The sequence below is a fragment of the Cucumis melo genome, chromosome 3 (genome assembly GCF_025177605.1).
Source record: "Cucumis melo cultivar AY chromosome 3, USDA_Cmelo_AY_1.0, whole genome shotgun sequence".
Lineage (NCBI taxonomy): Eukaryota > Viridiplantae > Streptophyta > Magnoliopsida > Cucurbitales > Cucurbitaceae > Cucumis > Cucumis melo.
In genome coordinates this window covers 13,753,551-13,825,639 of record NC_066859.1, presented here as the reverse complement: position 1 = coordinate 13,825,639, position 72,089 = coordinate 13,753,551, and the positions used below count along the sequence as shown (strand labels likewise).

The 72,089-nt window shown below is 34.0% G+C and overlaps 1 protein-coding gene, 3 long non-coding RNA genes and 1 other non-coding gene across 9 annotated transcripts; 4 read left to right on the top strand and 1 right to left on the bottom strand.

Annotated features, from left to right (window-relative positions):
• Positions 1-29,665: 29,665 nt before the first annotated feature.
• On the top strand, positions 29,666-34,881 carry LOC103488627 (uncharacterized). 3 transcript variants are annotated; one of them, XR_537470.3, is made up of 4 exons: positions 29,666-29,989; positions 32,095-32,389; positions 32,756-32,867; positions 34,248-34,881. It is a non-coding gene; the product is annotated as an uncharacterized LOC103488627 (long non-coding RNA). The 3 variants fall into 3 exon arrangements; XR_537471.3 differs by having other exon boundaries at positions 34,251-34,880; XR_537469.3 differs by lacking the exon at positions 34,248-34,881 and having other exon boundaries at positions 29,667-29,989; positions 32,756-33,066.
• A 2,531-nt stretch (positions 34,882-37,412) lies between these two features.
• LOC103488628 (uncharacterized) lies at positions 37,413-43,094 on the bottom strand. 3 transcript variants are annotated; one of them, XR_537473.3, is made up of 7 exons: positions 42,323-43,093; positions 41,242-41,307; positions 39,618-40,128; positions 39,297-39,530; positions 38,754-39,203; positions 38,204-38,520; positions 37,413-38,119 (listed from the first exon to the last, which is right to left on the bottom strand). It is a non-coding gene; the product is annotated as an uncharacterized LOC103488628 (long non-coding RNA). The 3 variants fall into 3 exon arrangements; XR_007819669.1 differs by having other exon boundaries at positions 39,297-40,131; positions 42,323-43,094; XR_537472.3 differs by having other exon boundaries at positions 39,297-40,128.
• Positions 43,095-45,855: 2,761 nt separating this feature from the next.
• LOC103488629 (uncharacterized) lies at positions 45,856-48,577 on the top strand. The gene is made up of 4 exons (XM_008447448.2): positions 45,856-46,008; positions 47,809-47,912; positions 48,042-48,189; positions 48,279-48,577. The coding sequence occupies exons 1-4, from the start codon at positions 45,990-45,992 to the stop codon at positions 48,311-48,313; spliced, it is 306 nt and encodes a 101-aa protein (XP_008445670.1). The 5' UTR covers positions 45,856-45,989; the 3' UTR covers positions 48,314-48,577.
• LOC127148754 (small nucleolar RNA snoR137) lies at positions 47,294-47,438 on the top strand. Its single transcript, XR_007819832.1, has one exon. It is a non-coding gene; the product is annotated as a small nucleolar RNA snoR137 (small nucleolar RNA).
• Positions 48,578-55,143: 6,566 nt separating the features above from the next.
• LOC127148620 (uncharacterized) lies at positions 55,144-56,161 on the top strand. Its single transcript, XR_007819710.1, has 3 exons — positions 55,144-55,308; positions 55,528-55,678; positions 55,911-56,161. It is a non-coding gene; the product is annotated as an uncharacterized LOC127148620 (long non-coding RNA).
• Positions 56,162-72,089: the final 15,928 nt, after the last annotated feature.

Sequence of the window (72,089 nt, the reverse complement as noted above, 5' to 3'; positions counted from 1 at the left end):
TAAAAAAAATATATATATATAACATCTTGTTATTTGAGTTAAAAGAAATTAAAGAAATTTAAACTAAAACCACCATTTTGTCCACTCTTGCAAACCAAAAGTGCTTAAATGATATATAGAGACTTTGGTGAGGTAGAGACACGTGTCTTTACAGAATTGTGGGTCCCTATCTGCCAAGATTTGTAAATGAAGGTTTACGTCTTCCCATGGATCGCTGTATTTCCCTTCCCGATTCCTTCTTTCTAACTCTTTATCCTTTTTTCTAATTTTGGTCTTGTGGTTGTGAGTTAGTTCAACTATTTTACGTTTTTGTTTCTTTTTTGTATTTTGGCTCAAAATCTTCTTACCCAATAAAATTGCATATAATAATTATTATTTTGAAAACTTACATATATCTAACAAAGTACCAAACTATTCACAGTCCGGGTAACAAAATCAATAAAGTTAGACATATTTTAAATATTTCAGGTTTGTCCTTCCATCTTTCTTCTGTTTCTCGCGATGAAATCGTTGTGATTTCTTTCATCGTCTTGCTCTGCGATTTCTTTCATCGTTCTTTTTCTTTTTCTATTCTTTTTTTCTCAAAATTCTTTTTATCATCTTTCTTATTTTCCAATTGTTTTTTACGTTGTTAAATCTTTCATCGTCTTTTTTTTTTCTTTTTTTGCTGCAATTTCTTTTCATCGTCTTTTTTCTTTTCTGATTTTGCAATTTTTTCGATCGTCTTTCTTCTTCTTTTCTTCTTTTTTACGTTGTTTAATATTTTCATCGTCTTTCTTTTTTTCTGATTCTTTTTTACGTCGTTTAATCTTTCCATCGTCTTTTTTTTTTCGCTGTGATTTCTTTCCATGTATTTCTTCTTTTCCTCTTCTTTTTTACGTAGTTTAAATTTGGATAACCAAATCTAAACGATCGTGTAACCAAAATGTAATCAAATTAAAAATCGTGTGACAAAATTAAACGATAAAATTGAAAAAAATAAATTGTAGTCATATCTAAACGATCGTGTACCACACAATAGCCAAATCTAAACGATCGCAAATATATTTCGCGCATGTTGTTGACGGCATATTTGACGGGGTATTTTTGGTATTTTACACGGTGGGCCTCTGGGTTTTTTCTATTTTCGGAATTGTTCTATACAGTGTAAATACTTTGTCCTTTTTTATATTTTTGAAAAGACCACTTATTATTTTGTATAAAAATTATTCTTAAAAAAATATTTCTATTAAGATAACATAAATAACTAAAGAAAAAAATAAAGTGGATGACAACATGCTCATGTTTAAATAAAACCTACTATAATGACTTTCATTTTGATTTTCTAAGTCTTGGTAAAGGCTGCATTCTGCCTTAACCTTTTTAAGACAAAATTTCAATAGAAAGTTTAAATTTATTTTAACTATTAGGTTGGAGTAAAAAAGGAGAATTATAAAAAATGACAAATTTTATTAGATATAGCAAAATTTTAAATTATATCAAGTATAAATATTGATAGATACTGATATACTTCTATCAGTTACATTGATAGATACTGATACACTTCTATCAGTTACATTGATAGACATTGTTCACACGAGGTTTTCGAAGAAATTTGATTCGTGGAATTGAACTTGTGTTAATGTTGTATTTACGTTGATTTGATGCGATGTGGTTCGATCTCTAGAATTTGATCCTCTGATTCTCTCTCGGCTGGATGCTTATGCTTGATTTGAGGAAGCGAAGCACGTGATGTTCTTGAAGTTGGAGTCTTGGAAGAAATTTTGTATCTTCAAAGGATCTTCAATCTTCGAGGGTGTTCTTGAAGTTGGAGATTTGGAAGAAGACTTGTATCTTCAAAGGAGCTTCATCTTCGAAGGTGTTCTTGAAGTTGGTGACTTGGAAGAAAACTTGTATCTTCAAAGGAGGTTCAATCTTCGAGGGTGTTCTTGAAGTTAGAGATTTAAAAGAAAGGTTGGATCTTCAAAGGAGCTTCAATCTTCGAAGATGTTCTTGAAATTGGAGTCTTGGAAGAAAGCTTGTATCTTCAAGAGCTTCAATCTTCGGGTGATCGACTTCATGATTTGAGGAGGCTTCTATCTCTTGGGAGAATTCTCTCTAGACCTTCTGGAGTCAAAAATTTCCACCCCACAAATGAAGAGATCTTCTCTATTTATAGAGTTCCCTGGTGGGCTTTTATGGTCTTGAGCCTGTTTTGGTCCATGGACCATATCCATGGGCTCAATCACATGGATTTGGGTCATATTTTATTTTAGGCTAAATTAAGCTTATTTTTTGGCTCAATTGAATTTTAGCCTAACTAAATAATATTTAATTGAACCAAAATAATTAATTTGATCCAATTGACATAATAAAGACACCTGACATCATTAGAATTTTCAAATTTGTCTTTAAATTTAATTTGGGACACATATCAATTTTTAGTTAATCCCAAATACAATTGTTTTAGTAAATGATGTGGCAATTTGTGATTGGTTCCAAAATTTCTTATTCAATAAATGCCCCATTTCGAGATTTATGCACATGTGTGGGTGGGTGAATCTCGAAAAGATAAATTTAAAGTCCAAATACGAGTAATTTTTTTTGCGCAATTTGACATATCCAATTAATCAAACTATGAATTTAGTACATGGGTTTGATTTAAATTTGAAATAAGGGTTGAGATATGACCAATCCTTAATTTGAGAAAGTTTAAGGCTTTATCCCTAACTTCGTTTTGTTTTGAGGATAAAAATTTGATGAATTTTTTTTTTATAAAATTTGGAACCATATTTTAATTTGAGACAAATACGAGATTTCTAGCATACTCTAATTTGACCTTAGATGCTGACCAATTTTAATATTGAGATAAAATGACCAAATTTAATTTTGAGATAAATATGAAATCTCAATCTTGGGGTAAAGTTGGATTTATGGTTTCAATTTAAATTTAAGATAAGATAAAATCTAAATTTTAATTTTAATTTGGGGGTAAAATCTAAACTTTTAGATATTCAAATATGCTTAATTGTCTCAAAAAGTGAAACTCGAGATTTTATTCCAAGAATAACATAAGATAATTGAATTTTAATTTAATTCTTTAATTTTTTAATTTTTTATTTTTTTTTAAAATAAAGTCATTAAAATATGTTTAAATATCTCAAAAATGAAATCCGAGATTTTATTTCAAGATAAAATGACATAAGATAATTCACTTTTAATTTAAAAAAAATTAAATTATTAAAATATGTTTAAATATCTCAAAAGTGAAATCCGAGATTTTATTTCAAGATAAAATAACATAAGATAATTCACTTTTAATTTTATTTTATTATTTAATAATTCCAAATCCTTTTAGGAATTGGACTTATTAGCCTTATAAATAGACCCATGCCTTGATCATTCTTTACTCATAAAGCAGAACAAAGGTACGAGAAAAACTTCTCTTTCCTTTTTTTTCTTCTTCTTCTTGTTTTTTTTTCAAACCTTTGAAGGTCCAATACAAGTATATATGACTCATCAACGTCCTACTTCTTTGACCGTCAACTTCTTAGGGTGCGTTTGGGGGAGGGAAAGAGTTATGGGGGAAAAGGATTATAATAATCCTAAGATTATGATAATCCTATTGTTATGATAATATGTGTTTGAGGGAAAGAATATAAAAGGTAGTATTATGATAGTATGTGTTTGGGGGAGAGATTATGATAGTAGTGTTATAGTAATATGTGTTTGGGGGAAAGATTATGATTGTAGTAATTTAAAAAATAATAATAGAAATTAGATTGGGTTATTTAGGTAGGATAATGTAGGGTTGTAAGAAAGTAAAAATAGGATAAGATAGGGTTATTTAGGGATTAGGATTATTTATCATATTCTTTGGGCCAAACACGGTTTGGCCCAATTTCCTAATCCTTTTCCCCCTAAAACCCCACCCCAAACACACCCTTAGGGTTTGTCCATGATAGACACGCAACTCTATCATGAGCAAAAGGGTGTCTATCATGACACCCTTTTGCTTCTTAGGGTTTGTTCATGATAGACACACAACTCTATCATGACACCCTCGTGCTTCTTAGGGTTTGTCCATGATAGACACGCAACTCTATCATGACGCCCTCGTGCTTCTTAGAGTTTGTCCATGATAGACACGCAACTCTATCATGACACTCTCTTGCTTCTTAGGGTTTGTCCATGATAGACACGCAACTCTATCATGACACCCTCTTGCTTCTTAGGGTTTGTTCATGATAGATATGTCACTCTATCATGATGCCCTCTTACTTCTTAGGGTTTGTCCATGATAGACACACAACTCTATCATGACACTCTCTTGCTTCTTAGGGTTTGTCCATGATAGACACGCAACTCTATCATGACACTCTCTTGCTTCTTAGGGTTTGTTCATGATAGAGATGCCACTCTGCATCTCTATAATGACGCCCTCTTACTTCTTAGGGTTTGTCTATGATAGACACGCAACTCTATCATAACGCCCTCCTGCTTCTTAGGGTTTGTTCATGATAGACATGTCACTCTATCATGACGCCCTTTTACTTCTTAGGGTTTGTCCATGATAGACACGCAACTCTATCATGACACCCTCTTGCTTTTTTAGGGTTTGTTTATGATAGACACGCAACTCTATCATGACACCCTCCTACTTCTTAGGGTTTGTTCATGATAGACATGTCACTCTATCATGACGCCCTCTTTCGTCTACTTTGCTTCATATATTCTTTGCTTCAAGATCATGTCATCAGCACTAACTTGCTTCCGGTGAACTTCATTGGCAGAACGATGCTTGTCCGGAGTCCGACACCTCGTAGTACTTTCAGATAGAAATCAACTAAGAGAGAGATGGACTTGACTGTGCCGCATTGAAGATGAAGATCGACTGCGCCTCATTGAAGATGATCATCGTGTGTGCTGCATTGAAGAGGATGATCGTCTACGTCGCGTTGCATTGAAGATGATGATTGTCTACGTCGCATTGAAGTGATGATCGTCTGCGCTGCGTTATTGAAGAGGATGATCGCCTGCGTCGCGTTGTATTGAAGATGATGATTGCCTGCGTCATTCTACATTGAAGATGATGATCGCGCGCGCCGCACTAAAGATGATGATCGCTTGTGTCGCATTGAAGATGATGATTGCTTGCGTCGCATAAGATGAAGATGTTAATCGCCTCGGCTACAACACATGTGAGAAAATGAAGATGATGCTCTTCTCGGTTGCAACGTTTTAAGATGAAGATCTTCTCTGTTGTAACATATTTAAGACGACGACCTTCTCGGCTGCAACATTTTTTAGACGACGACATTCTCGGCTACAACATATTTGAGACGACAACATTCTCGGCTGCAATATACTTGAGACGATGATCTTCTTGACTGCAACATATTTGAGACGACGATCTTCTAGGTTGTAACCTATTTGAGATGATCATCCTCTTGATGCAATCTATTGGAGATAAAGATCTTCTTACTGCAACATATTTGCGATGACGAGCTTCTCGGCTGCAACACATGTGTGAAGATGAAGATGAAGATCCTCTCGGCTGCAACACATGGAAAGATCCTCGTCTGCAACATATCGAAGAGGAGTAGAGCTCGCTAGTCAACATTTTAGAGAGAGGCAAAGCTGCACCTGCAACGATGAAGTTTAAAGCCTTTGAACTTGAACTTGAAGAAGCAACGACGAAGTTTCTTGAGGAAGATGAAGCTAGCTATCTTAAGAAGGTAGACAATTAAACATCTCTGTCGTCACCAAAGAAGCCACCGAGGCCTAGCTACGGTTTATAAGAGTCTGGAGGTTACACTCAAAGATTTTAAGAACTTTAAGGGGAAGCTTTAACTTTTTTCCCCATTCTTTTTTTTTTCTTTCGTTGTATTCTTGTAAATGCAAAATTTTTGTTGAATGGTAATGAAAATGTTCTTATTCTGGTGTGTCTGCTCCTGAATTTCATTTTGTACTGTTTATGCATCCTTTACTATACCCTTACATCATCACAACGAAGAATATATATATATATATATATATATATATATATATATATATATATATATATATATATATATATATATATATATATATATATATATATATATATATATATATATATTGCGTGTGACTGAACTTAAAGTGAACTTTAAGCTGCCTACGTACCTTTTTTATAACATAGGGATCAAGTCATAACGTAGTTCAACTTTTTTTTTTTTTTTGCCATTCACCTTTTAATCTCTTGTGGGCTAGGAGCACCATGCAGTTTAGGCTCTTGCGATAAGGAGCTTTGCATATTTAGAAACTTTTATTTTCATCAAGAATTTTCTCATCTCTTTCGTTTATGGGATTGGTGAAGATAATAAATCTTGGTTTCACGGTCAAGGAACCTTTTGTATTTATGTCAACAGACAATTTCCTCTTCATGCGTGATGGAACACGACTATGAATATTATCATCACCATTTTCTTCATGAAATGGTTTTGCCTTCAAATATTTCATCTCTCTTTGTTGTTGATCGTTTGTCATCTTTAGACGATCAAAAGAAGATGTTGAAGGTCGATCTTTCTTTGATGTGGAGATACTTAGCCTTTTGAAAGCTGAAGTTCGAGTGTAAGTAGACGTTGGGCATTGGTTTTCTTATTCTTTCGTGGCCATACTCAATCTTTGAAAGACTGAAGATCGAGTAGTTAAAGGCTTGATACGATCAAAGAGAGAAGTCCTTTGCTTAATTTCATTTGAATTGTCTACTTCTTCATAAGAATCATAATTGTTGTCGACTTCTACTATGCTGGTAGTATGACATACAGTGACTTCTAGTATTTCTTTTGGATGATCCTCAAGGAAACTTCTTGGGAGGAATTCTGCCAAAGTTATCGACTGTCGACGTTGGAGGAAGTCTTCGTCTTTTCCTTTGATGGGCTTAGACTTCCACATCTTCTTGTTCCTTCTTCCTTTCTTTTTATGGGAGATGTTTCCTTTTGAATGCTTTTGATGGAAGTACAACTTTGTTTGAACGGAACTTGTTTGTCTCTCTTTTTTATGAGCCACGACTATCCGTTCTTTGCCCTCATCCTTAATAGGCTCTTCTTTGTTTTGAGAGTTCAACTTCATGATCTTTTATTGGAATCGAACAAGTATAGGTTCGAAAGTCCCAAATTAAATCAAACTTTTCCTTTGATCATAAGCAGTATTGATGGCGGAACACTTGAAGTCATATTGACTGCAACATGATTTGTTTGAGCTACTTCATTAATATCCAGCTCAATCTTATTTTCACGAGCCAACTTTAGAATTAGCTCCTTCAACACGAAGCACTTTTCAACAGGGTGACTAATGACCCGATGATACTTGCAGTAGTTAGGATCATCTACTTTTCCTGCTTGCTCCGGTCGTTTACATTCTGGCAACTGAATAAGTTGCTTCTCTATTAATTGCTCCAACATGTCTGCAACATCAGAGTCAGGAAAGGGATAAACTTTTTTCTGTCTTTCTCTAAGAGTTGGGCGTCACTTTTCATCGCCATCATGATTTCTTTCATGTTTTGTTTCTTTTCTTTTAGAGAAAAATTTCAATGGAGTCTCTTGGACAACCATAGACTCGTTTAGGACACTATTTGCAATCTTTTTAGTGTCATTGATTTCATTCTTTTCACACCTCGTTCTTTGAACCAAGAAATCTTTTGCTCCTCTGTTGGCTATACTCAACTCCATATCATGAGCGCGAGTTGCCAATTCTTCAAACGTGTGAGGTTTTATTCCCTGTAAAATATAGAGAAGTTCCCAGTGCATACCTTGGGTGCAAATCTCTACTGCAGACAGTTCTGTGAGTTTGTCTTTGCAATCCAGGCTTAGAGCTCTCCATCGGTTTATGTAATCGATGACTGGCTTTCCCTTTCGCTGTTTGGTATTTGTTAACTCCATCATGCTGACGACACGTCTAGTGCTATAAAAGCGGTTGAGAAACTCTATTTCCAGTTGCTCCCAGCTACAATTACTTCTGGCTCTAGATCAATATACCACTCGAAAGCATTTCCTTTTAAGCTTCGAACGAACTGCTTGACTAGTTGGTCTCCTCTTGATCCTGCATTCTCACATGTTTCGACAAAGTGGGCGATATGCTGCTTTGGGTTGCCCGTTCCATCGAATTGCTGAAATTTTGGAGGTTGGTATCCAAGTGGCATTCTCAAGTTGTCAATTCTCTTGGTGTACGGCTTAGAGTACAAGAAAGAAGTTTGAGGCGGTCCTCCATACTTAGCTCTAATGGAATTTGTGATCATATCCTGTAGCTGCTGAACTTAGAGAGAAGCAACAAAGACTGATTGTTGTTGTGGTTGGTTTTCCTGTACCACATTCTTCCCTTTATCAGTAGCTTTGACAACAGGTTTGACTTGACTCAGCAGTTTCACAAGCCTTCATTTGATCTTTCAAGGCGGCGATTTCATGATCTTGCTCCTCAACAACTTTCATTAGGAAATTTATTTTTCTCTCCATCTCTGCCATGGTTGCCTCAGCTGTCACATCTACCATCATGACAGACACTACTTCAAGGTGTGATTCTTTGTCTGATAGATTAGAAGCAGGCATAGAGTTGTTGAACAAAGGATTATCTCTGATGATGATCCCGCCTTTAGGAGATTCTATCAGTTGTTCCAAACTTTTCTTCTTGAGGACAAAACCTTGTTCTTGTTCTTGCATGCTTCTCTTTAAGTGACTTTCGGTGACAAGTCCAATGTAAGAGTCACTTGTAGCAGAAGATTTGGATGCAGCCTTATTTGTTGCCATTGATTTTCTTGTAGTTGGATGACGAGAGAGAGATGAGAGGTAGAGAGGTTCCAATGGGCGTGCCAATTTGTTCACACGAGATTTTCGAAGAAATTTGATTCATGGAGTTGAACTTGTGTTGATGTTGTATTTATGTTGATTTGATGCGATGTGGTTCGATCTCTAGAATTTGATCCTCTGATTCTCTCTCGGTTGGATGCTTATGCTTGATTTGGTGAAGTGAAGCACGTAATGTTCTTGAAGTTGGAGTCTTGGAAGAAATCTTGTATCTTCAAAGGAGCTTCAATCTTTGAGGGTGTTCTTGAAGTTGGAGATTTGGAAGAAGGCTTGTATCTTTAAAGGAGCTTCATCTTCGAAGGTGTTCTTGAAGTTGGAGACTTGGAAGAAAGCTTGTATCTTCAAAGAAGGTTCAATTTTCGAGGGTTTTCTTGAAGTTGGAGATTTAGAAGAAAGGTTGGATCTTCAAAGGAGCTTCAATCTTCAAAGATGTTCTTGAAATTGGAGTCTTGGAAGAAAGGTTGGATCTTTAAAGGAGCTTCAATCCTCGAAGATGTTCTTGAAATTGGAGTCTTGGAAGAAAGCTTGTATCTTCAAGAGCTTCAATCTTCGAGGGTAGTCGACTTTAGGAGTTGAGGAGGCTTCTATCTCTTGGGAGAATTCTCTCTAGACCTTCTGGAATAAAAAATTTCCACCCCACAAATGAAGAGAACTCCTCTATTTATAGAGTTCCCTGGTGGGCTTTTATGGACTTGAGCCTGTTTTGGTCCATGGACCATACCCATGGACTCAATCACATGGATTTGGGTCATATTTTATTTTAGGCTAAATTAAGCTTATTTTTGGGCTCAATTGAATTTTAGCCTAACTAAATAATATTTAATTGAACCAAAATAATTAATTTGATCCAATTGCCATAATAAAGACACCTGACGTCATTAGAATTGTCAAATTTGTCTTTAAATTTAATTTGGGACACATGTCATTTTTTAGTTAATCCCAAATACAATTGTTTTAGTAAATGATGTGTCAATTTGTGATTGGTTCCAAAATTTCTTATTCAACAGACATTAATAGACTTCTATTACCATTGTTGTTGGCTATATGTTGTAAATAGACAGTAATAGAAGTCTATTGCAATAGAATCCAAAATTTTGCTATATGTGATAAATATTTTAGTTTATTTTACTACATTTAAAAATATCTCTCATATGTAACATAAACCTTCAATTTTAGGAGTATAAATTATATTATTTTTCTCAAATATTTTCATGGGATAATTTTAATTAATGGTGTGTTTGGAATGATTTTTAAGTGTTTAATTTTTAAAATAATTCATTTTAAGATAAATTGAGGTATTTGGCATTGGTTTGAAATAATTTTAGAAAAAAGAGATTATGAAATAAATCATTTTAGAGAAAACACATGCAACCAAATTTTATAATAAATGTTTATTTAGTGTTTAACAATAAATCCCTCTCAGATATCTATTTTTTACTCTATTTTTTCTATTCCTTTTTACTATCTATTTTTCACTCCGTTGTTTTTTTTAATATTTTGAATATTTATTTTATGTGTGTTTATATACATTTAAATATAGGGATTTGCAAATGTTTCCCTCTCAGCCAAATCTACTTCCCCTTAGCATTTGTGAAAGAAATCATGTGGACATCAATGAAGAACATGATCGTTTGGTTTGTGAAATGAAGATGAATGAAAAACATGATCAAATTGCACATCTTTTTGTCTAGTTGATATTATATTGTCTCAGAAAAATTATTTATCTTATTTATATTTTGTTATTGGAAATCAATTATTTTCTTTATGGTTATGTATTTACATTTCAAGATATTTGTGCTTCTAAAATTGAATTGTCCAAAAAAAAAAAATTAATGCAAAAAATATGACATTAATGTTTAGTTTGAAGTAACTAAAAAATTAATAATTTCAAGATAACGTACGATTAATTTTAAAATATGTTTCTAAAAAAAAGATTCAAAATGTGTGTAAATTTTATGAAATTAGTTTATAATGTTTAATAGTCTTTTATGGTAATTTGACATAAATATAAATATTGTTAGTTTAGTACAAACCAAATACAATTTCACATATAAACATTTACAAAGAGGTCAAACCAAACATGTAAGTATTTAGATTTTAAACTCATTTTAAAGAAAGGTTTTCTAAAAAATATATTCTTAAAATAACATTTTTTTCATATGTAATCCAAACTGACCCTAAATTTCTAGCCTTTTTTATTTGGTTATGTTATTTTTTCAAAAAGTGATTTTAGTCCCAAACTGTTTTGTTGTATAGATTACTAATTTGATTATTGCTAAATTTTCATAAAAATGATTCTTAATCCATTTTTATACACTTCCAATAAAAACTTAAATTTAGTTCATATTATACGTTTACTATTAATTTTTTTATAAATTTTACAGGGAATGATATCTTTTCGATTCCTAAGTTTTGGGTGTAGTTGGCCTTTGTTTCCATCCTAGGTTTCGAAACGTTATTTTAGTATTGAAGAATAGGATAAATTACGGGATAGAATAAAGATACTGACAATGTCAAAAACACATGCAACAATAAGAGTAACAAAGATAGGACACACTTAAATGTTAACTCAGTTCAGTGTAACCACACCAACGATTGAGAGACTTTACATTTAAGAAAAAACGAGATGTGCGCAACGGAAGAACGGATCAAAATATTTACTCTAAATGCATCTAAACTAGTTTAGAAGTTAACATACTTAATAAGCCCTAATTAAAACAAATTAGGGTTAAGAGAAATATATACATTTGAAGCCTCCTGATTCTCGATATCTCCTCACGAACACGAACCAGACCGCCACTAGTGTTGACCTGCTATTCTATGAACTTAGAACGGGGTTGTGGGACCCGTTAAGTGAAGGAATATTGAGAGATGAATGAAAAATGGAGGAAGGAAACCAACAATTGGTTAAGTGAGAGAGGTGAGAAAAATTTGTTAAAATTTTGGAATAATTTCTAAAATTCTCCAAAAGTTTTAAAAGAATTTTCAAAACATATTTTTATATAACATTTACATGCAAAATACATGAAAATTTTTCACAAAAAATCAACACCTCATGTTCCATTTCATCTTAGTGGACTTGTTGTTTACATTACATGTAAACACTTGTCCCACTAAGTGTTAGGGGATTATCCAACAAAATGTTGGATTTTTCCACTAACTTTAATCCAAGGGTAACATGGTCATTTGACCAATTAAGTCAAAGTCAAACTTTGACTTTTTCAATTTGAAAGTTAACATTTTGACTTTTTACCATTTTGTTCATCTTGACTAATTCCAACCTCCCAAGCATGAATCTGCATTCCTTTTTTGAAATTCAAATCACATTTGAATATAAACCCGATCAAAATTTGACTTTTCAAAGTCAAAATTCAACATTTTGACTTTTCACAACTTTGACCATTTTCATCAATTCCGAGCTTTCTAATATGAATATGTATTCAAATTTTTAATATTTAAATCACATTTAAACATAAAGTTCTATAATCGACGGCTATATTATATATATTCATCAGTTTCTCGCTCTACCTAATTCAAACAATTCGAATTATTCCAACATAATGTTCTAAGTTAATTCCATATGAGCTAGCAAGGGAACCTAATGGACCTATGGATCATGGGTTCCAACGATCCGAGATTAACTAGTTAAAACCCTTTTAGACCAAGCTAATCAACATTCGTTAACTAACGGGTCATTCCACTAAAGTTTCGTAGTTACACTCCCCTCATTATAGATATATTTCTGTTCATCTAATATAACTATAATTAGTAAGTTAATCCTTCACGGGTTATTTGTAACCTCGGCTGGATCAAAATATCGTTTTACTTCCAAGATTACATCTTGTTCCTTTAGTCTCGGTGATTCACTATTAAACAATTGGTTTAAGGTCCAACCTATAAACCGAATTCCTCTCAGGCATATGAGAGGGTGGGATTCCTTGTTCAAGACTTGGATTCAATCCTTAAGGGAACAACCTATCTACTAACCCTGAAATGGGTAGGAGTGAATTCTGTCTTGCACCATTTGTCTCTAGCCATCCGTCTGATCTTACATCTTAAATGAGAGGCTTATTGGGCCAGCATCGTTGATGAGCTGCCCTCACCTATGTAGATCTAAGAATAATACCATTTGAACAGAAGTTTATAGTTGACTTAGGATTAAGATTAAATTACTTAGGTCATTATAATCGAAATAGTTAGTTTATATAGTCAACGATGTTATAACTTAAAAGTGACTATTTCAAGATTCTAGTCTCATGTAAGCTCCATAGGATACCCCCACTTTCATGTCTCTATATGAATGATTCAGGATCACATCGTTTGTACTAACTACAGAGCGGGTCGCATCCATAGTGTCCTTAGAATAAGGTGTCCAACCTTATTCATACACTATAGATCATTTAGGCTATAAACTCAAACTTGACCCACGAAGTTTCTACATAAAGTTCAAGCTTACACTAGATAACCTTGAGACATTAGTTAATTGGATTCAAGATTATAATATTCTATTTTTACTAATAAGTTCTCAATAACTACTTTATTGAATAGAATATAATTTTAACTATAAACTACGAGTTTTAGGACATAAATTCCAACATACACAGGGTGAAAGAATATTCATTGGTATGGTAAGAGTTTTACAAATATATAATTGAAGGGATGAAAACCCTTTACAGAGGAATAATTACAGAAACCCAGTTTTAATTGGAACCTTTAAAAATACCAATACATTGGCAAAAAATTACAAAAATAATTTTTATGGTTAAACATGGTTTGAATAAAAATACAGAGAAGAAAACTCACGCTCGTTGACGACTCTGAATCTACCAATCACCAAATTTTGGGGCACCACTGTAACGACCCAACTCCTTATACTGAATCGAAGTCATTACTAAATATAGAACAAGAGGTTTAAGTCATAAAATTTATTAAAAACGCGTTACGTTTAAGAAATTTTATTTATGAAAATTCAAACAAGGTAGTTATGCAAAAAGGTGTAATGCGTTCTAAAGTCCTACTCGGGCCCTATCTACATAAAAAGATGTTAAGTAATGAAAAGTACTCAAACTCAAATACGAAAGTCTAAAATAAGGATAAGCGGAAGCAGTAGCCCCTATGGCCCTCCACGGTCACTTCGGGTCGCTCGCCAGCTTGCCCTTGCCCTTGCCTCGTCCTCTACCTGAAAATATAAAATGAAGAGAGTGAGTATAAAATACTCAGTAAGGGACCCACTACTAGTCCCACTAGGTGCCTGTTAACTTCCTGTCAGAGTCCTGTAACTGGTACCCAATTTCTGGCACGTTCCCGAACACGTGCAACATGCGCTCCCGTAGGAACGTAACTCTGGTCTTCGGTGCCCCAGGGGACACCTAGGACAGTCGGGATGCGAGGACCCCGTCGAGTCACTCGAGTCATATCTATATCCATGCTAGACTGGTGTCCCGTCGGACCACAAAGTCCTCAATAGGTGGTGATCCCGAAGGACACCCATGCAGGTACGACTCTAACAGATTAAGCTAACAGGTACCCTAATTGCAGTATACATACACATGGCATCAGCATATAACATATCACATAAATCGTCTCTACACTCTCCGTCTCGACATTCGTCGTATAGCCATAACAGCTCTCGCCACACATAACAGGCTATAGTATAACCATATCGTCAGTTGCATCATACTAACATTTATTTCAGGCATCGTACTGTCTAATTCTTAACATGAAAAATTGGAGCATACATAGTCTCATACTTCTAAACATGAAGCTAGTAGTAGAATCTCTTACCTGGAGATTTACTTGACGAGTTCTAAAAGTGAGAAAAGGTGTGCTTTCCAAGCAGCAGGGCCCTAAAAGATTAGAGAAAACAATTAAACCTAACCTTCAAGGAACAGAGACCCAAGAGTCGTTTGAAGCAACTTACCCCGAAATCAAGGTTGCGTTAGTCCCCTTTAAGTCGAGAAATGATCCTACGCTCCAACACCAATTTGTCCAACCGGCCCCCTTTCAGAAAGATAATTTAATTCAACCAATGAATTATTAAAAAAAAAACTAAAATTCCTCTTCGTTGGGTATACCAAATCCCAATTACTTTCCAAAACTTACCAAGGAACGTGCGGAACGGCCAAAATCTGTGTGGCTCCAAAGGTAGGGATCGGCTCGGCTTGGTTTGGCTGGAAGGGTAAGGATCGGCTCGGCTCAGCAGCAGGCGCGGCTCGGCTCGATGCAGGAGCTGCACGCGTGCGGCTCGGCTTGATGGGCTGGACGCGGCGCGGCTGCACGCTGAGAGGGCTGGCCGACGCGGGTTCGGCTTCGGCTTTGGGCGCGCGGATGTGGAGCGGCTCCGGGTTCGGGCGCGCGGATGTGGAGCGGCTCCGGGTTCGGGTTCGTCGGCTGGAGGCACGCGCGGGTCGGGTTTCCGGAAGATGGCGCGGTCGAGCGACGGGCTTCGCGGCTCCGACGGCTAGCGCGCGGCGGTGTGGCTCGGATCGAGGTGCGACGCGGCTTGCGGCTTGGCTGCGACGCGACGCGGACGGTGGAAGATCGGCTGGCGGAGTCGGGCAGCTGATGGCGCGAGTCAGGCGGCTTGAGGTCGGCGGGACAGACGCGAGCGCGGCGTGCGGCGGCTCGGCTTGATCTGTTCTCCGACTCGCGAAGGTGGCGCTGCCTCGGCTTCGGGCGACGGCTGCAGACACGGCGCGGCTGTGAGGGTGGTTCGGCTTCTACTGCGGCCGGCTCGGACGCTTGTGCTTGAAGCTGGCGGCGGCGTGCGGCGGCGGCGCGGAGAGTGGCGGCGGCTAGGGTTTTCTTCTTTGGGGAGATGAGGAGTCTCACGTCTCCCAATGCCTCCTTTTTAAAAGAATTTAAAATAATAAAAGAATTTGATAAACCCTCTTTTCTCTCTCTTCAATTAAGCCACCCTTGACCCTTTCCAAGGCAAATAATTAATTTGCTAATCACCATTAATTTGATTATTTCACCCCTAACTTCAATAATTAAAAAAAACCAACTTTAGTTTAATAAGGGTTTCCCCAATTATTTCCCATAAAAATAAAAGTAAAAAAAATAATACTTATTATCTTAAACAAAATAAGGATTCCCAACCTTAATTACTCGAGAAAATCAAAATGGTAAGGTTCTTCCAATAAATTTAAAATTCCCATAACCACACTTAATATTAATGACAATGGACAAAACAAAAAGAAATATCGAATTTGTTGGGCGTTACAACCACCACTTGGAAACCTTCCTATTCTCTGATTGAGATGGTTTGTGGAAACCAAAATTGGAAGAAGAGATTTTTTTTAGAGAGAAAATTTTTTGTCAGAGAGAAAATGGAAGAGCAAAATTTTTCGCAGAACTCACTCTTTGTTACGCAAAGTATTCCCACCTCTTCAGACGAAAGAAGTGGAAGTTGGAGATAATAAGTGGGAACGTGGGAAAACCACCCACGTTCCATATTAACTTAATAATAATTATTAAGTTAATATATATATATATATATATTAAACTAATTAATTAATTTAATTAAATAATTAATTAATTTAATAATTAATTAAATCATATTTAATTAATATTTTCATTTAAATCATATCTAAATGAATATCTCTCGCATAACCTATAATTTTAATTTAATTAATTTAACTAAATCAAATTTAATTAAAAAATCAAATTTAATTAAATAAAATTAAACTAAACTATTAATTAATTCTCCAATTAATTAATTTCTAAATTAAATATCTTATATTTAATTTAATCCATAATTTGAATCATATTCAAATATAAATTTCTCTCATAACCTATAGTTTTAATATGTATCATATACACATTAAATTTTAACTTATAGTTTTAATATGAATTTAATTCAAATTAAACTAATATTTGAACTTATTCAAATATTTTATTCTCTCGTAATTTAATTTTGAATCATATCCAAAATTAAATCTATATAATAAAATCTAATAAACTTTATATTATAATGTATCAATATACATTATATTAATTCCCAAAGTAAATTTGAACATTTCAAATTACAACCAATATAAATAAATCTCATTACTCTTTATGAGCTAGGAAAGGAACCTAATGGACCTACAGATCAGAAGCTACAACGATATGAGATTAATTAGCTAAACTCATTAACTACATTAATCAATATTCGTTAACTGTGTGTACACTCCACTAAAGACTCACAGCTGAACTCTTCTTACTGTAGATATATTTATGTATCCATGGATATAGACCAATACCAGTAAGTTAGTCCTTCACAAGTGTTCGTAACACCAGCTGGGTCAAATTACCGTTTTACCCTAGGTTACCTCTAGTCCTTAAATACCAGTGCTCCTCTAATGAACAACCTGTTTATGGTCCAACCATTAAACAGAAACCCCTCTCGTGCCATAGAGAGGGTAGGACCCTTTGTTCAAGTCCTGGAGACACCATTTAAGGGAACACTTATCTACTTATCCTAAAGTACTTATCCTAAAGGTGGGAATGAGTGAATTCCATCTTGTGTGATTATGTTCCCAGCTTCCCACTCGGTCTTGTCCCCAAAATGATAAGCATATTGAGTCGACAATTTGGCCACTCCCACCCGTACAAATTAAAGGACAATCCCTCGCAAACAGGAGTTCATAATACACTCAGGATTAAGACTAAGTCACCTAGGTCATCCTAATGAAATAGAAATCCAACTAGTTAACGGAGTTACATCTAGTGATTACTATTTCGTGGTCCAGTCTTATGCAAACTCATTGCATAGGATACCCTCACTCACATGTCGCATACATGAACACATTGGATCAATGTGTTTGTATCAAATACAAAGTGAGCCGTATCCATAGTGTTAACAGGATAAGGTACCCAATCTTAACCCTGTACTATAGACCCTTTAAGCTGATCTTGAACATTGATCCCCGTATGTCTTTACATACTGTTCAAGACTCATCAAACAGCTTAGGATGTTAGTTTATTGGATTTAAGTTATTAAGACGAAACTAATAATATAATCAATAACACTTATTGAAATTATAATAATAAAACACTTTATTAATGGCAGTCAATTGATTATATTTACTATCTACGAGTTTTAGGACATAAAACCCAACAATAATATCAACACTTAGATAGTGATAGATAAATACATAACTTTCTAGTACCAAGCAAATTAGGTTCTCCCTATCTTTAATGCTCTTAAGATGAGTTGGTAGATCAAGACTCCCCTTTAATCTTATGATGCTTGCAATGACTTCACTTTCTTTCACCTTCTAGACATTTCACAACCACAACTAGAACATAGAGAATAACTTTTCACTTGACTGTAGTCTACCAAACAATCCTCAAATATCAATTCCGTTAAAGCATTCCTTATTTAGAACGAAATACTACACAGAGTATAACAACACATTTTGTATATCAAAAGAGAGAAAATTCTCTAATTAGCAACCAACAACTAGACCTAACAAACACAAACCTCTCAATAAAAAGGGATTACCAACAAGGCAACACCACCAAGAAGGAAAAAAAGGTTAAAGAAAAGCAACTAAAAAAGGCAAGAATCCAAAGGCACTAAAACGAGGCAAGGAAGTCAGAGACAACATAACCAATACAAGCGATAAAAGAAAATATTGAAGTCGACAAGGATTTTACAAGTATTTAAGTTTTGAGTTTGGTTTCAATTTAGTACAGAGGTTTCAAAGTATTACGATTTATTTCAATTTAGTTCTCAGGCTTTGTTAATGACAAAATCCAACCAAATGAATTCACTCGACTTTCACGTGTTGCATATAATAAATTTTTAATTTGAAGAAGGGGTTACCTACAAAACAAAGAACAGATAACGCACCTGCGTGGTGCCTATCACATACACTTTTGATGCTTAAGTTAGTATTTTGTACAATGCAAGGGCAAGTAGTTTTTAGGGAGGAGTTGAGCTTACCTTTTGTAGGATTGCCATGCTCTTTTTATAATGGAGTCTAATGGTCTTTTTTATCCTTTTAAGATTTGGAATCTACTTTCTTTTCAGATTTGGAATTTACTTCCTTTCCTGTTAAGAAATTGGACATTCAGGACTAAACTTAGACCACTAAGGATGTTCTATATCAGAGGGTTGATCTGGATTAGCCACTCGTGTTGGTTTATTGGGCTCGACCTTGACTGGTGAGGCGAATGTAGGTTGGCAGGTAGGTAAGGCCAAATGGCCTCACCTTGGTCTCAACCTCGACTGATGAGGATGAAGTTGTAAAGGCCTAATTGGCCTTGGCCTCAACCTTCTAAGCCTAGGTGGTTCCAAATTGGTTATGGCCTAATTATCTTTTCTTCCTATTCGTTAAGAGCTCTCTCAGATCTGCTTGCGACCACTCTTAGATTCGTCCTTTGGGATTAGGTAATGTAACACCTGTCTTGGTATGGAAAGTATTGAAGTTGGCGACAAGAACGAGATGGTGAAGTAAAATTGGGCAAAAAGGTTCTATATGGTGAAAAGTCTACTATGTGGCGAGATAAACAGTTATATGGTGAGATAGTCAGCTATGTGGTGAGTTGGAACAAACTATGCGATGAATAATTTATCAAAAAACTAAGTGTTGAAACAACTAAATCAAGAAAAGAAAAAAAAGTGGAAGTTGGGCACATGGAGAAGACCATACCCTAATTGATGCAAATTATGATTTAAGCTACATAGGCTGGAGTTAGAAGTAGGAGCTGACAAAAGGGGAAGAAAAATTGGCAAATTGTAGGAGGAGGCGACCGTCTTTTAGGTAAGGGAATGCTAGGAGTTGACACTTAGAAGATTGAGTAGATGCATGTAGGAAAAGTGGCTGACACTTAGACAAAAATTTAGTAGAATGTGTCAAACAAGAAGATGAGATGAGGATGACAGGATGACTTGGAAAACCTATAAATTATAAGAAAATGAGCAATTTTACTATTTAATTTAGTGAACAAGCAAACTTAGAGATAGAGCTATGAATTGAGAACTTAGGTTTGTATGGTGAAAATGAGGGTAAATATTGTCAACTATATATTGAACAGTTCATGGACGAACTAGCTTGAGTTTGGAATACGTCCAAGAAGTTGAATATGTGTTAACCTAACTAATGGAAGGTTGACTATGCGCCCAATTGGTTTGAAGGAGTTTGTCTTTGCGTCCACTATTGTTGTTGGCTACCAAGAGTCTAGTTTTGCATATGTCGAAGTTGGTAAGCTAAACTAAGGGCGAAAAAGGTATTTTAAGATTACTTAATTATAAGATTCTAAGTTAAACTTAGATGAATTCATGACAAGTTGGAGGTTAGAGGAAATTAGAAAACCAAAAAGAAATTAGAAAGCTACATAATAGGGGTGTACATAAGCCGGGTTGGAGAAAAAATGTGGACCAACCCAAACTGACCGGGTTAGGAAAAATTAAACCCTATCGATTCAATACTCAAGGGTCAACCCAACCCAAAAAGTTTGGGTTGGGTTGGCGGACTGGTATTTTTTAAAATTATATTATATTTTAGATTTTTATATTGGTAAGAATTTAATTTTCATCATTTTCATAGTCTTTCAACTCAAATTTTCATATTCTTTTCAAATTCGAAGTCTACAAAAAAGTTCAAAATCATTAAAAAATTAATCGCACAAAATAGCAAGGACCTTTTATTTAAATATAGTAAATAAGGAAAATATTTAGATATATATGGTTGTTTTGAAAATATTTATTATAATATTGTAGTTTTTAATAGGTCAGATGTTCAACACCCGACCTATATTTAAAAAAAAAACAAACAAAAATGCCCCATCAACAATGCGCGTAATATATTTGGTAAAGCGATTTGGTACACGATCGTTTAATTACTTGGGTACACAATCGTTTAGATTTGTCTACACGATCGTTTAAATTTGTCTACACGATCGTTTAGATTTTTCTACACGATTGTTTAGATTTGACTACCCCAAATCTAAACCATTTTTTTTTCAAAATTTGGTATACGATCGTTTAGATTTGACTACATGATCGTTCACATTTGGGGTTCCAAATCTATTTTTTTTTCAAAATTTGGTATATGATCGTTTAAATTTTTGTACACGATCGTTTAGTTTTGGCTACACGATCGTTTAGATTCTCCTACACAATCGTTTAGATTTTGAAAAAAAAATCGTTCAGATTTAGAACCCTAAATCTAAACGATCGTGTAGCCAAATCTAAACGATTTTCTAGCCAAATCTAAACGATCATATACTAAATTTTGAAAAAAAAAAATCGTTTAGATTTGGGGTTCCAAATCTAAACGATGGTGTAGCCAAATCTAAACGATCGTATACCAAATTTTGAAAAAAAAATCGTTTAGATTTGGAACTCCAAATCTAAATGATCGTGTAGCCAAATCTAAACGATCTTCTAGCCAAATATAAACGATTGTATACCAAATTTTAAAAAAAATCGTTTAGATTTGGAACCCTAGCCATTTTGTGATCGTGTACCTAATCAATAATCTTCTAAATATTTCAAAACTACAACATATCAATAATTATTTTCCAAAACTACAATATTTATTCAAATTTTCCAAATAGCAATGTCCATTAAAATTTAAAAATACATTCAAAAATTTAAATTCATATAAAAAGTAATAATCACATAAAATAGGAATGTTAATAATGTCCATTCAAATTGAAAAATAGATTCAAAAGTTCAAAATTAAATAATGTCCACTAAAAATACATTAAAATGTAAAGGCCGCCGGAATCTTAACGCTGAAGGGAATGTGAAATGTGAACGTCGAAGGGATCGAATGCTAAAGGGGGATGGGGCGAAATGCGAACGCTGAAATGGAAATGCTAATTTATGTTTTTTTTTATATATATACCCTTAAACCGGGTTAGGTTGGGTCAACCCGGTCCATCTTTTTTTTCTTTTCAATTTTTTAACCCAACCCAACGGTTTGGGTTGGGTAGTCCGGGTTGGTCGGGTTACGGTGTTTTTTGAACACCCCTACTACACAAGACGTGGAAAATCCTTGTAGTTGACAATGAGTGTTGGCTCTTTGAACCAAAATGAATTTGAAATGTTGTTTACTCAAAATGTATTTGAGTGAAATATTTTTAAAACTTGTTTCAAAATGTTTAAATGTTTTCTCAAAAAAATGTTGTTTTGATAAAATGTTTCAAACCATTAAATATGATACCCCGAATGATAAGTTGAGCTCTGTGGGCATGCAAGGTTGACCATAAGGCGTTGAGTTATATTTGCATTAAAAGATTGATGACATAAGATGTGTTTTCCATGGCAACTAAATGTGCAAGTGTTGTCCACTCAAGTCCCCAAGCATACTGATAGAGTAGTCCACCTTAGTGGCTAGGGCTGTTAAGTATGATTTCACATCCATGACTTGAGTGTGTTGAGCTGTGTCCGGCCCTAGGTGAATAGGTACAGGTTTGATGAGGTTTTGGCATACAGTGCCTATGAAAAATGGCTTATTACCAAATGAGTTCCAAGAAAGAAAATAGATTTCAAAATGGATTTATGCATTGAAAAACAGTTTTCTTTGAAAAAAATCTTTGATTTCTTAAAAGCGTGTTTCTAAAAAATTATGTTGTTCACTAAGCTTCATAGCTTATGTGTTCAAAATGTTTTTGTCTCCCCCCAGATATATAAGAGTTCTAGGCATCCTACAAAAGTTGTTGTCTACCCTTGCCATGCGAAGTTTTGCTTCGACCGTCACATAACTCTTGCATTGTGTAAGACCCTGATCTAAAAGGGAGTCCAATTAATTAATTGCTAAATTAAATAACTTATATTTAATTTAATCTAAATTTGAATCATATTCAAATATAAATTTTTCTCATAACCTATAGTTTTAATGTGTATCATATGCACATTAAATTTTAACCTATAATTTTAATATGAATCTAATTCATATTAAATTAATATTTAAATTCATTCAAATATTTTATTCTCTCATAAATTAATTTTGAATCATATCCAAAATTAAATTTATATAATAAAGTTTAATTAAAATATAAACTTTATATTATAATGTATCACCATACATTATATTAATTTTCGAAGTAAATTTGAACATTTCAAATTACAACTAATATAATTAAATTTTATTACTCTTTACGAGCTAAGAAGGGGACTTAATGGACCTACAGATCAGAAGCTACAACGATATGAGATTAATTGGTTAAACCCTTTAACCACATTAATCAATATTCGTTAACTGTGTGTACACTGCATTAAAGACTCACAACTGAACTTTTCTCACTGTAGATATATTTTTGTGTCCACGGATATAGACCAATACTAGTAAGTTGGTCCTCCACAAATGTTCGTAACACCAACTTGGTCAAATTACCATTTTACCCCTGGATTACTTTTAGTCATTAAATACCAGTAATCTTCTAATGAACAACCTCTTATGGTCCCACCACTAAACAGAAACCCCTCTCTCAGGATAGAGCCTTTTATTCAAGCCTCGGAGATACAATTTAAGGGAAAACTTGTCCACTTACCATAAAGTCAGGAAGGAGTGAATTCCATCTTGTGTGATTATGTTTTTAGCTCTTCACTCGATCCCCAAAACGATAAGCATATTGAGTCAGCAATCTTGTCACTTCACCCATACAAAATAAATAACAATCTCTTGCAAATAAGAGTTCATAATACACTAAAGATTAAGACTAAGTTACTTAGGTCATCCTAATAAAATAAAAACCTAACTAGTTAACAGAGTTACATCTAGTGGTTACTATTTCGTGATCCGGACTTTTGTAAACTCATTGCATTAAGATACCATCAGTTGCATGTCACCTACACGAACGCATTAGATCATTGTATTTGTATCAAATACAAGGTGAGTCGTATCCATAGCATTACCAGGATAAAGTACTTAGCCTTATCCTTATACTATAAACCCTTCAAGTTGTTTCTTAAACATTGATTCATGTATGTCTCTACATATTGTTCAAGATTCATCAAACAACTTAGGTGTTAGTTTATTGGATTTAAGTTATTGAGATAAAATTAATAATATAATCAATAACACTTATTTAAATTATAATAATAACACTTTATTAATAATGGTCAATGTATTATATTTACTATCTACGAGTTTTAGAACATAAAACCCAACAGAGGAACCCTATTGAGATAAGCTATTTTGACTAAGTGTAGAAAGAGTCATTCTGCAAAGAAGGATGCGATTGCAGAAAGGTTGATGCGAAGAAAAGTATTTAAGTTTAAGAGCCATCACATGGAAGTAGGTAACGCGTTAAGGTTGCTGGCGAGGAAGAAGTTTGCATTTAACACTAAGGACTAGGCGATTGGGATAGCAATGCGAGGAGAAGTACCTACACCTAAGAGTGTGGCGATGAGGTAGGTGTTCAATTGAAATGACTAGACGACCCTTTAAGAAAAGTAAATGTTTGTTGCTTTCGGAGAAGAGGGAGTCAGGCGATTTAAAGAAGTTTAGCTTTCTAAGGAGATAAGGTTGACATCTCAAAGGAAGTGTCTATTCGTAACTGACGTTTGGCCTACATGTCAAGTTTGAGTTGACTGCATAGTGTGGGAGAAATTGAAAGGTGGCACGTGTAAAGCGGGAAAGTGACATTTGGATGTGAAAGGTCGCTATAAATAGGACCAAAGACCGAAAGAAATAGCAAAAAATGCTAAATGTTTCACTGAATTATTGAGAGGATATTTTGAAAGTATTGAGAAGCCAATTGAGGGAAACCACTAGGCAAGAAGAGGAAGCTACATGCCAAAGAAAGAAAGTGTGGAGGCCAATTGTTGTCGTGAGTGATCCTTATAAATGATTTTTTGTTTGTGAATGATTTCATGAATGATCTTTCTAAATAAATGCATGTTCTTTATCATCGAGGCGTTGTAATTTCTGATCTTAATGAAGAAAATATTTTTTTAATGTTGTATGAAAAACTTTATGTTGTAATATCTCAGTTGATGCTTGTTATATCTTATCGATATTATGTGTTGAATGTGATCTGTTGAGCTAATGTATCTCTTTGATGTTGGTGTTGTTGTGTAATGAGTAAGGGTGACTGAACTATCACAAGATGCTGGTGGAAATCCCAGGTTTAACTCGAGACACTGGTGAAAGTGAATCCTAGGTCTAGGGAGAAATACGGGTGAAAGTGAATCCCAGGTCTGAGTGAGAATGAGTTGTGTTCTTAATGCTGAGGAGTGGAATTCCAGATCTAGGCGAGGAATGAAATGTGAGATGCTAGTGAAAGCGAATCCTAGGTCTATAGTGTGATGTTGGTGAAGTGAATCTCAGGTCTAGGCAATGAGATGTTGATGAAAGCGAATCCCGGGTTTGAGATGAGATTGTTACGAGACGCTGATAGATATCCCAAGTCTATCGCATGACGCTGGTGAAAATCTCAGGTTTAACGCATGACATTGTAAGTGAATCCCAAGTCTTGGCAGGTAACTGCTGGTAAAGTGAATCCCAGGTCCCGAAAGTGAATGGTGAATGTTTGTTGCACTGAAACATGTGGCACTGTTGCGCTCACTGTGTTTGTAATTTGTATTAAGAACTTGTGTTGATGCGTTGTTATTAAGATTAAGTTGTTATTATTGAAATTATTGTATTTCCCAAAAACATATTTTCTAAATCCTTCACTCCTTAAGTCTTTGACTTATGTTTTAAGTTTTCCCTCTCCAGGTTGTCAGGCGTTAATTCTAAGTAAGGAATGATGTCAGACGTAGAAGCCAAGTAAATGAGGGAAAATGAGGTTGTTATGTAAACTTGTGCGAAATGCAAGTCGTGTCATCCTATCATGCATTTAAGGAGTTGGTAGGTAAAAGCATCACTCCTTAATGCTAGGGGGTACAAACTCGGATTGAAGAAAGGTCGTTTAACGCTTCAAGGTTGGTGAGGCCAAAGACGATGAGTGTGACAGGTCTGAGCTAAAGAAAGGAAGCCCTAAAGGTTGTTCCTAAAATGGTTGTTGGGCGACTGAGGAGAAGGATGAGAACGTGGTTCTTACACCTCTAAATACCTTGACGTAAGGAGCAATATTTCAATGGATGAAGGAAGGCGTGTGGATCAGAACTTAGGTTTTATCTTTATGCCTCGCAAGAAAAGAAATGTAACTGTTAAGTGTGAACCTTGTGTAAAATGTTAAGTTAATAAAGAGAAGTATGTTGATTCCGCTGCATTATTAACTGTACTTATTGCTTAGTAAATGAATTTCTTTGTTATGATAGTAGTGCTAAGCGATGGAGTAAAGTATAACTGTTACATATTTTCGGTTGCGATGAGTAAGCCTCTAAGGTTCGAGGCTAAGCTTTGTGATGAAATAAGTTGAAGTAAGTTGTTTTGCTTACTAGGCGTTCGTCGTGTCATCTCGCGGTGAGATACACGATAGGTGTCTAGGCGGCACGCCACCATCTGACGTAGAAAGTGGCATTTGGGGTAAGACGTGACAAATTATTCATGGGTGTCATAGCTAGTCTGTAGAGGTATATTTAAACGTTTGTGTTCAACTTTACATTTTGGGGAAACAGGTAGCAAAAATTGTACTAAGCTTGGTTGAAAACAAAACTATGGGTTCATCATTTATTGTTGTGGTACTTGGTGTTGTCCATATCATGTTTTATTTGAGTTGTGAATTGTTTAAGTACGCCAAAGAGTGAGTTAGGTATTAAAAAGGAAAAGAAGAGTTTCATGTCGAGTTGTGTTGGGTTAGACGCCAAGCGTTATCCTACATTGGGATTGTTGGTGAAGGGATGAAAGCCCTTGTACAGCGAAAGATTTAACAGAACTATTACCCAATTTTAATTGAAATATAAAAATACCAATATAAAAAAACTAATTTGTTTATGACTAAGCTTGCTTTTAAGAAATAAATGATAGAGAAATAGAGAAGAGGAATACACTTACACACGTTGACGTCTCTAGATCTACAAAACTCCAAATTGCGGCACTACCACTAAAAAACCTTCCTATTCTTTAAGTTGAGTTTTGGTTCGTGGGAACCAAAATTGGAGAAGGGGAATTTTAAGAGAACAAGAGTTTTCTTCTTGAGAGAAATTACAATATGCATAACTCACAGAACTATTCTATTCTTATATACCAATATCTCATTCTTCTTCAAGATGGAGAGTAAACCGAGGAACGTGGGAAAACCACCCACGTTCCCTATTAATTTAACTAATTAAATTAATATTAATATTAAAATAATTAATTAATTAATTAAATTAATCATTAATTAAATCATATTTAATTAATATTTCATTTAAATCATATTTAAATGAATATCTCTCACATAACCTATAGTTTTAATTTAATTAAATCAAATCAAACTAAACTATTAATTAATTTTCTAATTTATTAAGGGGTCTTTTAAAAAATATAATAAAACGGTAAAATATTTACACTGTATAGAAAAATTACGAAAACAGAAAAACCCCATAAGTCCACAATGGAAAATACCAAAAATGTCCCGTCAATAACGCACGTAATATATTTTGGTACATGATCGTTTAGATTTGGCTATTGTTTGGTACACAATCGTTTAGATTTGAAAATCCAAATCTAAACGATTTTTTTTCAAGATTCTTTGTACACGAGCGTTTAATTTGGTTACATGATTGTTTACATTTGGGTAGCCAAATCTAAACGATGTTTTTTCAAGATTCTTTGTACACGATTGTTTAATTTGGTTACACAATCATTTAGATTTGGTACACAGTCGTTTATTGGAATCGTCCGCATTATTTTTGTGTACTTCTGTTGGGTTGGATTAATATAAAAAAAAGGAAGAATCATTGTCAATTTGAAAAAAGTATAAATGTTCTTCAATTTGTAAGTTTATTTTCATTTAATATTGATCTATAATGTTATGATAAGAAAATTATTTAGGAACATATTATCGAGAAAAGAAGAGAAGAAATCAGAGTTTCATTGGAGCGTTGAGATAAATACACTCGATAATAATTTTTAACACAATTAATTTTAAATAAGTCTATTGTACTAAGTGAAATCACTTTGAAGGTACGCACATAATAAAATCTTGAAGTAGGTTGCAAGATCTAGTAAACATGAGGTGCAGTCATATGATCGACATGAAGGCGTGTTTCATGTGAAAATCAGACATCATTGCTTTAATGTGAAAGGAGAAAATATTCAAATATTAAGGTTGTATGCTTCAGAACGATATTGTTCATGTAACAACTGACAAACTTTTTGCATACCAAGCTTGCATTTTATGGTAGTCTGTTCATGATTTAACATGAACTATGAAGATTTCATTGAGGACTACTACAAACTTTCGACATATGCTTCATGTTACTTTCCTCAATTTCAACCTGTACTGCACTGGATCATACTTGTTATGCCTATCTTACATTCTGACCCATCATTATTGAGAAAACTCGATCGATCAAAGAGTTCACGATATCATAATGAAATGGATTGAAGGGAACATAGTGCTCAAGTACAATGTGAATTTTGTGGTCAACGAGGTCATAATCTAAGTAAATATCCTTTGCTACAGAGTGAGGCACCAAATAATTAAGAAATTGTGTACTTCTTCTTATTATTATTTTTTATGTGCACCAAGTGGTTCGATAAGCTTATTTTATATAAACCATTATGTAGTGTTTTTTGTTGTACCTACTTTTTACTTTCTAATTAATATTTTATGTGTAGATTATGGCTTTAAACCCATGATCGATTGATCCTAATGTCCTGTATGATCAATCTTTTCATCGATCCTCAATTGTATGGGACGATAAAATGGTAGTTGAGTTGGGTTGTATACATAAAGAGACAGTAGTCCAATGCAATATCCCTCTGCACTATAACATATTGTCTCTACTTCAAGCTTCAAGATTTTATAGGGTGGCTAGATTGTGTTTCATCCAGTTAGATTGACACATTATTACTGCACTCATTGAGAGATGGAGATCGGAGACGCATACGTTTGATATGCCCATTGAGAGTGAACTATCACCTTGCAAGACGTAGAAGTATTGTTAAGGATACCTATCAATGGGGAAACATGTTATCAGTCAAGTGCATGAAGACTGGATAAATTCATGTTAGAAGTTACTTGGTGTGGTCCCACCTTGGGATCAAAATTAAGTTTCCTGTGGTGAGTAGTAAAATTTCCAGGACTTGATGATAATGCAGAAAAGGAAATTGTCATTAGATATGCAAAAAACATATATTTTACAATTAATGGATGGAAGTCTATTTTCTGATAAATCAGGTCATTTTGTGCATTTGATGTTCCTGTCATTATTGGGTGACCTACATTAGGTGGGTCAATACTCATGGGTGCAACGTGCTCGTCACACCCTACCTCAAATGTCACTCCTAAATAAGGGTGTGCCGCCTAGACAACCATTGTGTAACTCTTCGCCAGACAACGCTCTGAACGCCTAGTAAGCAAAACAGCTCTTACTCTTGTCTCTTTAGCAAAGTTCTTCCATTGCGCCTTAGAGATCGACACAACTTTTTGCAACGAAAAACTATTCTCCAACTTGACTTCGTCGCTCAAATCTTATTACTTAACTAAAAAACTTGTAGGCGGCGAGCTTAAAGATAACACAGCGAGTAATACTCACTAGTACAAATTTGGATTTTAACGACACTACTAATCAAAACAACGTGTCGTTAAAAATAAAAAAGAGTGGGATGAGAGTAAAATGTGTCGTTAAAAATAAAAAAATACGAAATTTTTTTGACACAATTTTGTTTTTCTTGACGTAATTTTTGCGTAATTAACTAACGACATATTGCTGTGTCGTTAAAAAAAAGTTTCAAATAAAAAAACCCCAATTTTCGAAGTTTTTGAATTTCCTCCCTCGCACAATTAAAATTAAAGAATAAAGGATTGCTCTCTCTTAAAACACATGCTCCCTCTACCGAAAAACGCAAAGGCTTTCTCTCCTTCTCTCCACCGAAAATGCAAAGTGCACTGTCATCGATTCCACACCAGCCAACTCCAGCCACTCCAGCCACCCGCTATCGTCAATTACATTCTAGCCACCCGCCGCTGTCAATTCCACTCCAGCCGACTCCAGCCACCTGTCGATTCCACTCCAGCAACTACCGTCGTTGACGCCACAACAAGCCTTCACCATTAAACCCATCGTCTGGTACAAGATCTTCTGCCGTCCAGTGCTTCATTCCAGTTGTGCTTCTTCTTTGTTTTATTTGGTTCGTCTCCTTCACTCTCGTTTCTCCCATTTGCATTTTTTTGTTGAAATCTGAGTTATTTGATTGCTGTTTTGAGTCCTCTGATGAAATACACAATAAATTTGAGTTGTTTGATCGCTATTATGTCATTTCTTTAAATTGATTAAATTAGGCCGCTTGAGGAAAACGCTGATGCTAAAGAAGTTACATTGAGTGAACACAGATTCATTACTTTATGAGTATTTTAATTTTATTTTATGGGAATTTGAACGGTTCTAAGTTAACCCCCCTCAGCCAAAGTTCATCTAAACATTCTGTACCTGTACAAGATATTGGATTTGAACTGCAAACAATTACTAAGGGTGGCAGGGCTCTCAAGTCTGGAAGGAATTTACCAAATATGTGCTAGACTTATTTTGGTTAAAACTCTTTTTTCCATCGAACTATGGTTTATGTTACTTGTGAAAGTTGAAATCATTATGTAGGGTGTATCTTTTTGTTATAATTGTGTGTACCAACATGTGATTTCATGGAACAGTGATAGTGTTGGAGGGATTATCTTCACTATTGTAAATGAAATGTGTGAGGAAGAAATATTTTAATTCCCAACCAATTTTGTAAATCTCTTCATTCTAAATTTCCATCTACCGTCTCCCCAACAAAATCCATTTCAAAAAGTAACATTCAAACCCTTTTTTATTTTTTATTTTTTTGGGATGTTTTAATCACAGTTACTACCTAAAATTCATGCAAAAGATTAATATTTTTTATGCCTATGGATTTACCAATAATGAGCATATTCATGATTGTGACATGCCCTTTTATTTTTCCTACAAGAATCAAATAGTATAAATATATGGAGTACTTTTGTTTAGTTTTTTGTGACTGTTAAAGGCAAAAGAGAGTGAAAAAAAGAAAGAAGCAGATATGGCAAAATGAAGTCTTGTTTCCGAGAAAATAAAGCTTCTTCTTGGATTGGTTGTTTTATAGTTGTGTTTTGCAGGATTTCACATTGTGTTTTCTATTGGGTGATCAAATTCAAATGATGTTGGTCTTTGTGCTTTTGAATTATTCATGGAGAAATCACAGAGTCAAAGGTGTATTTGATTAAAATGACTAATGAGTTGGAAAAATATTCATTGCTAATGAATATTCCTATTAGAACTATATCCATTTCTCTTATCATCATCATCTCTAACAGCATATTCCTCTGAAATCACTCAATCCATCAATTTGCTGTACACAATAATAATAGTTATAAGGTATAACAATAACCGATCAAGTACGTAATGGCCTATAAACAAGAGCAAATAACAATGTACATTTTCCTTCAGATGGTTTCAGTGCGTCAGGGGCAAAGGGAGATTAATTAATCAACCTTCAATAAAATTTTATTAAATTCAACAAAGAAAATAATGATCATTTATAGTTTTCTATTGGGTCTGGGATATGTTCTTTGCACATGATAGTAATTTGCCTACCAGGAGACTGATGTTTATGTCTTGAGGAAGGAGGAGAAGGCATCGGGGAGTTGATTCGAATGAGTAAAATTTCTCTGTTACATTGTTCATTCTATAGCTTAAAGCTAATGCATAAATTTTATTGGGCTTTCAATATACGACCACCTTTTGGATTTTGGAGTTGAATATGGAAATTGCAAGTGTTGTGTGATTTCATTATGAAATTCATATTCTAATTTTGAAGTTTTACATTGTGATATAAAAGTCTCTTGCTTTTTGTGTGTTTGCATGTTCATTCGTTGTATCATAATTGAACTTGCTAGGAAAATTCATATAGGCATTTTGGCTTTGCAAGATGTTGCAGGATCCAATCTTAGAAAGTTCAATTATGATCCAGAGTTAGCCATTTCTTTGGCAGGTTTCCAACATTAATTACTCTTAGTACCCAGAGTTTTGATGCAAACCATAAATCATTGGGAAACTTCAATGATTTTAATTTATCAGCTTGGAAGTAGCTGCACTATATTATGGCCTTTTTTTTGGTTGTTATCTGTTTTATACATATTTGCTAGTGTTTTATACATATTCGCTAGTGTGATCATAATGAATGTATGGTCGTATATGAACACATTATAGCTCTTGATCCCATTGAGAAAACTTGTGCAGGTAGTCTAGTAGAAGCAACCGTTGACCCAATTGGAAATTGGAAACTTTGGCCTTTCTCTTTTAAAAGATCTAATTCTAGGAAAGGAACTCAACCAGCTATTGATGGAGGCATACATTTTGATATTAAGAAGGCTTCAAATAGAAATAATGAATTGAATTGAGAAGCAAGCATTGTTAAGCACAAGGTAGAGAAACAAATGGTTAACCCTCTCACCGACATAGTTGGCATCCTTCAATCTCAATGAAAGGGGAGCACAATAAGTTTCACATTTTACATTACGGTGGAAAACAGTAGGTCAGGCTTTTTTTATTTATTATTTTTTTAAAATTATTATTATTATTATTATTCTAAGAATTCAGCTGCCTTGCTCTATTTCTTGAACACTTCCATGTTAGTAGGAAGTTTTCGTACGAACTTGGGAAATACAAGCCAACTATATTGCCAATTGCCAATAACCATCACTGACTCCTTGAAATTCAGATCATTATTGAGTTTTGATAATAAACTTTCTGTTCATTGTAATAAATAGAACATAGTATGTAACTTTTTAGGTATGTTTATCCTTTTCTCTGCTAATTTTGATCACTTCATAAAATGCTTAAGCTCATGTTTTCTAAAGATTACATGTTGCTTCAGTTTTATTCTATCCTTTCATTGCAGCAAACTTGGTGTGCCATTTAAAACTACTATGTCAGCAACAGTTTTGGAAGAGGCTCTTAATGGGGTTGTGACTGTTCATCCACTTCTATTGGGCACTCCTATTTCTAAAAGGGTACACCGTTATACTGAATGTTTGAGAACCATTTAGTTTATTGGTATGCTTATGTAGGTTTCTTTAATTTTTACATGTTGAGAAACAATGTTCTCATTTTTATTCTATTATGATTAGCAACAAGGAAACACAGGGTGGACTTGTTTGCCGAGTTCAAGTATTTGCAAACAAAGTAAAAGCTATGATTTTCTTTTTATAAGACTTAAGAAAATATAGGTGTCTACAAGTCGAGACAAATTTTGCTATGATTGGAGTTATCGTAATTGAAAGTCTACATCCTATAGAGATTCACGTTTTGTGATGTCCAAGGACTAAAACAACATTGGGTCTTTACAATATAGTGCGGTCTTTTGCAGTTTTGATTCAAAGAGTGGCGAATTTGGCAGCTTAAAAAGCTTTTATGATGTGTTTTATTCTATCTGGTGGTCATGCTGATCAATTGTTAATAGGATTGATTAATGGAGCAGTGAGCTATTTATTTCTTTGAAAATCACAATATTTTATTTTAAAATTAAATCTTTACCCAGTCCAAAAGTAGGACAAGTCCAATTTTTATCAAACCTAGCCCTGGAGTTAAGGTTGATGACTTTTCGAATTTGTTTAAATCGAGCCCAGATTTGAAGCTGAGGTTGAAGCCTGTCCATCAGGTCCTTTTTTATCAAATCTAGTCCTAGAGCTAAGATTGATGACTTTTCGAATTTGGTTAAATGAGCCCAGATCTGAAGCTGAGGTCGAAGCCTGTTTATCAGGTCTTTTATTTATTAAACCTAGTCCTGGAACTAAGGTTGATGACTTTTCAAATTTGGTTAAATCGAGCTCAGATCTGAAACTAAGGTCGAAGCTTGTCTATCAGGTCTTTTATTTATCAAACCTAGTCCTGGAGCTAAGGTTGATGACTTTTCAAATTTAGTTAAATTGAGCGCAGATTTGAAGTTGAGGCCGAAGCCTGTCGATTAGGCCCTTTATTTATCAAACCTGACCCTAGAGTTAAAGTTGATAGTCTTTTTTAGTTCTCTCTACAAAGTAAAAATTCGGCCAAATACTTTATCTATTTTCTTTGTCCACCTTTAAATATTTTCAGATGGACTAAGGGGGACAAGCTGTAGATACCATATTTTAGTCATTTATTTTTATTTTTTATATTTACTTTATTTTATTTTATTTTATTACTTTATTTTTTATTAAATTAAGTTGATTTGAATTTGAATTTATTTATTTTAAAAAAAGGAAAATGCAAGAAAATAAAAAGTAAATCTCTAATCTCCTCCCTATTTTCCCTCAAACACTTCATCCACACCTCCCACGATTTTTTTCTTCTCCCTTTTCACGATTCTTCCCACCTTATCCACTCTCACATACACGATCATGCCTTCTTCTCAGCAGTCTAAAAAAAGCTACCATCTCAGTGCCATATAAAAACAAATGAGGAGATTTCCTTAAGAGGGGAGAGAAAAAAGGAAGAGATTTTTTTGGAAGAAGGGGAAATCGATTGAAAGGGTTAAAAGAAACGCGAAGAAACTATTCTGCCAATTTGTTCTTCAAAGATAAGTTTTTTTTTTCTTTCCTTCTTTTCCTTTTTGATTATAATGTAGATTTTTTCCAATTTTTTTTTTTTGTTTTTTAATTCGTTGAGTTGTTTTTACAGTGCCTTTAATTTTGTTAGGTTAGGTCATTTGAATGTTGTTGCATCAAACTATGTCTCTACTTTGTATTTTAATTTTGTTAGGTTTAAGCCATTTGAATATTGTTACATCAAATTATGCCTCTATTTTATGTTTTAATTTTATTAGGTTTAGGCCATTTGAATGTTGTTGCATTAAATTATGTTTCTGCTTTATGTTTTAACTTTATTAGGTTTAGGCTATTTGAATGTTGTTGCATCAAATTATGTCTCTGCTTTATGTTTTAACTTTATTAGGTTTAGGCTATTTGAATGTTGTTGCATCAAATTATGTCTCTGCTTTCTATTTTAGTTTTATTAGGTTTATGTCATTTGAATATTATTGCATCAAATTATACCTCTGCTTTGTGTTTTAATCTTATTTAGGCCATTTGAATATTTTTGCGTCAAATTATGTCTCTGCTCTGTGTTTTAATTTTGTTAGGTTTAGGCATCAAATTTTACATTTACTTTTACTGTATTGTTGCATTAAATTTTGCATTTACATTAAATGTGTTTTGACCTGTATTGTTGCATTTACTTTACTGTGTTTTAACATGTATTGTGCATCAAATTGATTTAGGCCGATTGATTTCGAAGTGCTCTAAATTTATTACGTATTTGTTAGGTTTAAGCCATTTAATTAAATTTTGTTAGATTTAGGGTTTAATTTGGTTGTAATTTTTGTTTACTTTTATTAAATGTGTTGATATTAATTGATTACACTTGTTGAAAGACAGAAAATTTATTTCACCACTTATATATTATTTATTTCTCAAACATTATTTCTCAATCTGAATATCATTTCTAATATAATATATTATTTCCAATATTTTACTCCCCAAACATTATTTCTTAACATATATATCATTTCCAATATAATATATTATTGGGAAACTTAGATAAATGTAACAAAACTGTAAACTATTTACGACCCGTGTAACAAAACCCATAAAGTTAGCCATTTTTTAAATATTCTAGGTTTGCCATTTTATATTTCTTTTCTTCCTCGCGATTCGTCTACCTCTTGTTATTTCGTCTTTCCCGTCTTCCCCTACGATTTCGTCTTTTTTCTTTTCTCTATTTCTTTTCTGTGATTTTTTTTCTTCATTTTTTTATTTTTTAATTATTAATTTATATCGTTTAATATTTCCATCGTTTTTCTTTTTTTCGTCTTCGTTTTTTTTTCGCTTCGATTTCTTTCCATCATCTTTCTTCTTTTTTTTTTATGCGTTTATATTTCGATAACCAAATCTAAATGACTCTGTATAAGATTGTGTACAACAAAATAGCAAAATCTTAAAGATCGTATATAAAGAATCTTGAAAAAAGAATAATTTAGATTGAAGTAGTCAAATGTAAACGATCGTGTAAAAAAAATAAAAGATTTTGTATGAAGAATCTTGAAAAAAAATCATTTAGATTGGAGTAGTCAAATGTAAACGATCGTTTAAAAAAGTAAATGTTCGTGTAAGAAAAATAAAAGATCGTATATAAAAAATCTTGAAAAAAAATCACTTGGATCAGAGTAGCTAAATGTAAGCGATCGTGCAAAAAAGAAAAATGATCATATAAATAAATCTAAATGATCGTGTAAAGTAATATAAATGATCGTGTACTAAAAGAATTAAAAAAATCGTATACCAAATTTTTTTAAGAAAATCATTTAGATTTTGGTCCTCAAATTTAAACGATCGTATAACAAAATTAAACAATGAAATTGAAAAGATAAATTATAGTCATATCTAAACGATCGCGTTGTAGCTATATCTAAATGATCACATATATATTGAATCATATATAAACGATTATGTATATATTGAATCATATCTAAACGATCGCATATATATTGAACCATGTCTAAATGATCGCAAATATTATGGACGGCGTAGTTAACAGGCATTTTTGATATTTTACACGGTGTGTTTCTAAGCTTTTTTCGTTTTTAGAATTGTTCTATAGAGTGTAAATATTTTACCATTTTTTTTATATTTTTGAAAAGACTCCTATATTATTTTCAATATTTTATTTCCCAACATGTGTGTATTCATTCCAATCTGTATTATTTAGCAACCTATATTGTTTGTTGTATCATTTGCCAAATCATTTATGCTATGCCAACTGTATTATTTTCTGACATGTATTTTTTCTTATTTCCTAATATTAATATTATTATATAAATTTGAGTTGGAAAATAAGTAATGTTCATTTATGGATTTTATGGTTAAAATTACATAAATACATGAAATTTCTCATTTTTATTTAAAAATTAATTAGTAAATTATCTTTAAACAAAATATATCAACAATTTATCTTTTAAAATGGGACTGAGTAGTGTTTTCTTTGGAATTCATTAATTCTTTAGATAAATGAAATTTCTCATTAAATGCCTGTGATGGAGATCAAAATATCAAAGTTTGATATTTTAATATTTTTGAGGTAAATAATTTTAAACAAAAATTAAATTTCATTTTTCTGATGGCTTTCATGCCACCCATATAATCATCAATTCATGCTTAGCCTTTTTTTAGATGTGAATTGATAACCATGTGACATTTAAAAAACACAAAATAAAAAAATTTGTTTTGTGAACCTCTTTAATTTAGATTAAAAGATAAATTTTGGTAACCATTTTTATGGGTGTTGTAGGGTGCTAACATCTTTCCTACACAATGCTGACTACCGAACCTTAAATCTCAATTTATGTAGACCAATGTTTCTTTTTTTAGTGACCAATCACACCTTAATATGATTGGTGGCGACTCCGAACTCTTTAAATATTACAGATTAAATGACTGAGGATATCAACTGCTCCGCGTCGCGACAACCATATTTCGATAATGATGCCATTTTCAATCGTCTAGTATCATGTGTTAGGCGACATGTGCATAAATTAATTTTTTACGTTTCATGTAACATCGAGAAAGAAACTGTCATAAATAGTTAACGTCCATTACAACATAGAAAATGGTCAAGCAAATAAGTAAAACAAATACATTATTCCGACAAAGAGAAAAAGAATAAACGTCTTGCACAGAGGAGGACCTTACAGTAAGCGACCTTCATCGAATAGGGCATCCTGATGAAGCTTCTCGTTAGCGACACCTTTTCCGTTACTATCATCACTCATTTACTGATGTCCTCAATACTAAGGCCCGGGAGAGTCTCCATATACGTAATAACCTCCAATACCATTGCGTCTTTCCAGTTGATAGCTTTATTAGGCCATTCTGCAATGGTCTTAAGCTAATCATTCGCAGTGCCCATGCAATCCCGAATCAGGTCGTCACTCTCAAATGGCTGCATGTCACCCTTCCTTTCCTGATTGCTAGAGCCTGGCCTAGCGTCGCTCGACTGACCAGATCGATCGACCATGATGTCATTCGGTACCATGTTCATCCTCGGGTTGCACATAGCCAGGAACTCCGTCTCCAGGCCATCCTCCACGGGGAGCAGTCCTGGCACATTAGACCCGATGTCTGTGAACGTCTCCACACGGGCCCTCGTTGCAGGGTCTTTTCTCAAACACGTATGATAACTTGTCGTAATGTAGGAAGGGCTTGTTCAGGAGTCCTTTTGCTACAGGATGTGTCTGACAAATTCACAAGAAAAAAAAATAAAGTGATTAGTATTCCAGTATAGCCTATTAATCATGTAATTAAGTTCAAAATCTTACCCGGATCCAATTGTCTAACACGTCTCTCTCGGCGATGATGCACTTGACGTCATCATTCCAGCCGAAGCCACTGCCTGCTAGGCCCCTTATCTTGGTAATGGCCTGAAACATCTTTTTCAACAGTTATATTCGACTTTCGATGACGGTGGTTGTCAAACCGCAATCGAGCATTCTTTCTCTTAACATCCTAATCAGTTGTGCTAAATAACTCGGGCGGTAGGTCCCTTTGTCCGACCTCCACCCCCCGTGTTCACCAAGTCCACGAGGTAGTCTACTAGGCATGCCTCCTCTACCTGTGCTAGGACTGCTTTGGGTTCCTAGATATATTGGCCATTTGATAAAACAATTGAATCATTACAAGTATTGTACAAAACAAAAAACATATAAACATATAAACCGACGAAAAAATAAGATAAGTAAACATGAAACGACAAACTTTTTTTAAACCAAGTCTCAATATACAAAATAAGAGGACAACAAAGAAACATGAAAATACACATACTACAACTGTTTTAATAACAGGGTTGTAGTACAAATCAAATGTTACTACCCGTTATACAACTGCCATTCGTTGAACATCGATGAAGCAAGTGCATCCCGCCATTGAGTCCATTTGTTTGAGGCCTCAATGTTTGTGATGTCGTCACCACTAGTAGTTGCGTGTGTTTAGTCACCCATATCTTCGTCATCCAATATGTCGGAGTTCGTCATCTTACGATTTATTAAATTATGGAGGAAACAACAAGTCATAATAGTCCGACATTGGACTTGAACCGAGTAGTGGGATTTTTCACATAGTATTGCCCAACGTCCCTTCAACAGGCTTAGCGCTCTTTCAATCACATTCTATGCAGAAGAATGTTTCATGTTGAAGAACTCCTTCAGTGTTGTTGGAGCATTCCCAACACCATGCCACTTCTGTAGATGATAATGTTACCCCCTATACGGTGTTAGAAAACTTTCTGCATTGGGTATCCCGTGTCGCACAGGTAGTAAAACCCTGGGAATATGAGGTTCCATTATGTTAAGGCATTAAACCAAGAAAGAATTAACAAATTCCATACTATTTTAACAAGGGTTAATGGCAACATACGATCTCATCCTTTGGAACCTTCAGATCGTTAGGTCTGGAAATTACATGTCGTAGGACACGTGAGTCTACTGTAGATCCTTCCTAGCCGGCTAAGACGAAAATGAAGTCCTCCTTCGTATCGTATACGCCGAGGACATTCATTGTCGCTTCGTCCTTTCATGTTCGATATCTTAATGAATCAGCTGCAGACACGTTAACTTTGATGTACCTGTCGTCTAATGCCCTTAGAAAATTCTACAACGAATATCGAACAAAGTTTTTTAGGTTTGACAAGTTCCAATAGAAAATTTAAAAAGAAACGGTAAGTTGTTTAGTCTTAACCTCGAAAGACCACCACCTCAAATCTATGCATGTACTCGTTATAGGCTGTGGTGTGGCCAATAACTCGTCATGCAGATGAAGAACAACCATCAAGACAATGTTGGAATGTCGAGAAACTGTCTCACCAGACCTTATAAACTCCCTTTGAATCTGTCAGTTTTTCACATCGTGCATCAACACATGAAGGAAGATGGCGACCATCTCCTTAATGTCAACGAGTTCCATCGACTCTAGGCCAACTCTTGTTCGTAGTAAATGGCAAAAGATTACAAAACAACGTCTGTCCATCTGTGTACTTTACCGATACACAAGGTCAGACGTATGTATCATGCGAAAGTAGGCTAGGTCCCTAATCCTATGTCTTGCGTTGGCTGGTACGTGAGTTATCCGCTTGTGGTCATTCAACAGTGCTTCTAATATCAAGAGCATATGTCGTTAGGTGATTATGAAGGCATATACCACATCGATGATTTCTTGTGGGTCTATTTTCCACCTAATATGAAGTGGGAACCTGCTAACGATGGAGGAGATGGTCAGAAACCCTAAACCAAACTTGTGTTTATTTTTTTTCCATCTAGTATCGTTTTCACACTCATATGTGATCGTGTGTGTAAGCGTAGTGTAATTTGTACATAGGTTTGGGATTTGGCTGAGATTGTGGCTATTACATTAATGAAGCATTTAAGTATGGGTGTCATTTTTTAATTAGCTTACCAATAATACTACCATGCAATGCAATTGTATTATCATCTTATATATTTCCTTTGAAACTTCCTTACCCTTACTTTACCACTTTGGACATCAAAGATATGATTTTATGAACTTTTTTCATTTAAAGAAAAAAAAACTTCATGACTTTTACTAATTTATAATTTCTTTTTTTAAGATGAAATCTTTTTGTTTGACTTAATTACTTGCCCTAAGATTCCCTACTATTTTATAAGATTTCATGGACAATATTTTCATTTTATATATATGTATATATTTTACAAAGTTGGATTGTAAATTTATGATTTTTTGGAGTGCACCAATTAGACAACCAATTTTTTGTGTATCAATTTTTTTTTCACATTCAAAATCTCCCATTTATTTTCACTCATTTACAACTATTGAAAATTGTAATTTTTTAAATTTTCGTTTGTTCTTCCATGAAAACAAATAATACATATGTTCATCTGTTTTGAATTTCTTTTTACTTTGTCTCTTTCATTAAAAACAAATAAGTACATATGTTAATTTTTTTTATGAAATTAATATTGGAATGTTGTCGAAGTTTTTTTTTCTTTGTGTGGAAAAAAAACAATTGAAAACTACATATTTGAGTTTTTTATCCCTTTTCTTTGTTTTATCAAGTAGCATTGGGAATTAAAAATCTTATTATTGTTTTCGAATGGTAGTTGATGTAAAACGCATAACGTGGCATGAAAAGTCAACTAAAAACTTGCAACATGCATGAAGTGAACGACATGCTTAAAACATGATTAACGAAAACCTATGTGTAAATTTAAACACAATTAATGTGAAAGTTCATCTTACAAAAATGTTAGCATAAATAGGAAATTTTTACACATGTATTGAAAACATAACAAAGAAAAGAAAATCACAGAAATGCATGTTTAAAGACCTTTTGTGCGTGACGACGTGAATACCTTAGTACCTCAAGATATATCTCGCTACGTACTCGCGTGCACTGCGAGGACAAAGAACAAACTTCCGTTAGGGCCGTTAATCACATTGAACGCTTTTGTGTGGAAAGGATAAAAATGGAAAGGGACATGGACGCATACTTTCAGCTATAGACCTATAATTGCGTACGCATGACAAATACAAAATCGTTACAACTTATGTGCACCAAAAATATATGTACGGGAAAAAAATCAAATGTTTTTTTTTTTGTGCCTCAGAGAAAAGAAGTTTGTTCACTATTAGGAAATCGAACTTCATACGTACATGCAATAATCGTCACATACCCAATGTCATCAAATGCAGTGATATAAAGGCATGATACACACACAATGAAGTAAAATAGAAGTGAAGAACTTGAATGTAACACAACGATCAAATTTTGTGACATGAAATGCATTTATACGAATATGCAAAAAGGAAAATTTCATACCAAACACACCAGTCATAAATGCATAAGTAAAAATCACAAGTGAATACTCCATTAAAGACTAAACCAAATAAGTATAACTAGCATCAATGTCCTAAATGGAGTAAAGCAATATATGGTCAAAGAAGTCAGAGAGGGAGACAACATAACTTAGACAGAAAAGGAAAAAAAGAGAATAGTATAGTGCAACAAACAAAAGTTGGCCATCATCAATATATATATAATGCAAATAACAAGAAAAGTAGACCAGTCGAGAAGTGGAAGGCACATATATAACTTAAAAAAAAAGCCATGCTATACTGAAAGGACATATAAACCGAGAAGTATAAAAAAAAAGATTAGAATGGAATAAGAACAAGGCTAAGATAGTAGTAAGAAGCAATCAAGCATCAAAGTGAAATAAAGATAAAACCCAGTAGGAAATCATTCAACGATGTTCAGATCAACAATGCTCATTATTTTTTAAAACTAATTTAAAAAAAAATAAAATGAAACAAGAACACATGAACAAGACAGATCCAAGGACAACAAAAGATATATTAGAATGATTTTCCTCATCATCAACATTTACAGAAAAAGAAGAAATGTATACCTCAATACCCTACCATGTTCGAATTGAATCCGCCAAGGCCACAACTCATCGTAATAGATTCGAGTGGCAAGGTGTTAGACGAAGGATGCGTAATAGATCCGAGTGGCAAACTAAATAGATAAGCCATGAACGAATCAAAAGAGAAACAAAAAAAATTCAAGGAATATGTACCCTTTCCAAGTTCATGGTCGAATAGAGGTTTAAACAAGGAGATTGATCGACGACCAAATGGGTTTAGAAGCAAACAGTGATAGTACATTGGCTGCCAAATGAAACCTAGTGGAGAAATTGGTGATTAACGAGACGAAAAAAATGGAAAAACAAAATATGGTAAGAAAAACGGTTGAAAAGGGAGAAGGAATGAACGTGAAGAGGGATCAAATGGTGGCCGACAGAGGAAGGGTTCTAATGAGGGGAGAGGAGAAGAAGGAAGATGAAGAGTAGGTGTTAGGAAAGAGAAGGAACAAAGAAGGGAATAAAGATGAGAGAGAAGGGTTAGGTGGAGGGATTAAGAAGGGAAAATGGGGGAAAATAAATTTTCCTTTCCCCAATTTTTTCTATTGCCAAACGCGGAAAGGAATAAGATATTCCTTTCCCTTGTTTTCCTTTCTGTGTGCCAAACATGGCCTAGGTTTGAACAAAAGTATTAAAAAAAGAGAAAGCAAATGGAGAGAACAAGCAACGAAGGAGGAAGAGAATAACTAAATTTAAATTTTGACCAAAGTATTAAAAAAAAAAAACACACACACAAGGTCTTGAGTTGGAGAGAAGGTCTTGAGTGAGGTACAACATTTTCATAAATATTTTGAAAACTACATAGTTTTAATAAATATTTTGAAAAACAACATTATCTATACAAATTTTTCAAAAAAAAAAAAAAAAAAAAAAACTATAAAGTATGCGTACCTCAAAGTGTGCAAAGATTGGTATCATAATACTCATACATCTAACCACGTGAGAGTATTTGACTATTTTATTTTTTAAATTTCAGAAGCACATATCCCTTTCACATAGTGAAAAGAAATGCCAAAACATATATATATATATATATATATATATATATATATATAAACTTGGAATGAATTTTATCCCTAAAACCCATAACTCACTCAATTTCTTAAAAATATTATAATTACTAGCGTGCCAAAGAAAAATAAAGGAAAACTTATATAAATGTAACAAAACACCAAACTATTTACGACCCATGTAATTAAGCCCATAAAATTAGTCATTTTTTAAATATTCTAGGTTTGTCCTTCTCTTACTCGCGATTTCTCTGCGATTTCTTTCATCGTCTTCCTTTTCGATTTCTTTCATCGTCTTTCTTCTTTTCCTCTTCTTTTTTTCTCCGATTTCTTTCCATCATCTTTGTTATTTTTCAATTGTTTTTTTACGTCGTTAAATCTTTCCATCGTATTTCTTTTTTTCACTGCAATTTCTTTCGATCGTATTTCTTCTTTTCTGATTTTGTGATTTCTTTCAACCGTTTTTCTTCTTTTTTGATTTGTTTTTACATCGTTTAATATTTACATCTTCCTTTTTCTGATTCTTTTTTACGTCGTTTAATCTTTCCATCGTCTTTTTCTTTTTACGCGTTTACATTGGGGTAACCAAATCTAAACGACTGTGTATAAGACAAAGAATCTTGAAAAAAATCATTTAGATTAGAGTAGCCAAATGTAAACGATCGTGTAAAAAAAATAAAAGATTATGTATAAAGAATCTTGAAAAAAAATCATTTAGATTGGAGTAGCCAAATGTAAACGGTTACTTAAAAAAGTAAACGATATTGTAAAAAAAATAAAAGATCGTGTATAAAAAATCTTGAAAAAAAATCATTTGGATTGGAGTAGCTAAATGTAAACGATCGTGTAACAAAATTAAACGATGAAATTAAAAAGATAAATTGTAATCATATCTAAATGATCGTGTATAAATTGTAGTCATATCTAAACGATCGCGTTGTACCAATATTTAAACGATCACGTTGTACCAATATTTAAACGATCGCGTATAAATTATAACCATATCTAAACGATCGCGTATAAATTATAACCATATATAAACGATCGCCTTGTAACCATATATAAACGATCACGTATAAATTATAGCAATATCTAAACGATCATGTATATATTGAACCATATCTAAACGATCACGTATAAATTGTAGCATATCTAAACGATCGCAAATATATTACGCGTGCGTTATTGTCGACGTAGTTGACGGGGCATTTTTGGTATTTTACACGGTGGGCCTATGAGCTTTTTCCGTTTTTGGAATTGTTCTATACGGTGTAAACATTTTGCTGTTTTTTTATATTTTTGAAAAGACCCCAAAAATAAATATATAAAAACAAAACAAATAAAAGAAATATATCATAAAATCATATTTTTCTCATTCTCGTTATGTATCCCTTCGAGGTTAATCATTAAATTATTCAATAAATTCAACTTCCATAATCATTAGAAGAATTAAATTAGATGTTTTTTTAAAAATAAAAAACCTGACAAACTATTTGCCCATAGAACAAAATCACTAAAAAATATTCATTGCATTTGATTTTTCGAAGTGTAAATATATTATCAAATGTTTTAGTTTTGATAACTTTTAATAAAAAAAGTTAATTTTCATGAATATAATAAACCATGAAGCTGCCCATTTTTTTTAAAATATTTCAAGTTTTCTCTTCTTTTTTATCGGTCTTTCTTCACTTCCTCTCCACAATTTTTTTCTGTCCATTTTCTTTTTCTCTTCTTTTTGTAATTTTTTTAAATATTTTCGTTTGCCCTTCCTTCCCATCTTCTTTCTTATGCAAATTTTCTTTTATTTTTTCAACTGTTATTTGGTGTGTACCAAATATAAAAATCTATGTTCAAACTATTATTTGGTTGTTTAAGATTGTGTGTCAGATATAGAAGATCCTAAACAAAAATTGTTAGGATATTGGATAGCCAAATATAAATGATCGTGTATCAACTAAACAATTACTTAACAAATATAAACGATTTTGTACCAAATTTAAACGATCATATACAAAAAATATCTTAAAAAAAATCGTTTTGATATTTTTTCTAAACGATTTGATTTTTTTTTTCCATCGTCCCTCCTCTTTTATTTGACTCAAAATCGTGTTTCAGATATAAACTATTATTTTGGTTTAAGATCGTGTTTCAGATGTAAATTGTTATTTGGTTGTTCGAGATCGTGTGCTAAATATAAAAAATTTGAAAAAAGGTCTTTTAGATTTAGATAGTCAAACCTAAACGAACGTACATAAGAAAATCTAAATTTAAACGAAACGACCAAATCTAAACGATCGTATAACAAACAATAGCAAAATCTAAACGTGTAGCAAATATATTACGCGTTCTCGACTATTACGGGTTCTTGACGACGTGGTTGATGGGACATTTTTTGTATTTTATATCGTCTACTTGTTATATTTTTTTTAAAAGAGCCCTCATTGTTAAATTAATATTATATATATATATATATATATATATATATATATATATGACGTAGCTATAGCCAATCAAAATTCGCATAAATCATAAATAAACCTGTAAGCGGAATCCTCTAATCGATCCAAACGGTAATTCGACCTCCAGCTTTTCCAATACCGACTCTTTCGTTTCGCCCCCGAGAAAGCTCTGGAAAGTCTCCCATGGCGTACGTTGAACGAGGTTCTCTCTCAATCTCTCTCTATTCACTTTTTTTTGAATTTCACTGCTGAGAAATTAGTTGATCTCTTTTGGAATCAGAAATAGTTTGGATTTTCTTTCCCTGGTTACTCCAAGAATTTCTTGCATAGAATTAGGGATTTGGGTTCTACTCTTGTCTTCAGATATGATCCTTCAGATATTATCTATCGATTCTTTCCCTATTTCCCTTAGCTTTATGCATTTCATGATTTTGATTTCCATTTTGGACCTAGTAGGTAAGATCCAAGGATCATTCTTCTGATTGCATATCTCTTTGTCTAATTTCTTTGTGAATTTTGTATTACCAAATATCAATTGTAAAAACCGTACACAGAAGATGAAACCACACAGGAATGGGAAGGAAATAAACCTAGGTCCCAAATTTAATAATGAAGAGGGAAAAAACCCTCGAATTCGAATTGCAGAGAGCGATGTTCTACGACCTAATGGAATGACGGAAAGTAGAGAAATACGAGTTTGGGAAATTTATTGTCATTTGATATGTTAGATAAGATCCATAGCTTGATGGTTTTATAATGTTGTATGAGTTGAATTCTTACTTCGTTTCCTTAAAATTTGAATTTTGTGCCACTTTTACGAGCTGTTACTGATACTTTAAGGATGAAGGGATTTGGTTATTTCTTTGAGTGTGTGGTGACAGATTTTCTAATGAGTTCTACACTGTTTTTATCATTCTATGGTTTTAGTAGGGTATAAAGGCCAGGAAAATGGGTCTTCACTTAAAAGGTTACCATTCACTTTAGGGGAATTTTTGTCTTTTTTCTTATGAAATGCAACTGCTCAATATAAAATTTAAAATTTAAAATTGTATAGTTGATTACAGTTCATATATGGAAAGCAGGTGTCAGTGCTTGTGAAAATCTGATGAATAAACAGATGTATTTCTTGTAAATTCTGTTAAAGTTGCTTTATGTTTGTCTGGCTCTTCAGTTTTAGTGATCAATATTAGGTACACATTATAGAGCAAAGTGTAGAGATATTGATGTCCTCAGTTTGTCAACCACAACCAATTTCGACAACCATAGTGTTAATTTTGTGAAATTACCATAGTTTGGTTAAGAAATTGATGTTTCATAGAGTCTACTTTCTCATGCACCCTTAAAAGTCTGTCTGCAACCTAAGGAGGTTATCAGTAAGAGTTTAATGTTCTAAACTTGTGCTTAGGAATCCTTTTGGTCGTCTGTTTAGCAGGATTCTGTAAATCAGTAGATTTCTTAGATTGAATTAGAACTTGGAATTCTTTTTGGTTGCTTCTTACTGGTGAACTCTCTCATATTTGATCATGGTGGATGTTTGTGTTTCCGAAGCATAAATTGATTCTGAATTTGCCAGTATTGAACAACTCTCTGTAATTTCCTATTGCAGTCTGCTACCCATCTCCTGGTACACCCCTTTTACATATTTTTTTTACATTGATAGAAGAACCATTGTGTGTTATCTTATTGAGTACTGAACTGTGTTCTTTTTTTCACTTTCGCTTTCTTATCAGGCTATCTACATTAATGACCTCTTTCAACTCTTCTCTACTTGCTCCTGTCTGTGTGACATTTAAACATTTCTATTTCAATTGATTTTACGTTAAAATTTATTTAAAGAGTTGTCAAATTACTTTTACGTTGCACAATGCCCCATATTATCTGATTTGCTATCTTCGGATCAACTAACTTTGGGAACTATGAAGTTGGATGTTTCCATGTTATTGATTCTGTTGAGCACGTACGTGTTACTGAGAAACTATGCACTTGCGGTGATATCTTGAAGGTGTTGTGAAGTCCCAGAGATCATTTTGGCGTCTCAAAACTATAACTGATTTCTTTTGGGCCATCATAAACATTATCGGTGTGTTTTTTACCACCTTGTTCTCGGTAAGTTGTTCCTTATTGCCTTGATTAAAACATATATATACACACACACACGTATACATACATATAATATATTAGCATTCAGAACCGTCATGTTGGGAAGGAAGATAAAATTCGTATGCTTCTTTGTAGATGGAAAAATCAGAGGCATATAGAAAAGGATCCGGTTCAGGGAAGAAATGGGACGGTGGTGGCCCTGGAGGTCCTGGGTCGGGACCCTATGGTGGTCGTCCCCGCGGTCCACCTCGTGGTCTGGACAATGTTCGAGGGATTGATCACAGTAAGTTGAATGCTGATTTCCGAACCTTTATTCTCCATGCTTTCAATTGATTTATTTACTAATATGTGATATGATATCATGGGAATCAGGCTCGTTACCTGCCTGTGGCTCCTGCTGTGGCTAAGATTTGGCTGCTTTCCATGGTGCGTCTACACAATCTTATTTCAATTTAAAAACTGTGAGACGTGGTGTAAATGTTGATGGAATGTGTTGTGCGAATATATTTTAGTATTTGGTGTCGAAGTAAAACGTAAATCCTTCATAGATCAACAAGTTCTCTCATCATCTCATCTTTACTTTATGAGATAATGTTGTTAACTATTTTTATTTTTTTCTTCAAGTGTTTGTCATTTTAAAGATAATATAATACCATTACCTTTTAAGCAAACCTCGTCATGATTTAATTTTGGTTAAAATACCTTTAGTCTTGTCTTGTCTATACCACCAAATGTAAATATATTTTTTTTTATTTATATTTTATTTTATCATAGATGCTTGTAAGTGAGTTGGTATGTTTTATTCAACTAACTTTAACTCTCTCAAAGTACCCAAATTGTTAAACATCCTCTTAATGAGTAGTAGGTTTAGTTAGTCGCGAGTTTTCTTGTTAGTAAACAAGGGATTGGTTTGGATTGGAAGAATCATTTGGATCAACTCGAATTGGTCAGTAACATGAGTAATCTGAATAGGGTATCCAATCCAAATTCTAATTGGGTTGGAGTGGTGTTTTTTTTCTTTGTTCTTTTTAGGGACAACAAGAAAAATAGCAAAATCTAAGTTTTACTTTTGGTAAATGACAAATTTATTTTTAAATTGTCAAAATAGCAAAACAGTTAATTTTTACATATTAAATGAGATAATTATGCTTTAAATGCCCCTACATGACTAAAATACCATGTAATTAATACATACTATGCACTCCTTCAATTTCCTAATTTCCCCCCCCCCCCAAAAAATAAACCATCTCCTGTAAAGGCTTTCCGGTGTATTTCCACCGTCGCTTTTCCACCGTAGCTTTCTCTTCCATTTTTCTATCGTCGCTTTCTCTTCCGTCGCTTTCTCTTCCGTCGCTTTTCCACCATCGGTTTCTCTTCCGTCGCTTTTTCACTGTTTGCACGCCCTTCCTTTTTTATTGGTTTGCACCATCCAAAGTATGGGTGAGTTGTTTCGTTTCACGCTTCTGTTCCTTTTTCAACCTTTGGATTTTTCCGCTGTTTTCTGCATGTATCGGTAAAAAATACCGAGTTCTCAAAATTCTCTTCAAAATTTTCTTCAAATTTTCTCCAGTTCTAACATTATTCAAATTTTCAAATGGCTTTCCACCCGTATTTGTTTTCCACTTGCATCGTCGCTTTCCACCACCTTTTAGTACAAATTTTCGTTTCCCTTGATTCCGGTTGATTGTTTTCCGCTAAATCTTTTCCGCTAAATCTTCTATTTTTGTTTCCCTTAATTCCGGTTGGTTGGTAAAATTAAAGATAGATCACATTTTATTTGGCATGATTTTAGAGAGGGTTGAGATTTGATTCTAAACTTAAGTATTTGATTCTAAACTTAAGTATTTGATTCTAAACTTAAGTATTCCCATTATATTTGCCATAATTAAACCACATTTTATTTGGCATGATTTTAGGAAGGGTTGAGATTTGATTCTAAACTTAATAGCTAAAGTTTGAATATTATTGAAGGTAAAAATCAGAATAATTAGGGATATTGAAACCAATTAAATATATTTAGGGATTTTTGAAAGAATATAATAATTTTTTGATTTAGTTAATAATTATCATAAGTGGGTGTGTTCACAAATACACTTTAATCGAATATATGATATTTTATTTGATTTTTGGATCTCCTTAAATATACTGTATTTGAATCTGGACAGTTCTCATCCGTTGAGGGGTAATTTCGGACAAAAAAAGTGGGAAACTATTTCAGGTAGTTAGTTTTGCCATAAATAAAAAATATAATAACAGTTTGCTATTTTTTCAATTTTCATTCTTATATTTGCCATTTACACAGATTCCCTTAGAAATAGTATTGCAGATGAAAAGTTTAGTTTTATTTTTATAAAAAATATAAAGGAGGGATGAATATTAAATTAAATTATTGTTTCATATATTATACGGGTACCTGTTTCATTTGTAGGGATCACATTTTAATTTGATGTAATGGTCGGATATTACGAAAATATGGTAGACAAGGGTAAAGAAATAAAATGTATATAGCATAATCTTATGAATATAATGTTGGGAAGACAATATTAGTTATTTTTCTAAAGTAGTTTAGAATATAAAGATGTTAAAGTTTCAAAAAGAATATGTTTTGCTCCGTTCTTCGTTGAAATTTATGTTTTAATGGCCATGAACGTTTCGGTGAATTTTGTATTTTCCTAATATATTCAAATTTTTCTTTCGGTAAATCTTGTGTTTTGGTTTCCATTAATTTCGGTTTGTTGGCAACAATAAAGATAGATCACAATTTATTTGGCATGATTTTAGGGATAGTTGGGATTTGAATCTAAACTTAAGTATTCCCATTGTATTTGCCATAATCTTAGGGAATGATTGGAATTTAAATTTGAATTTTAGAGATTTGAATTTTGAATGTTTTAAATACTTTTCCGTTACTTTTTTTAATATTTTTGTATATGGTTAATTATTGCATCATGTTTATCATTATTTTAGGAAGGAAGAATTCATTGCATCAAAATTTTAGAACTTATTCATTGTGTTAATAGCTATTGAAGAAAAAAATCGGTAGCTAAAGTTTGAATATATAATTATTGAAGGAAAAAATGGGAATAATTAAGGGATATTGAAATCAATTGAATATGGTTAGAGATCTTTGAAATAATATAATAATTATTTGATTTGGTTAATAATTATCATAAATGGGTGTGTTTACCGATACACTGTAATCGGCTATTTGATAATGTTTTGTTTGATTTTCTGGCTTCCTTAAATATACTGTATTTGATTATGGACAGTTTTCATCCGTTGAGGGGCATTTTCAGTCGAAAAAAGTTGAAAATTATTCAGACAGTTAGTTTTGCCATAAATAAAAAAAAATAACTGTTTGATATTTTGACAATTTCCATTCTTATATTTGCCATTTCCATGGACTCCTCTTCTTTTCAAGAGATTCAAATGTGTCGTAACATTTCACGAACAATATAATAACAATAAGAGAAAGCAAAATAACACATAAGTTTACTTCAATGTTTCGTGGGGGTCTGAGAAATCTGTTAAGAAAAATATATAGATTCAACGTTTTAGTAGCAATTTGAAGAATAATTGATTGCAGTTTGTTGGTTGCAAAAGGAATGGGTTAACTTAAGAAGCCAAAATTGAAGTTGACGAACGATTGAAACTAGCAGACGAATGGAATGATGAGCGATGGAGTTACTGACACAGAAAAATGAGAAAGAGAGAGCCATAGACGAGAGAAGTGTATGTTGGATTAATGGGAATTTAAAGTGCTACAGTAGTACACATATTACATTTTCCATATGTCTGCCATTCAATGAATGGCTTCTGGCACTTATCCTATATTTTTATTCGTCCATTCTTTACGTGGACCTATCCTAATTTTATACCATCATTTTTCACTTTTCTAACCATTAACCAACTTTCTCTCTCACCATTGATCTTTGGAAAATGTCCTTTATTCATTCACATCTCACTTGTCATCCCTTTAATCATCCTATTGAAGGCATCATTCCTTAATGACCATATAATTCACCTCATGTTTGACATCTGATAGATTACATGAACACACTCATATCGGTGAAATGGGCGTGAGATTTGAAGAATTTTTTGTTTATTTCTTTTATTTATTTATTTATTTATTTTATATATTATGTTATATTATTTTAACGTTATATTTTCTCAATTTTCGTATTCCGTTGTGGCTCATTTCTATGACATGTCATCCACACGATTGCACGAGCTCTGATTGTGATCTCCTCCATCAAAGGTAGGTCTTAATGGTATGACAGTTTTTCCCTACTCGTTATGATTCATAAAATAAATATTATTTTGCATATTTAATATATTTTAAATTTCTAATATAGTTATAATATTTTATGATAGTATTACCATGACAAATCTTGCGAAACTATAATTTACGGTAGCATTTATTTTTCATGGGGTTCTTGATGTTGAAATTCATGTCAATGCCATGAATCTCGGAAATACAAAATGCAACGAAAGATCCTCATATATTGTGAAATAAATTGAAAGAAAGATATGATCATTTAAAATTAGTTCATCTTTCCCATCTCATCATGATTGGATACATTTGAGGCTACAAGATTTTAAATTAATAAGTGATTACAATTCTGAATTATTCAAAATTATTGTTATTATGCGGAGAAAAAATTATCGATAGGGCACTAGAAGAAATATGCCCTTTAATGTCGGTTGGAAAAAATGAAAATGGAGCTTTAATGTCGCTTTTTGAAATGCGGATGTTTAATGTCGGTTTAAAACCGACATTAAAGAGAGAGCTTTAATGTCGGTTTAAAACCGACATTAAAGGTATAGTTAATTTTTTTTTTTATTTTTAAAAAACTTAAGTACCTTCTCTCTTACTTTACTCTTTTATTTCTCACGATCCCTCGCCACACGATTTCTTCCCTCTCCTTATCAATTTCTTCCATCTCTTCTCAATCTCATTTTCAACCTCTTCTCCGACGAATAGTCACCGCGCACACAATCGTCGTCCCTCGTGTCCAGCCATCGCCACGTCTGTTACTGTTGTGCTCGTTCGTTGTCTGTTCACAGTCCTCATTCCTCACGTTTGCGTGTTCGTGCCCAGCCCTCGCTACCACCGTTCCTAGCCCTTTCGTCGACCACTAGCTGTTAAAAAGCTTTTCCCACTCTTTCACGACTTCATCGATGTTCTTTCTTCTCGTTCTTGCTGTGAAATCTCATTTTCAATACTTCAATCCTTTTTTTTCTTCCGTACAAAATTGGAGAACATAGTTTCATACGAGGTTAGGGATTTTCTTTTATGTTAAAGCACTTGAGTGTGGTTTTATCCTTTTAGGTTTAATATATACATATGTTCCCTTAACTCTGGAAATTGCTGAGCTTTCTTTTAGGTTTATTCTTTTATGGAACTGAACGCAACTGCTGAGCTTTCCTATTGGAGACGTTCGTATGGATTGTTATACGAACGTTTTTCCAACGTTTTACGATTGTTTTTCCAACTTTCCTATTGGAAAAAGCATCATCGGCGCATGAATTGTTTTACATGAGAAACAGAATGTTGAAGGAAGGAGATTGGAGACGTTCGTACCTTCCATACCGGCAAGACCTCGTCGGATTCTGGGCAAATCTCAACACCGTGAGCAAAGCATTACCTCCATTCTAAGCCGCTCAATAGGTTCTACTACTAAATTCAATATTTAGATTAATTATTTTTTATTAATTTTCATAATCGTAATTCTCCGAACATATCCATGAGTTTTTGATCATCTTCAAACACAAAAACGGTTGGATTATTTGACTGTATATATATGAATAGTTGTTTGATCTATGAACTCCATGATTTCTTAGGTGTTTAGCTTAAGAAATGTAGTCGATATAGATAGGAGTTCTAAACTATACTTTGATTTACGACTAAATTTGTTTTCTAAAATTTTACTTCATTCCTTTGTAAGTGTTTGAATAATTTTCATTGATCGAATTCAGTTCTTTTTTTTTTCTTTTTTTTTTTCACCAAGTGGGTATCTCTTGACTTTCTTTCTTCTAAAGTGTAAGAAAATATTATATGTGGTATGTACAAAAGACACTAGAAAACTAGAAAACAATTGAATGATGGATGAGTTGACAAAAAAAAATAATGATTTGTTACTTAAATTAAACAGTTCTAGAACTTCAAATTTTTTTTATTAGATTCCAATTGTTGGTTGGGGGGTACAGTAAGAAATAAGTAGGATTCTTGATGGATAGTTTTGATGGTTATGGTTAAACGATAAACCAAAAGAAAACTCCCATATTATAATTCTCTTATCAACCATAATTACTAAACAACACTCCTAAACATTTTCTATCATTTCAATACATCCTTTTTTTTTTAAGGAACTAAAAGACTAATTTACTACTAGATTACCTAAAGACAATGATCCATATGTGTTAGCTGTCTATACAAAGAACATAGAGTTTAGGGACTCAAGATCCATGAATTTTTTCTAAATTCATCGATAATTACGGTTCATTGGATTCTTTTGAACCATTTGGATGTAAGACATGAAAATAGAATAAATTGAAATGTTATATATAACAGTTCAACATGGATTTAAAAAAATTGATGTCTTATAATTTGAAGGTATTTTAAAATGCTTTCCTTTGACATACATTTGTGTGTGTAATAGGCTCTTGGAATACTTTTTGAAGAATTCTATGTATACATTATATAAAATTATAAATAAAGGTGGAGGAGATGGAAGTTGGAAGTTAGGGGAGAAAGGTGGGGGTACAAGTGGGAGTGATTTGATGCCACAATCTCTCACAACGCTACACCTAATATCTCTATATTGGATTGAGAGTTAAGAAAGCCGACACCTTTGCTTCCATTCAACACCTATTTCATTTTGTTCTCTTCTTTTGTTGGTGAAGGGATCGACATGTCTCTTTTTATCACGTTGCAGGTGTTTTGTTTTCTATCATTGAGAGGCCTCCTTGGAATGATGTTTCAATCTCTAATATTCCTGTCCCAAGGATCTTTAACCATTGCATTTTGTGCCTTGAGATTGCTTATAAACGAGGGAAGTTTTTTTTTTATAGAGGATCGTTTTTGTTCCACATGTCATGCCAAAAAGGTAAATTTTGCCATTATTGATTTCCCAAATGCTATTTTTTTCAAACCAGTTGCTTCTTTTTATTATAGATCTCCATGGCACTTTCATGCTATTGAACTTCCCTTTAGTTGGGATATCTCTCTTAAAATTTCCTTCATATTTTGCAGAGATGATCCTTCTCCACAGGGCATTTATTTCGTTTTGGTACCTTTACAACCATTTGCAAAGCAAGGCATAATTTGTATGTTTGATCCTTTTTATAACTAGGCTTCCTTTGTGTTCTGGAGTTGTGACTAAAGACCATTTGGCCAAGTGTGAGTGATTTGTCTCAGTGTTATTCTTCCATAAGAAATCCATCCAACACTTCTCTAATTTTTTGTAGACTACCTCTGGTGCTTTAAAAAATGATAGCTTATATGTTAGGAGTCTTATGAGAGATGCTTGTATTATTTATTTCTTTTGTCATTGAACTAAAAGGTTTTGGTTAATATTTATATTCTTCATCTAAGACTTGCTACTATTCTGGTATATAGGAGATTAAGGGGGTTTCCCATGTACAAAGTAGAAGAATGGGCAGTAAACTGAAGTTTGAACTTGAGAGATTTCTCAGTTTTGATTTGTGTTCTTCTCCCTATACTCAAACAAATAAACACAGAGGACACTGAGCTAGAAACAGAGGCCATGGTAAAAGATAGTATTAGATTCATCAACTTTTGGTGTTATATTATTAATTCTGATTTAAATCTGAATTTGTTATTTGTTTGCAATTGGTATATGTTGCTAAAAAAGTCAACATCTATTGCAGATTTAGAATGAAGATTTTATACGTTTACTTATATGTGTGGACGTATAGTTTTTTGCATGTCTTTGACTCTGTCTGAATGGGTTGGAAGTCTAATGCACTGAACTATTGCAGATGCATAAAGTATCATCGGAACTTGAGATTCTTGGAAGACATCAGCACCCTAATCTAACTGGTCCATTCTTAAAGGTCACTTCTGAATTATGCATATCCACTTTGTGCTAAGGTTTGCAATAATTAATGACTTTCTGTTGAGAGGTCTATAGTACTTTGCATTGCTGTAAGATTTTTGTTATTATGACCATTCTATTGAGTATCTTTGCTCATTGAGCTCTTTGGTGAGCTTTTGGACTCCTTTGGGTGGGAGGAGAGTTTCCTAATTTGTTCTCTGTTTCTAGGATATTTTGCAAGATAAAACCAAACTGTTCATGTTTTTATGTTATTATGGACTTTTCATTTTCTCCAGGCAGTAGTAGAGATTGCCAGAGTGTCAAAACACGAATCTAATTCCCTGCCTAGTAAAGCAGCATCATATACTAGTCATGTCAAGTCTTTAATCTCTAACGGGGAAAAGCAGGCAGGAGGGGTATCGAGATCAGGTCATGATGATGACATAAATATATCTTCACTGGAATCAGGTGATTGATCTTGGTTAACTAGTTTTGAAGATGAACTCGGTAAGCTATTGTCTGATTATTTGACCCATTCTTGTATTGCAGGCTTCGTTAATTGAAACAGCTTGATGAGTACTTTTGTATGTTTATTCATTTTTGTGAATGATGTTCTGTATTCAATTGTTAGTCCTTGAATTTGAGGTCGTTACATTTACAAATATGAATATGTATTTAGTGGAGGAACTTTCTGTTGTGCATATACATTGGTTATTAATCACGATCTTATATATTATCTTTATACTTTTGAGTTTTCACTTACAGTTGTTGGTTGTTTACTTAATTGTATTTTATTATATATAATTCAAGCCAAATAATGTCGATTTTGCCATCATAAAAACTAGTGTAAATACGACATTAAATGTGTCTTTAACGTCGGTTTAAAAACGACATTAAAGACATCTTTAATGTCGGTTAAAAAAAAATTAAAGACATCTTTAATGTCGGTGGAAAAACGACATTAAAGATATCTTTAATGTCGGTTATAAACCGACATTAAAGCCCAACCGACATTAAAGACCTTTAATAACGCTCGCAAAGATGTCGGTCGCCAAGTGACATTAAAGGCCTTTAATGTCGGTTTTAAACCGACATTAAAAGCCATATTTCTTGTAGTGGGGACATGGTGGAAAAGACATTTTCTACTTTTCATATCTCAAATATGCTCCTGCAACAACAATATTGAGAGAAAGGTTTTATAAAATATTTCGAACTCATCTCATGTCTTCTTGTTGCCAAATAAAGCAACGAGTTGTTATGAAAAATCACGAATAATCCCGACCAACTGGAACAACAACGTTTCAATTTTAATCGTGGTCGTGGTCAAGGTAGAGACCGTGGAAGAGGTAGAAATAATTATTATTTCCATGGTGGTCATTCTTATAATCCAAATTTCTAAAGAACCACACGGAACAATGGTCATAAATTAAAGGAAAAGCTTTACAAAATAAGAATTAAAAAATTGATGAAGAAATACGTTATCGATGAGGTATGACTGGACATTGATTACATGTTTGCCGTACATCAAAACACTTAGTTGATCTATATCAAGCTTCCCTTGAGAAGAAAAAGGGAAAAATGTATAAGCCAATTGTGCTTATCAAGATAATGATATATTCGATTCAGCCAACATGACTAATTTGGATGTGACAAATTTTTTCGAAACTCCTGAAAGGAAGATTGATACAATTGGTGGAACAACAAGTGTTTCTTTTGACTTTGAAAATATCTAGAATAATGTTGTTATTTTGTTATCTATCTTCATGTTTTCCTTTTATTAATATTAAACCTTATACATTTCAATTATCTTTTACTTATTGTAATTATTTCCTTTTAAATGAAGAAATATGAATCATTCTCATATTGTAGGTGATTCATAAATGAACAAAGAATATTTATGTCTGACGGACAATGCTACCACACACACAATACTTACAAATAAAAATATTTTTCCAAACTGATAATGTTGGAAGCAAAAAAAGTCAATAGAATATCAGGTTCTGCAAACCTAATTGAAGGGTTTAGAAAAGCAAATATTGTCTTGCTTAGAGAAACAAAATTCACAATTGATAATGTATTGTTCTGTAGTCAATCAAAAAGAAATCTATCAAGTTTTAAAGATATATATACATTACAATGATTATCATATTGAGACTGATAGAAAGAATGAAGTAGAATATCTTTATATTACATTTACTATCTCAAATGAAAAATGTAGATTAGGAAGGTTACCTGCTTTATCATTTGGCTTATATTAAGACTCATATACGAGTAATTGAAAGATATGCAACAATGAACCTGAAGTTCATGAATCCATGCATATTTGCAATTCGACATAATCGATTAGGTCATCCAGGATCTATAATGATCAGAAGAATTATTGAAAACTCACATGGACATCCATTGAAGAACTATAAGATCCTTCAATCTAATAAATTATCATGTGATGCTTGCTCTCAAGGCAAATTAATAATTAGACCATCACCAGCTAAAGTGGAAATCGAGTCACTTACATTCTTAGAACGAATTCATGGTGATATTTGTGGATCTATTATCCCACCAACTGGACCATTTAAGTATTTTATGATATTAATAGACACATCTAGCACATGGTCATATTACTGCTTACTTTCCAGTCAAAATCTTACATTTGCAAAATTATTTGCTCAAATAATTAAGTTAAGAGCACAATTTTCTGATTATACAATTAAAAATGATCGACTTGATACTGTTAGAGAATTTGCATCCCAAACATTTGATAATTATTGTATGTCTATTGGGATAAGCGTTAGATATCTTGTGGTTCATGTTCATACATAAAATGATTTAGCAAAATCATTTATAAAACGTTTGCGATTAATTACTAGACCATTCTTATGAGAGCTAAACTTTCTACATCTATATGGGGACATTCTATTTTTCATGTTGTGTCACTTGTGCATATCAAGCCATCAACTTATCATAAGTATTTGCTATTACAATTAGCATATGGTCATGAGCCAAATATTTCCCATTTGAGAATTTTTGGATGTGTAGTATATATTCCAATTGCTTCCACCATAACGTACCAAGATAGGTCCTCAAAGGAGGCTAGGAATATATATATGTTGGGTTTGATTTCCTATCAATTATTAAATATCTTAAGCCCTTGATGAATGATGTATTTACTACATGATTTGTTGATTGTCATTTTAATGAGATAAATTTTTCAACATTAAGGGAGGAATTAAAAAGGTTGGAAAAAGAAATTATGTCGAATGAATCATTATTGTCTCATTTAGGTTCTTATACAGATCAATGTGAACTTGAAGTTTAGAAAAAATAAAAGTTTGACTTTCATTTGAATGATCAAATGACCATTTTGTCTTTTTACTAAGGTTAGTGAAAAAATCCCCAACAACTCATAGTGGGATATGCGGTTGCAAAAGATATTGACACCAAGCTCACTAAAACTCACTAAAGGTTAGTGGATTGTGAGGTGTTGGACTTAGGATATGGGGGGGTTTCAAAGATAAAAAAACTTTTGCCCATTTTCTAATTTTAGCTAAAAATAATTCCCACACCAAAGTTCATTTCAAAACCTTTACGATTCCTTAATTTTCATCTCCATTACTAAAAAAAAAATCATTACTTTTGACCGTTGTAATAAAAATTGTCAATTAAAATAAAGGAAAACTTATGTAAATGTAACAAAACACCAAACTATTCACGGCCCGTATAACAAAGCTCATAAAGTTAGCCATTTTTTAAATATTCCAGGTTTGGCCTTTCATCTTTCTTTTCTTCTTCGTGATTCGTCTTCTACTATTTCTTTCATCGTCTTCCTCCTGTGATTTCGTCTTTCTTCTTTCCTATTTTTTCCTACAATTTCTTTCCATCATATTTTTTATTTTTCAATCATTTATTTACGTCATTTAATCTTTTCATTGTTTTTCTTATATTCCTCTTTTTTTTTTTCGCTTTTCTATCGTCTTTCTACTATTCCTCTTCTTTTTTTTTCGCTACAAAAAATAGCAAAATCTAAAAGATCATGTATAAAGAATCTTGAAAAAAAATCATTTAGATTGGAGTAACCAAATGTAAACTATCGTGTAAAAAAGTATATGTGTAAACAAAATAAAAGAAATAAAAGATTGTGTATAAAGAATCTTGAAAAAAAATCATTTAGATTAGAGTAGCCAAATGTAAACGATCATGTAAAAAATGATTGTGTATAAAGAATCTTAAAAAAATCATTTAGAATGAAGTAGCCAAATGTAAACGATCGTGTAAAAAAAGTAAATGATCGTGTAAGAAAAGTAAAAGATCGTGTAAAGAAATCTAAATGATCGTGTACCAAAAGAATTAAAAAAACCATGTACCAAATTTTAAAAATCATTTAGATTTGGGTCCCCAAATCTAAATGATCAAATTTAAACGATCGTGTAACAAAATTAAACAATGGAATTGAAAAGATAAATTGTAGCCATATCTAAACGAATATCTAAACGATCGCGTATAAATTGTAGCCATATTTAAACAATCACGTATCAAACAATAACCAAATTTAAACGATCGCAAATATATTACTCGCACGTTGTTGACGATGTTGAAAATGACTTATGGGCTTTAGCCCAAATAGCAAAGGAAAACAAAATTGTCCCACATTGCTAATCCTTAAAGTGGGAAGAGGATATATAATCTCAAAGATAGGGGATATCAAACTAAGTAAGTGGTAATAGTATAACCCTGTCCCACATGCATGCCGTCGTCGCCATCCGTCTGGTCGGATGGGCTCGGGCTTGGGTAACCGCGAGCCAGCCCAACTTCTTTGCTTTATTCAACATTCAACTTGCTTTGTTGATTTTTTTGAGCAACTAAAAGTTGACTATGTCCTCACCACAGATCGACCGTCTCCTGATCCCCCAGCTACCACTCCAACATCTTCTGATCCAAAGTCATCCACAAAAAATGTCCTCACCACAGATCTCTGCTACTGCCGCTGACCAAGTAAAGAAGGACCAAGTGATCGATCTTGAAAAATATGCAAAGGATAACAAGACTGTTCGTGGACATCTGTTGAACCACATGTTAAACTCAATGTTCGACCTGTTTGTAGCTCAAAAATCTGCCAAGAACATCTGGAGCACTCTGGAATCTCGGTATGGAGGAGATGATGCTGGACGAAAGAAATATGTTGTTGAAAAATGGCTGCAGTTCCAGATGACTGACGACAAGCTAGTTGTGGAACAAATACATGAGTATGAGAACCTTATGGCGAACGTTCTATCTGAAGACATGAAGATGTGTGAAATACTTCAAGCAAAAGTCCTGCTTGAGAATTTTCCTCCATCATGGAATGACTACCGTAATCACCTCAAGCACAAGAAGAAGGATTTGAAACTTTAGGAACTCATCAGTCACATGCACACGGAAGAAGCCAATAGACTGAAAGATAAGTTAACCTCTAAAAATTTAAATTCAGTTAATGCTAACTTAGTTGAATCTTCTGTTGTAACAGAGACAGAACCAAGCAGGATAAATGACATAAAGGGAAAAACTAAGAGAAAAGACAGTTCAAGGCTCCTGGGGGACAAATTAAGAAGAAAAAGCTAGTTTGTTATGTGTGTGGAAAGGAAGGACACACATCATACCAATGTAACCAAAGGAAAGGGAGACCAAACCAGAAACCAACACCTCAAGCCAATCTAGCAGAACAAGACAGTGAGATCAAAGCAGCCATAGTAGAGGCCAACTTGATAGAAAATAAGACTGACTGGATTCTCGATACAGAAGCCTCGCGACACTTCTACACCAACCGAGAACTTCTCCATGACTACGAAGATACTGCCAATGGAGAATACGTATTCATGGGAAACTCAGCCACTGTAGGAGTAATCGGGAAAGGGAAGGTTATTTTAAAGATAACTTCTGGTAAAACTTTATCTCTTAGTAATGTTCTATATGTCCCTTCCCTACGTAGGAACCTGGTGTCTGGGAGTCTGTTGAATCGGGCAGGGCTCAAAATTGTACAGGAAGGTGACAAAGTTGTCCTCACAAAAAACGGATAATTTATCGGTAAGAGGTATCTGTCTAATGGTCTATTTGTACTTAACACAGTTTCCATGAATGCGAATGCTTCTAGTTCCGCCTACATGATTGAGTCTGTTAATTTATGGGATGGTAGACTAGGACATGTGAACTTTGCATCAATTAGGAAGCTTAAAGACTTGAGACTTATTAATACTTCTGAGTCGCATGAAACCGGTAAATGCCTTGTTTGTGTAGAAAGTAAGTTCTATAAGAAACCTTTCAAACCAGTTGAATCTAGAAGTACTGATCTGGTAGAATTAATTCACTCAGATCTAGCCGATTTTAAAAATACTGCTAGTAGAGGTGGTAAAAATTACTATGTATCTTTTGTTGATGATTTCTTTAGATTTACTAAGATTTACTTAATAAAAACAAAAGATGGAGCTTGTAGTATGTTTTTAAAATTTAAAGCAGAATCTAAAAATCAATTAGAAAAAAGATAAAAAGATTAAGATTAGATAGAGGTTGTGAGTATTCTGATAAAACTCTTAAGGACTTTTGTGAGTCAAACGGTATTGTCCATGAACTTACTGCTCCTTACTCACCACAACAAAATGGCATAGCAGAATGAAAAAATAGAACTCTTAAAGAAATGATGAATGTCATGTTATTAAGCTCCGATTTATCTTATAATATGTGGGGGGAAGCTGTGTTGTCTGCGTGTTTTGTTCTTAATAGGGTTCCCCACAAAAGGATAGACAAAACTCCCTACGAACTCTGGAAAAGACATGCACCAAATCTTTCCTATTTGAAGGTCTGGGAATGCTTGACTAAGGTACTATTTCCTGCATTGAAGAAATCTACGGTAGGGTCTAAAACCTTTGACTGTATATTTATCGGGTATGCTCAAAATAGTGTTGCATATAGGTTTATGTGTTTAAATAATAAAACTATAAATGAATCTAAGGGTACAGAATTCTTTGAGCATGTATTTTCGTTAAAGCAATCACTGTCTGTTCCTAGCCTATCTAAAATAATACATGATCCTGAAAGCCCCTCAGTTGTTAGTGAAACACCTGTTTCTAAAACTGTTAATACTTCGAACTTAGGATGTGAATTAGAACTTAGAAGAAGTAAAAGACAGAGAACTGAGAAAAGTTTTGGTCCATATTTCCTAAGCACCGTCATAGTGGAAAGGCGTGATGAAATTGACTGTAACTTCAAAAACTTGCTTTTAATAGATGAGGATCTTAAAACTTACCAAGAAGCCCTAAACTCTGTAGAGTCAAGTATGTGGAAAGAGGCCATTAAAAGTGAACTGGATTCACTGGTCATGAATAAAAAATGGGACTTAGTGGACCTTTCCAAGGGAAGCAAACCAATTAGATGTAAGTGGATCTCCAAAAGAAAAACAAAACCAAATGGGTCAATAGAAAGATACAAGGTTAGATAAGTGGTGGAGGGTATACCTAAAAACAAGGTATTGATTACTTTGGCACATATTCCCCTGTAACTAATATAACCATAATTAGGGCCTTGATTGCATTAGCTGCCATACATAGCCTTCTTATTCATCAAATGGACGTAAAAACTGCATTTCTAAATGGTGACTTAGAAGAAGAAATTTATATGACACAACCAAAAGGGTTTAAAATTTCTGGCCAAGAAAACAAAGTGTGTAAACATAGAAAATCCCTATATGGTCTCAAGCAAGCTCCCAAGCAGTGGTATGAAAAGTTTAATAATACTTTGATAAACAATGGATTTAAAGTAAATTCCTCAGACACATGTGTTTATTCAAAGGTGTTTGGAGCTGATTGCATATTAATATGTCTATATGTTGATGACATGTTAACTTTTGAAACATGGAGTTGATAACTGATACTAAGTTGTTTCTCTCATCACACTTTGAAATGAAAGACCTAGAAGAAGCAGATGTAATCCTTGGTGTTAAAATTAGGAAAAACAAAACTAGTTTGTCCATGTGTCAATCTCACTACGTGGAGAAAATACTAAAGAAATTTGATTCCTTTGATGTTTCTTCAGTAAGAACTCCCTTTAACGCTAGTAAACATCTTAAGAAGAATAAAGGAGATAGTGTGTCTCAACCTGAATATGCAAAGATCATAGGTAGTGTAATGTATTTAATGAATTATACTAGACCTGATATTGCATATGCTGTCAGTAGATTGAGTAGATGTACACACAATCCTGATTGATGCCACTGAGATGCTTTATGCCATCTATTGAGATACCTTAAAGGGCTGATAAATTACTGTTTGCACTTCAAAAACTTTTCTACCGTATTAGAAGGATATTGTGATGCAAACTGAGTCACAGACAATGATGAGGTTAACTCTACTAGTGGGTATGTATTTTTGCTCGAAGGTGGAGCAATATCTTGGAAGTCTGCAAAACAGACTTGCATAGTTAGATCCACGATGGAATCTGAGTTTATAGCATTAGAGGAGGCTGAGTGGATCAAAAATCTACTAGGAGATGTACCATTGTGGGGACATCTGTGCCTGTGTCCATACAGTGTGATTCACAAGCTGCGATATGTACTGCCAAGAATAGTGTTTATAATGGTAAAAGTAGACATATATGTCTTAGGCATGCAGTTGTTAAACAATTGCTAAAGGAAGGAACCATTTTCTTGGAATTTGTTCGATCTGAAAAGAACTTGGGGGATTGTTGGAAATGACTTATGGGCTTTAGCCAAATAGCAAAGTAAAACAAAATTGTCCCACATTGCTAATCCTTGAAGTGTGAAGATGATATATAATCTCAAAGATTCAAAGGGGATATCAAACTAAGTAAGTGGTGATAGTATAACCCTGTCCCACACGCGCGTCGCCACTACCGTTCGTCCGGTCGTACCACGTCAGTACTGGGAAGCTGTGTTAACCTTGGGGAGCAACCGACATAACGATTAGTACTGGAAAACTTGCTTTCAGGGCAATAAACTTTTTTCATTTTAAAGGTGAGTATGACCTATTTGTAAAAATTATTATTAAAGAAAAAAACTAAAATCCCCATATTTTCTCATCTCCATGAAAATACTAAACCAAAACCCATTTTCCATCTTTACGGTTACACATGGCAGCCACAAATGACAATGGTTGATGGTGACCCACGGCGACGACCGACGTTTGACATCTGGTGGCTACACTCGAACGGCTACGACGAGGCTAGCGGTGACCCACTCCGACGAGGCTCGTGAACAGTGGCCATGGCTTACCTGTTTTTGATTTCGAGACATTGCGCACGACTGTCCCTTTTGTTGCTGGTATGCTTGTTTCAGTCCAAAAATTTCTTCGTTCTTCGCTATGAAGTTCATCTTCAAATCTTGAGGTTATCAATGAATTTCAGGTAATCCGTTTTCTTGTAGCTGTTTTCACCTTTTCCATTTCATCATTCTCTATTTGGTTACAAGAAAATGCTGCGAATGGCGTAGAGAAATCTAGTTATATGTATCTCTGTAGGCTACCTATGCATTCACGTCGTTCTTTTCTATGTTGTGAATCGAATTTGGAGTCATTTTTTCTTTGACCGCATCTAATTTCTTATGTATAATTAAGTTCATCCTGTGGTTTTTATGTTATGTTCTGTGTTGATCATCCACAATATGTTCTAAATGTATAAATAGGGGTTTCTGGATTCGCTTAAGCGGTGTGAAATGTGATCTTATTGGATGTTATTGGTAGTATAGAAGTATAGTCTCTAGACTTGATTGATCGAGGAAGATGGAGTTGATGTCTTACTTAGCACTAGCAGGTGAGATATTTCCTCATGCTGTTTGGTTGCTCTTTTTCCTTTATATTTGTTTTTCTATACCAAATTTCAATGAAGTATATGTGATTGTGGTATTCTATTTGATTCTTTTAACTATTTGTTAAGCTAATATACACAAAATCAATAGATTCATTGGTTTTGTCCTATAGTAATGTTACGATATCAGTGTAATGTTTGGTTTAAATTGTGTAATTTTCTCTCACTAGGAACAATGTTGCTATTCTTTTTTTTAAATTCTACTCTTTTTAGTTTCATCATCATAAAGATGTTTTAATTTGTCTCACAATGTTCAACAAAATAATGTTCTCAACAGCTTGGAAATGTGGTCATTTGAATTGATCGTTCTTTTATCTGGACTTCTACCAAATCCAAAATTAGAGACATCAGTGCTTTCATTAGGTAAATAACAGAAATCACTAGCTTCACTGACTCATTTTCTTTTCCACTCTTAATACAACAATAGTCTTTTGGATGATCCCATTTGGAATGAGTGGTGTTGAATGTAAATTTCATACAAATTTCTCATTACAATTTCCATTGTCTTAATCAAGAACTTTACAAAAGATCACTTTACATCATTTTCTTCTTCCATGTCTCCCTTAGTTTTGAAACTACTTGTTCTAATTCTGTGCACTTCCCCTTCTATGTGTTATGCATATATAATATGCATCTCCAAATCCACAATCTTACTGTATATACTACCTTCGGTGTTTATATCTTCTCAACCTTTATCTTTCTGTGTTTCTTTTGTTTCTGTAGACATATTCTGGTTTGGTTCTTAATGATTGTTTCTTTCAAATTTTTCTTCAAAAGGAATTTGGAATTATTGTCAAATTACCAAAAAGCCCTACCCTTGTCAATTTTTGGAGATGAGGAGCTGAAAACTACTGATGATATCTCATTGAATCAAGATGCTTCTACCTTTGTTCTTTTTCCTTTTGCATTTGCATCTATTTTTGTAATCATTATGATAACTGCTCCAAAACCTATAGAAACCGCCGATCTACCCAACGAGAGTGGTTTCGTAGCCGTACGCGTCGTCGTCTGACCAGAAGATGCCTCACACGCCGCTCCTGTCCGACGTGTGGGCCTACACACCGTCGCCTTTTCATCTCACCGCCCAGCCCATTCCCTTTTACGCACCCGTCGGATATCCAACCGTCAAACCCTTCCTGCCATCTGCATCCTCACGCGCCACCTATGAGCTTCGAACAGCAACCCTCAACCGTAAATATGTCAAATCTGTATTGTAAGCATCCGTTGTACGTTGACTCTTTACAACAACTGTTGTTTTCTAGTAACAGAATTGATTAACCCCAAAATAGATCAGACATTGAAGCGGACGAGTCCTCGACACATTCCAAACCAACCGAGAACTCGGTAACTTCGTTCCCTAACTTACTGTCAAATTATATAATTGGCTTTTTGGGTTCATCTATAAGAAATTTTTCAGGTGAAAAATTAAATGGGCAAAATTATTTTTCTTGGTCCAAATCAATAAAGATGTTCCTCAAAGGTCGCCACCTGTTCGGCTTCTTAACTGGAGAGACTGTACGTCCTCCACTAGGAGACGCCTTGGAACGACTCTTGAAAGTGGATGACTCACTTATTCGATCCATGCTGATTAATAGTATGGAACCACAAATCAAAAAACCTCTACTATATGCAGTCACAACAAAAGATTTGTGGATAACAACTCAGACCCTTTTTCGAAACGATAGAATGCCTCTCTGTTGTATACACTGCAAAAATAGGTCCATAATTGCAAACAAGGGACCTTGGACGTGACTACCTATTTTAACAAACTCTCTCTCCTCTGGCAAGAGATGGATTTGTGCAGAGAGACAGTTTGGGACACACAAAATGACGATACACAATATGGTAAAGTTGAAGAGGCTGACCGTGTTTATGACTTCCTTGCAGGACTTAATCCCAAATTTGATACTGTTTGTGGTACTCGGACAAAGACCCCATCCCTCCTTAATGGAAGTTTGTTTTGAAGTCTGCCTGGAAGAGGATCACACTAATGTTATGGGTGTACTAACTATACCCCTACCATTGACTCTGCTTCCTTTAGCGCTCGGTCCTCAAATCATGACAGTGACAAGAATAATGGAAAGTCAATTTCTGTGTGTGAGCACTGCAAGAAACAATGGCACACCAAGGATTAGTGTTGGAAACTCCACGGTCGTCCCCCAGGAGGTAAGAAACGGTCCTCCAACGAGAAACAGAACTCAGGACGTGCCTACATTAGCGAGACTACCCCTACCAGCACTTCTCAATCAACTGATCCTACTACGAGCCAAACCAAGACTCCGACTCTGGGTGCCATTGCTCAGTCGGGTATGCCTCAGTTCCTTGGGCTTATTAGCGTTGATGGGAAGAATTCCTGGATCTTAGACTCGGGGGCTACGTATCACTTGACAGGTTCTTTGGAACACTTTATCTCGTATGCCCCGTGTGCCGGTAATGAAAAAATTTGAATAGCCGATGGCTCTCTAGCTTCGATTGCTGATAAAGGAAAAATAGTTCCCTTTGACGGTTTTTTTTCTCTAGAATGTTTTTCATGTCCCTAATCTGTCTTACAATTTATTATCTATAAGAAAGATCACTCGTGAGTTGCATTGTAAAGCTATCTTCTTACCTAAATCGGTTTATTTTTAGGACATGAGCTCGAGAAGGACGATTGGCACTGTCTGGCATAGCAGGGGACTATACATGCTTGATGATGATACCTCCTGTAGTAGTTTGTCTAGGGTTAGTTTACTGTCATTCTACTTTAGCACTTCTAAACAAGACTGTATGTTGGACATTTTCGACTGGGTCACACAAACTTTACATATATGCAATATTTATTTTCTTACATTTTACTAAATTTGATGTCTCTTCTCTATCTTGTGATGTGTGTATTCGGGCTAAACAACATCGGGTCCCTTTTTCATCACAATCATATAAACCTACACAACTGTTTACCCTCATGCATAATGACGTTTGGGGTCCTTCCAAGGTCACCACCTCATTGGGAAAGCGGTGGTTCGTAACTTTCATCGATGACCATACCCGTCTTATCTGGGTCTACCTTATCACAGATAAATCTGAGGTTTTATCCATTTTCTAAAACTTCTATATACTATTGAAACACAATTTCATTCAAAAATTTCAATTCTTCGAAGTGATAATGGTCGGAAATTCCAAAACCATAACCTTAGTGAATTTCTAGCCTCCAAGGGTTCCTCAAACCTCATGTGCCTACACTCCTCAATAAAATAGAGTGGCCGAACGAAAAAATCGTAACCTTGTGAAAGTAGCTCGTTCCTTATGCTTTCCACTTCCCTTCCATCATGCTTATGGGGAGATGCTATTCTTACAGCCGCTCACTTAATCAATAGAAAGCCTTCTCATATCCTCCACCTTCAGACTCTCTTAGATTGTCTTAAGGAGTCTTACCCCTCTACTCGCCTTGTTTTTTAGGTTCCTCTTCATGTGTTTGGGTGTACCGCTTATGTCCATAATTTTGGCCGTAATCAGAGCAAATTTACCCCTCGAGCTCAGGCTTGTGTTTTTGTTGGATATCCCCCACACCAGCGCGGTTATAAATATTTTCACCCGTCGTCTAAGAAATACTTTGTCATTATGGATGTTACTTTCTGTGAGAACCGACCCTACTTTCCCGTTAGCCATCTTCAGGGGAAGAGTGTGAGTGAAGAGTTTAACAACACCTTTGAATTTATTGAATCTACTCCTAGTACCGTATCTGACGTTGATCCTCATCCCATAATCTTACCCACAAACCAAGTTCCCTGGAAAACATATTACATGAGGAATCTCAAAAAAGAAGTTGGGTCCCCTACTAGTCAACCGCTGGCTTTAGTCCAAGACTTCAAACCTCCTTGAGGCCAAGGTATGGAAAACCCTACAGAACCTTGTACTAATAATACGATGAGTGAGAATGACAGGTCTGATGTTGCAGTTCTTGAAAATATGGAAGAAAAGAACCGTGGTGATGAGACTGAGGTTAGAATAGAAACCAGTAATGATGAAGCAGAACAGGGTCATGCAAGGAAACTTGATGAGTATGATCCCTCTTTTGACATTCATTCCCATTGCTTTGAGAAAAGGTACCAAATCCTTCACTAAACATCCCATTTGCAACTATGTTTCCTATGGTAATCTCTCTCCACAATTTAGAGCGTTTACAGCAAGCCTTGACTCTACCATAATACTGAAAAATATCTACACTACTCTAGAGTGTCCTGAATGGAAAAATGTTGTTATGGAAGAGATGAAGGCTCTTGAAAAGAATAGAACTTGAGAGATCTGTGCTTTATTCAAAGGACATAAAACTATAGGATGCAAATGAGTGTTCTCTCTCAAATACAAAGCAGATGGTACGCTTGATAGACACAAGACAAGGTTAGTTGCAAAGGGATTTACTCAGGCCTATGGTATTAACTATTCAGACACCTTTTCTCTAGTTGCTAAGTTGAATACTGTTAGAGTCCTGCTATCTGTTGCTGTGAACAAAGATTGACCTCTATACCAATTGGATGTTAAGAATGCTTTTTTGAATGAAGACCTTATGCAGGAAGTCTACATGAGCCACCCACCAAGATTTGAAGCCCAATTTGGTCAGCAGGTATGTAAACTCTAGAAATTCCTATATGGTCTGAAACAGTCTCCGAGAGCATGGTTTGACAGATTCACTACCTTTGTCAAGTCACGAGGGCACTCTGACCATACTTTATTTACAAAGGTTTCCAATACACAGAAGATTGCTATTCTAATAGTTTATGTGGATGACATTGTTTTGACTGAAGATGATCAAACAGAAATCAGCAAACTAAAACAGAGAATAGACGATGAATTTGAAATCAAGGATTTGGGAAATCTGAAATATTTCCTTGGAATGGAGGTGGCCAGATCTAAAGAAGGTATCTCCGTGTCTCAGAGAACATACACCCTTGATCTGCTAACCGAGACAGGTATGTTGGGATGTCGTCCTGCTGATACTCCTACTGAATTCAACAGTAAACTAGGAAACTTTGATGATCAAGTTCCAGTTGATAAAGAACAATATCAGCGACTTGTAGGTAAATTAATTTACTTATCCCATACTTGTCCTGATATTTGCTTTGCTGTGAGTGTTGTCAGCCAATATATGCAGGCTTCCTATGAGAAACATATGAAAGTTGTTAACAGAATCTTGAGATATTTGAAAAATAAACTTGGTAAAGAGTTGATGTTTAGAAAAACAAATAGAAAGACTATTGAGGCATATGCTAACTCGGATTGGACAGGATCTGTTATTGACAGAAAGTCTACCTCCAGATATTGTACATTTGTTTAGGGCAATCTTGTAACTTGGAGGAGTAAGAAGCAAAGTGTTGTGACTAGAAGCAGTGCTGAGGCTGAATACAGAGCTATGAGTTTGGGAATATATGAGGAAATTTGGCTCTAGAAAGTCTTGTTAGATCTTCATCAGAAATGTGAGATACCATTGAAGCTTTTTTGTGATAATATTATATTGCTAACAACCCAGTTCAATATGATAGAACTAAACATGTTGAGATTGATCGACATTTCATCAAAGAAAGACTTGACAATGGAAGCATATGCATTCCGTACATTCCTTCAAGCCAACAGGTTGCTGATGTTCTCACCAAGGGGCTTCTCAGACCACACTTCGACCTTTGTGTTAGCAAGTTGGGACTCATTGATATTTACGTCCCAACTTGAGGGGGAGTGTTAGAATTAGTAAGGCTTTGCCCTTAGAGTATTTTTAGAAAGAATAATATATAACATTTTATTTCCTAAATATTTCCTAGATCTTTTCCTTTCTTACTCCTATTGTACTCTATTTATTCTCTCCATTTGTACTTATTTTATTCAAAAGAAAAATAATAAAAACTAAAGTATCGTGGTTTTTCTCCTGGTTCTCGGGTTTCCATGTAAGTCTCGGGTTGTTAATTGCTTTCAATAGTATGTTTCCATACCATTTCATGTAGGAGATTTTTGGGTTAGTATATATTTTGTTCATATTAGACATTGGGCTATTGTAAGTATGTAATGACCCAACTATATATATGGTCCAATGAGATATGCAATTTGTTAAATATTTGTTCTTTGATGGAAAGTTTGGGTTAATTCAATTGTTCAATTAATATGTGTAGTTTAGAAACTTTGTGTGTTATTGTTGGACTTGAAAACAAGTGTAATATATATATGAGTATTTCAAATTGTACACTTTTTCATCAGAAAAAAAAGTCTTGAAATGCACAGCGTGTCGAGAATTACTCATTTGTCAAATTTTAAACGT

Bases quoted from the DNA above. Each gene is read 5' to 3' on its own strand.
- LOC103488629 (XM_008447448.2), top strand. The intron at 47,913-48,041 runs GTAAGTTGTTCC...GCTTCTTTGTAG, and splicing joins TTTTTACCACCTTGTTCTCG to ATGGAAAAATCAGAGGCATA. The intron at 48,190-48,278 runs GTAAGTTGAATG...CATGGGAATCAG, and splicing joins TGTTCGAGGGATTGATCACA to GCTCGTTACCTGCCTGTGGC.